This window comes from Pristis pectinata, chromosome 13, assembly GCF_009764475.1.
Source record: "Pristis pectinata isolate sPriPec2 chromosome 13, sPriPec2.1.pri, whole genome shotgun sequence".
NCBI classification, from domain to species: Eukaryota; Metazoa; Chordata; class Chondrichthyes; order Rhinopristiformes; family Pristidae; genus Pristis; species Pristis pectinata.
Genome location: NC_067417.1, coordinates 41,104,445 through 41,176,533, shown reverse-complemented (window position 1 = coordinate 41,176,533; position 72,089 = coordinate 41,104,445). Strand labels below are relative to the sequence as shown.

General features: G+C 44.3%; 1 protein-coding gene across 1 annotated transcript; it reads right to left on the bottom strand.

Moving 5' to 3' along the window:
• Positions 1-14,366: 14,366 nt before the first annotated feature.
• On the bottom strand, positions 14,367-54,290 carry ldhd (lactate dehydrogenase D). The gene is given in 14 exon segments (XM_052028188.1): positions 14,367-15,974; positions 18,549-18,619; positions 18,621-18,661; positions 22,469-22,493; positions 22,495-22,533; positions 22,535-22,561; positions 22,655-22,782; positions 26,648-26,776; positions 30,620-30,819; positions 32,412-32,571; positions 34,277-34,418; positions 44,918-45,059; positions 47,157-47,269; positions 54,169-54,290. Coding segments are annotated over 14 exon segments (1,476 nt in total). The 5' UTR covers positions 54,262-54,290; the 3' UTR covers positions 14,367-15,808.
• Between the last annotated feature and the right edge of the window lie 17,799 nt (positions 54,291-72,089).

Below are 72,089 nucleotides of genomic sequence, written 5' to 3'. Positions count from 1 at the left end.
AAAGATACCTTCGAACAGCTCACCTCCAGCTCCAACCCCACGGTTGTTTGTCACTCTCCACGTACAATGCATACTCCAAATCCGATAGCTACCACTGTCTACAGCCCACACCCTCATCACTACCTCCAGTAATCTTACACACACCATCACCACCCTAGCCTCCAGTCTCCCTTTGACACCGGTCTCATTCCTCGCTCCTACACATTCTGAATCTCTTCCGTTCTCTTCTGTCCTCCTCCCCTCTCCCTAGCTGCTGCAGCCTTGGGCAGGTAATCTATCCGGCCATCTCTCAACCCGGCTGGAAACAAGTATGTTAATTAGTTCTGATGATGGTCATTGACCTGAAACATTAACTCTGTTTGTCTCTCCACAGATGCTGCCTGACCTGCTAAGTATTTCCAGCACATTTGGTTTGAATTGCGTTTGATTAGGTCTGCCATAAATTTGGCAAGACTTGAGGGAAATCCAGTCTTCCAGGTTTTCCTAACCACAAGGCTTATGGAGCAGCAGAGCTATTCCCAAGAAACAAGTGGATCTGCAGGACAGGCTATCAGCTTGAATTCCGTAAAGTAAGTAAGACCAAGATCTGTTTCTGTTTGGGGTGGAGGTTTACTCATACAGGTGGATCAGACTTTATAGCACTTGTAAGGGTCAGCGTGGTCTCCTGGAATCCATCACAATGATTGAAGGGAGTTGGCATGAACACTTCCAGATTTTACTTCCTTTATTAGGTCAACGTTTTTAATCGAGATTTCCAGCTCTGAATGAGATACAGGGCCGTGGATGGAATGAGGGATGTCTGTAAAGCAGAAGGCTTCATGAACAACACACACAACATGCTGGAGGAACTCAGCAGGTCAGGCAGCATCTATGGAGGGAAATAAACAGTCGACGTTTCGGGTCGAGACCCTTCATCAGGACTGGAAAGGAAGAGGGCAGAAGCCAGAATAGGAAGGTAAGGGGAGGGGGAGGAGCACAGGCTGGCAGGTGATAAATTAAGGTGAGAGCGGGAAGGTAGGAGTTAAGGTGAGAGGGGGAAGGTAGGAGGGTGGAGTGGGGGAGAGGGGGAAAAGTACGAAACTGAGAGGTGATGGGTAGAAGAGGCAAAGGGCTGAAGAAGAAGCATTCTGGTAGGAGAGGGCAGTGGACCATGGAATAAAGGGAAGGAGGTGGGGAATAGATGAGCAGGTCATAAGGGTGGGGTAAGGGATGGGCAGGTTATGAGGATTGCATGGAATCTGGAATATAAACCAGCCTTGTGACTTTTTTCTTCATATGTCTCATTTCACCCTGTTCATCAGAGTGGTGATGAGGGGTGAACTGTGGTGGCGCAGACTGGACCCATAATTTAGAAGAATGAGAGGTGATCTCACTGAAGCACTCTAAATTTTGATGAAGCTTGACAGGGTAGATGCAGGATGATAGTTCTCCTGGCTGAGGTGTCGAGCACTGGGGATCACAGTCTTGTGAGGGGTCAGCCGTTCAAGATGAAGATGAGAAGAAATTTCTTCAACCAGTAAATGGTGAGTCTTTGGAATTTGTCTACCCAACAGGGTTGTGAAGGCTGAGTTGCTGAGTATATTCAAGATGGGAATCAGTAGATTTCTGGATATTAAGGCAATCAAGAGATGTGGGGTTAGTTCAGGAAAACGATGCTTAAGTAAAAGATCAGCCATCAAGGAAGGTATAAAGGGCGGAATGTCCTCCTCCTGCTTCAACGTTGATATGGGACCATGTGAGGATTCCCTGGTTTATTTGCAGGAGAATGCTCTTTGATAGATGAATGTCAGCTTTTGTTGTTTAAATTTTGGAGTAACTGAGGTTGCTTTGTGTATCAATAACAATCACTTCCGGGACTTAGATACTAAAAATTCTATGACGTCTTTTAAAGGACTGCAGGCTTCTTAGTGCAGTGTTAAGTTTTTGTGCATAATGAATCCCAAATGCATGAGAACAAAATCTTAATGAAAGCTGGAGGACAGTGTGAGTGGCAGGATTCTGCAGTTGTTTGCCCGGGTCCTGGGTGATTCAGGTTCTGTTTCCCAATGCCAGGCATGTGCAGTGGTGTCCAGCAACACCCTGTGTGCATCAGGATGCCATTACCATTGTCAAACCCACACCTGTGGTACGTGCTGTGCGTGGTCGGTCAGAGCTCTCGCAGCACGGCTTGCTCCAAGGGGTCCAACTTCGTCAGGTTCTGGCCCAAGGCTGGGAACCCCATTTCTGTGGGTTCCCTTCAGTGTCAGTGTTGATCCTGCTCCCCTCCAGTACACCTGCACTGCCTACCCACCCACCCCTGCCCAGATCCATCACTGCCACTCACAACCATCCCCCACCCACTGAGCAGTCACCCTGATTTATCCCCAGCTCCACAACCACTGGTGCCTGCTGACACCCACACCACCCGTTCACTGGATCCACACCCAACTACCACCCCTTCCCTTCTCACTACCACTAGTACCCTCCGCCACCTCCCCCCCATCCCCCAGAGCTAATTACAAAGCCCACTCCCCGTTGCACCTGGTTGTCATCCTGACTCCTCTATCTGCACCCATCCCCTCCTGACTGCGGACCCTTCCTCTCCCACACTTGGGTCTCTCCCATTCCTTCCCACACCCGAGCTGATTTCTGCCGCAAGCTCCATTGTTGGAGCAGCCTCATGGGCTGCAGACTTTGAGTGACAGTCCAGGAACAGGCATTCATTGGCACTCTGCAAAGAGTTTGACCTTTTTCTAGGTAAGATCACAAGACAAAGGAGCAGAAGTAGGCCATTCGGCCCATCGAGTCTGCTCCATGAGCTAAATTAAAACTATTCCTATCTAGCCCCAAATTCTGGCCTTATTCCCATATCCCCTTGATACCCTTGACTAATTAGATACCTATCAATCTCCTCCTTAAATGCCCCCAATGATTGGGCCTCCACTGCTGTATGTGGCAAAGAATTCCATAATTTCACTACCTTCTGGCTAAAGAAATTTCTCCTCATTTCTGTTTTAAACCAGTACCCTCTAATTCTAAGATTGTGCCCTCTAGTCCTAGACTCACCGACCAAGAGAAACAGCTTAACCACATCTACTCTGTCCATTGGTGTCATTTCGAACACTCCTCCCTTATACACTAGTGAGATTAACTCCCGACTGTCATGTTTGCTTACAGAGAGGTCACTCTTCTTTCAAAGCTAACGAACAATGCAGTGCACCATAAGACAGTTTAATGAGAAGGTGAGTATGCAAGAACCCAGCAGTTAATTAGAAGGCAGAGAAGCACGTGTATTACAGCCTGACTGTGTTTTAAGCAAAAAATGATAAGTGAATCTGTCATTCTTTTTTCTGGCTTGTGATATGAGGAAAAGGGATAATTGCTCAGCTATAAATTATCTAACCTTTTTTTTTAAAACTGATACCTTCACCCAGTGCACAGAACGCATTGCCAGGATTAAGAATGTTAAGGGAATCGGTGCTAAAGGGGTTACACACAGAGAGGTGTGTTACTGGCAGATCTGCCATGCCAGGAACCAGGTACAACCTCCCTCCCCTCCGCCCGTGGTTTTGTTGGGACTCAAGGTGCCACGAAGCTGGTGCAAATCCAGCAAAGAGTCACCCCACGGCGGGCTCAGTGGAGAGGCTGGGGGAGGCAACCAGAGAGTAAGCTCGGGCTGGGGGGAAGCTGTGCAGCCAGACCGGGAGATGGGGAGACATCAACTTCCATCTCAGCGGTGAGCGACTGCAGCCCTCGCCCCGACCAACACAAGCCCTCACGGGCACCCTCTCCACACTGAGCCACGGGGCAATTCATTGCTGGGGGAAGATACAGCAGATGGCAGGGGTTGGTGCCAGACTCCTAGCACAGCAGTGCGCAGGCTCATTAGAGGACTTTATTATAGTACGGGGTACTGTTGGATCCAAATACAAACCCGTGATCAGCAGGGCAGTGTTAAGTGCGGTACCAGGCTAGTTATTAGTTTCTCAGGGTTGGGATGCTGCTGACAAGTCCAGCATTTATTGCCCATCCCTAATGGCTTTGAGAAGGGGGTGGTCTTGAATGGCCCACCTCCAATTGTCCTGCCACCTTGCGCTTCAGCGGTCCTTCTGGTGAACGCTCACCATGATGCTGCTGGGTGGTGAACTTACAGGATTTGGGACCCAGTGATGATGAAGAACCAGTTGAAAGATTTCTAAGTCAGGGTAGTATGTGACTTGGAGACGAATCTTCAGATGGTGTTCCTGTGCACTTGCTACCCTTTGCCATCTTAGTGGTAGGGGGTCAGGACCTTGGAAGATCCATTCCACAATCAGAATGCTAAAATAGTCCGATTTTTAATGAGAATGATTCTGCCTTTTATTGCTACAACCCTTGTCTACCAGCCAGCAGGGAATAATAATGCCGAGGGCAGATCATTCAGTACAAGTAGTACAGATTTACTGCCCAATTTAAACTTTTATGATTTTGTTGAATCTTAAAATAGGACACTCGTTGCAGAATAATTCAAGCACTGAACTATTTATGCTGTCACGTAACTGCCTCGATGTATAAATGGATTTAAAAACCCAAGTGAATTAGCTGTTGAGAATTAGCAAAGAATAAATGCATGAATTTGATGAGCTCAAGGAGCCAGATGGGAGGTTTGTGAAAACTCCATCGTGTACTACACTGCAGCAATTCTTAACTGGAAGTTGCAAACTGAGCACCAGTGGGATAAAACCAGATACTGAGGGCTAATCCCCAGGATGGTTCCGAGCTAAGGAAGAATATCTTGGGGATGCTGGGAGAAAGTCTGTTGGAAAGAGAAAAAGTAACAATATGATCAGAAATCTTACCAAATATATGGAAGGCACTACAGACCTATCAAGAACAGCTACTTCCCTTCAACCATTTGGTTCTTGAACCAACTGACAAAACCCTGATCACTGCAGTTTAGCAACACTATACCCACTTTGCACTAAAATGGAGGGTTTTTTTTGTTCTAATTGTGTACTTTTCTTGTAATAATTGGGTATAATTTATGTTTTTCTTGTGAATGCTGTTTGTATGATGCTCTGTGCCTGTGATGCTGCTGCAAGAAAATTTTTCATTGCACCTGTGCATACGTGTACTTGTGCACGTGACAATAAACTCGACTTCAGACATTTGCAGAGACTGCTTTGCAGAAGGTTTACTCCATGATCCGACATTCGGTATTCCTGGAAACTACACACCACGTCTTTTACCCAATGACCCGCTGAGATCCTGCAGCATTTTTTTTGCTCTTAGTTGGGTTATCATATTATTCCAGTTATTCCACACGATGCCTGATTTTAGACTTCAATTACTGAATGTTAGAGAGGGTAACCACATTCCTACATTACTTAACTTCTTCAATTAGTGGATGTCCCACAGGATCCCCATACCCCTGGCTGCCCCGCAATCTAGAACATGGGACTATGGCTTATTTACCCAACAGTTAGAACCTTTTATTATCATTGTTAGTGTTTACTCTGTTGAATATCTACACCTTTGCCAACTCCCCAAATTCCCCAAAAGAAGATTCTTTTGGGACATGCCTCCGTGTGCAACTTTGGATTCCAGTTTCCCGGCGTCCACAGATCTGGATCTGACCTGGTTCCCAGCAATCCGCAGATGCTAAAACTAGTCATTGCTTTCAATGGCACAAAACCAAAAGAGATTGGAGATGCTCATCAGGTTTAGTAACAGCAGTAGAAAGAGGGCGAGCATTCCATGTTTCCAATCTGGCAGTTGTTGGTGGTCAACGGCTATTGGGTAAATGAAAATCCAAAAAAAAAATGCAGATGCTGAAAACCCAAAACAATAAAAACAGAAATTCCTAGAAATATTCAGCAGGTCGACCTGAACTGTTGAGTTTTTCCAGCATTTTCTGTTTTATTATTGCCGTTAAGTAAGAAATGGTCAGGGTAAAGAGGGGATTAGGAAAGAAAACATGAACTCCTGTGATGGGGTGGAGAACGAGTGTGGTTTCAGTAATATCACTCTCAACAACCTCATTAAAAAGACCCAGCCATTAAAATTATTCATTCTAGGGAGAGCAAGAAAATAAAATCACGTTATTGGATAAATCTTGGCCCAACTGATGGATGATGAAGAGTAAAGCAACAAATGATAGTCCACAGTACAATTATACCATGTACCACAGAAACAAGAAAAGTCAAGGAAATAACACTGAATGCAAGGGAAAGTGACTGTGAATACATTGAACTGAATTGCAAAGATGTGTTTTTGATTAAAATAGGAGCCTGGGTGTGAAGGAACTGACAGCAAGGTTACAAAAAGCCCAAAGTCTTTCATCGCCAGAGGCAAGAATGAGAATTGCTGTTGGCAGTACTCGGGGAAGAGTAATTATACAGGACTACAACAGGCTTCCTGCTGATACAAGAAGAACAGAAAAGTATGCCACCATGGAGAATACAGGACAACGATGTGTCTGCCCTGTGGAATCCAAATAGTCACAGTGAGTCACTGCATGACATCAAACTTCTAAGATTTTCTAAATTTGTGTGCTTGTCAGGTGACTTTTGCAATATCAGACCCTGGAGGATTGGATCAGTGCACTCTTTGAGAAGGAGCGCAGAATAACGTGAGAATTTTCTATCAGTTTTTTTAAAGTGGACAAATTAGTTTAACAAAGAACAAAAGTGCAATTTTCATTGATTTCTAGAAAGCTGCTGATGGAATCCGGCAGCAAGGTCTGGTGTGTAAACATGCCTGCCACAGTAGTTTGAGATCAAGATCTATTCCAGTGAGCAGAGGGTGTTGGTAAAGCTGAACAGATTGGTTCTGAGGCAATGGCATGAATATTGAATATATAGTGGTTAATATATATAGGAGAGAAAATAGGAATATTTTGCTTATTTCAGATTAGCAGGTTGGATGCCAAGGGAGTTAGCTAATCACAACTTTCTATCAATGACTTTCATGAAAAGGCCATGTTTGACGTATCTGGATTTGTGTTCAATACAAGCCCCGTGGAAAAGTGTGGTGAGGAGGAAGCAAGGGGAGTTGGGTGAGCGGGCAAGAAGGTTATTTTTATGCAGTAGTTAAATAAAAAGACACCAATTTACAACTAACTAAATAAAGTAGGGATGCAGGGTCAGGTGATGCACTGTAGCTGCATGATCTGGGAGCTGGTGCGCCCCACTGTGGTTCCTGGTGACCACATCTGCTCGAGGAACTCAGGCTCAAAGTTGATGACCTGGAACCTAAGCTTTAAACACTTGTGACGCTTCAGGGAGGGGGAGAGTTACCAGGGCGCTGTGCTAACCATAGAACCATACAGCACAAAACAGGCCCTTCGGCCCACCATGTTGTGCCGTCCATCAAACCACCCTCACGCTATCTAACCCTTTCCTCCCGCGTATCCCTCTATCTCACATTCCTCCATGTGCCTATCCAACAAACTCTTGAACCTGTCCAATGTATCTGCCTCCACCACCACCCCAGGCAGTGCATTCCATGCACCAACCACTCTCTGGGTGAAAAACCTCCCCCTGAACCTCCCACTTCAAATTCGGTCTGTGGTCAGGGACAAGAGGGTGTGACTGTGAGTGAGGCAGGTAGGGGGAATCCAAGAGGTAGTACTGAAGAGCCTCAGCCCTTGAGCTTGTCCAACAGGTCTGAGATGCTTGCTCCCTGTGTGGGTGAGAAGAAAGGATAGCGACAGAACTGTGGTTTTGCAGTATACGAAATAAGGGTATATGAGCTCGTAGCACAGTTAGAAATTGGCAGGTGTGACGTTGTGGGCATCACAGAGTCGTAGTTGAAGAATTTCACAGCCGGGAGCTAAACATCCAAGGATACATATCCTATCGAAAAGGACAGGCAGTGGGCCAGAGGGGGGTGGGATGGCTCTGTTGGTAAAAAAAATGACATCGAATCCTCAGATGTGACATAGGATCAGAAGATGTAGAATCCTTGTAGGTAGAGTTAAGAAACTGCAAGGGTAAAAAGACCCTGTTGGGAGTTGTACACAGGCCTCTGAATAGTAGCCTGCATGTGGGGTACAAATTACAACAGGAGATAGAAGAGGCATGAAAAAAGGGCAATGTTACGGTGGTCCTGGGGAATTTCAATATGAAGGCAGATTGGGAAATATCAGGTTGGTACTGGAATCCAAGAGAAGGAATTTGTAGAATGCCTATGAGTTGGCTTTTTGTGGTTGAGCCCACTTGGGAAAAGGCAGTTCTGGATTTGGTGTTGTGCAATGAACCAGATTTGATTAGGGAGCTTAAGATAAAGGAACGCTTAGGAGGCAGTGATCATAACATGATTGAATTCACCCTGCAGTTTGAGGGGGAGAAGCTAAAATCAGATGTATCGTATTACAGTTGAGTAAAGGTAGCTACAGAGGCATGAGATAGGAGCTGGCCAGAGTTGATTGGAAGGGGACCCCAGCAGGGATGACGATAGAGCAGCAATGGCAGGAGTTTCTGGGAATAATTGGAAGACGCAGGATCATTTCATCCCAAAGAAGAAGAAGCATTCTAAAGGGAGGATGAGGCAACTGTGGCTGACAAGGAAAGTCAAAGACAGCATGAAAGCAAAAGAGAGGGTGCACAACACTGCAAAACTTAGCGGAAGCTAAAGGATTGGGAAGCTTTTAAAAACTAATAGAAAGCAACCAAAAAAGCAATAGGGGAGAAAAGATGAAATATGAAGATAAGCTAGTAATAATATAAAAGAGGATACCAGAAGTTTTTTCTGATATATAAAGAGTAAAAGAGAAGCAAGAGTGGACCTCGGACCGCTGGAAATGACACTGGAGAGGTAGTATTGGGGAACAAAGAAATGGCGGACAAACTGAATAAGTATTTTGCGTCAGTCTTCACTATGGATGACACCAGCAACATGCCAGAAATTCGAGAGAGTCAGGGGGCAGAAGTGAGTGTAGTCGCTATTACTAAGGAGAAGGTGCTTGGGAAGCTGAAAGGTCTGAAGATGGATACATTACCTGGACCAGATGGACTACACCCCAGGGTTCTGAAAGAGGTAGCTGAAGAGATTGTGGAGGCATTAGTACTGATCTTTCAAGAATCACCAGATTCAGGTATGGTTCCAGAGGACTGGGAAATCGCAAATGTCACTCCACTCTTTAAGAAGGGAGGGAGGCAAAAGACAGGAAATTATAGGCCAGTTAGCCTGACTTCAGTGGTCGGTAAGGTGTTAGAGTCCATTATTGAGGATGAGGTTTCGGGGTACTTGGAAACGTATAACAAAATAGGCCGAAGTCAGTATGGTTTCCTTCAGGGGCAATCTCGCCTGACAAATCTTGTTGGAATTCTTTGAGGAAGTAACAGGCAAGGTAGACAAATGAGAGTCAGTGGATGTTGTTTACTTGGATTTTCGGAAGGCCTTTGACAAGGTGTCGCACATGAGGCTGCTAAACAAGATAGGGGCCCATGGTATTACAGGAAAGGTACCAGCATGGATGAAAGATTGGCTGACTGGCAGAAGGCAAAGAGTGGGAATAAAGGGGGCCTTTTCTGGTTAGTTGCCGGTGACTAGCGGTGTTCCGCAGGGGTCAGTGTTGGGTCTGCTACTTTTCACATCATATGTTAATGATCTGAATGACAGAATTGATGACATTGTGGCCAAGTTTGTGGATGATACAAAGATAGGTGGAGGGGCAGGTAATGTTGAGGAAGCAGGGAGTCTGCAGAAGGACTTGGACAGGTTGGAGAATGGGCAAAGAAGTGCAGATGGAGTACAATGCAGGGAAGTGTGTGGTGATGCACTTTGTAGAAGGAATAAAGGCATAGACTATTTTCTAAACAGGGAGCAAATTCAGAAATCAGAGGTGCAAGGGGACTTGGAGTCCTAGTGCAGGATTCCCTAAAGGTTAACTCACAGATTGAGTTGGTAGTAAGGAAGGCAAATGCAATGTTAGCATTCGTTTCGATGAGACTAGAATATAAAAGCAAGGATGTAATGCTGAGGCTTTAAGTCATTGATTAGACCACATTTGGAGTATTGTGAGCTGTTTTGGCCCCATATGTAAGGAAGAATGTGCTGGCAATGGAGAGGGTCAAGAGGAGGTTTACAAGAATGATCCCGGGAAATGGAAGGGTTAATGTATGAGGAGCATTTGATGGCTCTGGGCCTGGGATGAAGGGGGGGGGATCTCATTGAAACCTACTGAATATTGAAAGGACCTGGATAGAGTGGACATGGAGAGGATGTTTCCATAGAACCAAAGAACCATAGAACACAAAACAGGCCCTTCGGCCACCATGTTGTGCCGTCCATCAAACCCCCCTCACACTACCTAACCCTTTCCTCCCGCATATCCCTCTATCTCACATTCCTCCATGTGCCTATCCAACAAACTCTTGAACCTGTCCAATGTATCTGCCTCCACCACCCCCCAGGCAGTGCATTCCATGCACCAACCACTCTCTGGGTGAAAAATCTCCCCCTGAACCTCCCACCCATAACCTTAAAGCCATGCCCTCTCGTCTTGAGCATTGGTGCCCTGGGAAGGAGGCGCTGACTGTCTACTCTATCTATTCCTCTCAATATTTTATATACCTCTATCATGTCTCCTCTCATCCTCCTCCTTTCCAGTGAATAAAGCCCTAGCACCTTAAGCCTCTCCTCATATTCAATACCCTCTAATCCAGGCAGCATCCTGGTAAATCTCCTCTGCACCCTCTACAACGCCTCCACGTCCTTCCTATAATGAGGCGACCAGATCTGAACACAGTACCCCAAGTGTGGCCTAACTAGAGTTTTGTAAGCTACATCATCACTTCGCAGCTCTTAAACTCAATCCCGCGATTTATGAAAGCCAACATCCCATTGGCCTTCTTAACTGCTCTTTCCTCGAAGGCAGCAAAGATTCCTTAAGTGATTTCTGAAGAGTATGGAACAAGAGTGACCTGCACTAACTGGAGTTTACAAGAATGAGTGATGATCTCATTAAAACAGATAAGATTCTGCTGTAATGTCAGATAATACTGAGCGATTATTTCCTCGGGTTAGATAGTTTATAACTGATGGGAGACACAAGAAATTCTGCAGATGCTGGGATCTGAAGCAATACACAGAAAGTGCTGGAGGAACTCAGCAGGTCAGGCAGCATCCATGGAAGGAAATAAACAGTCGGCATTTCGAGGCCTGAAATATTGACTGTTTATCTCTCTCCATGGATGCTGCCTGACCTGCTGAGTTCCTCCAGCACTTTTTGTGTATTATAATTAATGGGTATGTCTTGGGCAGGAGGGTCAACACTTAAGGAAGATGAGCAAGTAGTTTACTCAGGGATATGCAAAGTTTTGGGTTTCTCTGTCCTGAAGGCCATGGATGCCAGGTCATTGACTTTATTCAGGACTGATCTTCAGAGATCTTAGGACCTGAACGAATGGAGCAATCTAGAGATTGGGATGAGGTACAGGATCTGCTAGTGAACGGCAGAACAAGCCCAAGGAGTTGGGTGCCTACTCCTGTGCTATTTCCCAGACCCTTAGAACATGTTTTCAAGGTAGATGCTGGAGAAATGGAAATTGCAGGTGACTATCAATGAAGAGTCACAGCTTGAGGTTCACCAGTGATATTAACAGAGAAGGAACACTAGTTATCAGAAGGGATAAGAAAGGTACCAGATCTGTAAAATTATCTTAAAACTGATTTAAAAGGACCTGCGTTAGCTTATGTGAATATTTAACAAAGGTTAAAAAAAAATCAACTATCCTGTAAGGAAAAAAAATCTGGTTCACTAATATCCTTTGAGGAAAGAAATCTGCTGGGCTGATCTGATGAAGTCTAGGCCCAACACCAATGCTGGTTGACTCTTAACTGCCCTCTGAAGTGATCTAGCAAGCAAATCAGTTGCATTAAATTCCGATGGAGAACAAAAATCCAAATCAAACTGAAAGACCACCTGGCATCTACAAAGAATTTGACGGCAACGACACTTATGTCTTGCACAGTACTGCTGCCGCAAAACAGGAAATTTCTCAACATAAGTCAGTGATAATAAACCTGATTCTGACGTCTGATTTAGATGCTACAAAAGAAGCACAGTGGTAATGTGATGCCCTGGTTCCAGAGACCTAGGTTCAGTCTTGACCTCCGGTGCTGTCTGTGTGGAGTTGCACGTTCTCCCTATGACTTCATGGATTTCCTCCGGGTGCTCTGGTTTCCTCCCACATTTTACGGACATGCTGGTTGGTAATTTAATTGACGTATAAGTTGCCCCTACAGTCGGAGAATCAGGGGGAGTTGACCTGTCATTGCAAGATTTTGTGAGATTGCAAGTTGATTTTTCATTGTGAGACAAAGGTGTGGCATTTTCCATTGCATATTACTGAAAAATAAATCATGCAATTAAATTTCCAGTCAATAGTTCCTATATAAGGCGCAAACTGCATTCAAGGACCTTGTATCTTGCACGTGCTAAACTGGTTAAGGAAGGGTGGTGGGGTGTGTAGCTGCAGAGAAGTTAGTTCCAAGAACCACTTTGCTATCCTTGAGAGCACAATGTAAATACAAACCCTTTTCTCCAGGTGAAACAAAGTTGCATGTTTCTATACGTTAAGACGCTGTTATATTGTCCTGCAACAGATGATTTCTTTTTCTGCTTTGATTCACTTGATGTCTGCGCCCATACCTATTGTTGTGTTAAGAAGGATCAGTGGCTGTGTTACCTGTCGCCTGCAGAGTTGTCCACTTTGCACATGGGCTTGGACCATCTCATTAGCCGTCATTCAGTGGTAGTACTGTTGTTAGTTTGAATCCCATTCTGAGCTTCCAATGCATAATCCGGGCTTGATGTACTGGTCCAACAGTAAGGGAGCGCTGCACTGTGGGAGTTGGCATTATTCAGACAAAATGTTAAAGCTAAGCAAATTTGCTTCCTGCAGGAATTGTGAAATTATATTATACTGAAGAAGAGCAAGAGAGTTTTCCTTTGTGCCCTGGGCAACATTCACCCCTCAAACACTCAGCACTGACACTATTATCTGCCACCCTCTCTCTGTTGTGGAACCTCAGTGTAGATCGGCTGCTGCGTTTCCTGTATTACACTAGTGAATGTACTTCAAAAAGTCTTAATGGCTGCACAGCACTTTTGGAATGTTGTGAGGTTATGAGAGTTGCTATGTAAATGCACGCTGAAATGCTCAAAAAGCTAAGCAGATGCAGCAGAGACTGTGAAAAAGAGAAAAAAAGTTAATACGTTTCAGGGTTGGGACCTTTCATCGGAAGTGAGAAACAAGTTAGTCAAGGTGGGAGAGGGTGGTGCGTGGAACAAAGGGGATTTTTCTGACAGAGTGAAATGATAGGGAAGATGAGATTAAGTTTCTTTGCCTGAGTAATGTATTGCTGATGTTGTATAGTCTGTGTAATTTGTATAGTCTAACTATACAAAAAAAAAGGAAAGGTGATGGTGGGGGGGGGGGGGGGGGGAGGCTAGCAAGCAAAAATGGCCAGTTTGCATTCAAACAGAAAGTAAAAAGTTATCTAAAATGAGAGGGTTTGGTATCAAGCCTGGAAGGCTGCATGTGCCCAGGCGGGATGATGAGGTGGTATCTCTCGAGCTTGTGTTGGACCTTGTGTAAGGCATAGACAGAGCGGGGTGGTGAACTTAAAGTGGCAGCAACCACAAGATCAGTCTCACTCCTGCAGACTGAGCACAGGTGCTCCATAAAGCAATCACTCAATCCATGCTTACTTAATCAATCACAGAGGTGGCCACATTGTGAATAATGAATGCAGTGCACCAGATTGCAAGAAGTGCAAGTGAGTCATTGCTTCACCTGTAAAAACTGTTTAGGTCCCCGGATAGTGGGAAAGGCCAAGTGTTTCTGTGGTTGCAGGAAAGTGCAGTAAGACAGGGCATGGTAGGCAAGGATGGAAATCTGATCTGACCAGGGAGTTACGAAGGGAGCAACCCATCTGAAATGCTGACGGGGGAGAGGAATGTGTGTCTGGTGGTGGAATCTTGTTAGAGTTGCCAGAAATTGTGAAGGACAATCAAATGAATGCAGAGGATGGTGGAGTGGAGGGTGAGGACCAGAGGAATTCTGTTTCTTGCTCTGCCCAGGAGGAGAAGGGGGTAAGAGCAGAGGTGTGGGAACTAGATGGGATGCAGTTGAGGACCCTTCTACTATGGAACTCCATTCTCTCAGTTCCTCTGTCTCTGTTGTATTTGCTCCAACGATGAGACATTCCATACAAATACCTCTGGAATGTCTTCCTTCTTTCTGAACTGTGACTTCTCCTCTACCACAGTGGGCCAGCTGATTTCACATAAGATATTACCTACCTGCAAAAAATAAAACTACAGTAAACTTTGATTAGGAAAGGTCAGTTTATTGTGCAAAGATTGCGCAATTTTAACTGTCTTGGATTTAGAACAATTATTCAAAACAGAACCTGGGACAAACAGGAGCCCCCAGCTCATCAGGCTTAACATTGGCTATTGTAATGTGTGACACTATGTACGTAAGGTAGCCATATATCGGATGTTCCAGTTTACTAAGTTGTGCAAGTACAACAGGAGCATATCAGATCTTCTAGATGACTATTAAAGCTACCTAATTTCAGGGCTCTGATTTATTTTACTCATTGCTAACTAATTCTCATCCTATTGGGAAGTTGCTCCTCTGGAGACTGCTCTTTAGGATTTTGCATAGCCATATTCTTCAGCCCAATTCCAAATTTGCCAACTGCAAGAACTGAGTCTGAAAGACATTATAAGTTTGTATTGCTCCATTTCCAACTGGTCTTAAGTTCACAAACACAATGTAAAGTTATTTGTTTCCTATATTTTTGTTTCTCTATTTCAAATTAGTGAACGGTTGCACAAGGCACCGGTGTTTGGTTTCTGCAGATCTAGAGACACCTCAGATTGTGAGTTTAGTGAACACCACTTTAGCTGTGCCTTGGAGAATTTGAGAAACTGTGTGGCACAATGCCTCCAGTGGTTCTCTAGGCAGGAGCAAACCTCTCGAGCATCTGAGCCAGAGACCAACATTCCAATCCACTTGAGGAAGAACCAAACTCAAACTCCACATAACACAGCCCATTTCTGACATTTTAGTGCTGTGACTTGCTTTTGTGTGTGTTCTACCGATGCTTAAAATATCATGGTTGCCTTTTAGAACAAGACTTTAAATATGACAGTAGAAGAGAGATTAGGCTGGAAGTCACGAGAAAATGGAGGAGAAATGGCAAGAAGGGTGGATGTCCATTCAGCCATGAAGTCACCATGTCCCTCAGTAAGGTTTACATCATGATGGGAAATGCCATTTCCTATTTAGCGGCTGAATTTTCTCCAAAGAAACAGGGAATGTAATCCAACATTTTGTGTTATTTTCTCAGATGCAGTAAAATAATCAGTGGATGGCATGTATCAGACATCTTCCAAATAGTAGGAAATTATAAACTAAAAAGGAAAATGGCATTTGAGGATTAAAACGTGCCTATTATCTCTCCTGGAACCGGAATCTTTTTTAGAATGTCTAGTAGAGTCTGAGAGTGCATCCTTTATGCTTCAGCTGTACTTCTAAACTCATGTTCATGTCTTGTATCCATCAAGCTAACAATTCGAAAGCAATGTTTCATTTCTCATCAAATCAACTGATATATTATTCAAGCGAGAACTAGAGTGATCTTTATCTGTCAGACAATGTCTGCTACTCGTTCTTGATGTGCAACGTGCCCTGTAAAAAAAAAATTACCCATGCATTCCCTTTATAAGGAAGTTCTAAATGTCCACTTATCAATCCCAATGACATTCTGACTTAGGCTGTTGGCAAGTGGAATCTTCGAGGTGAGAAGGCATTTCCTCTCAAATGCTCTACAGCACTTTGCCAGGATTCATAATGTGTTTTGGATCCAATGCTGCCTTAATTTCTCTCATCACCTGCATACCGACAGCACCAATTTCTTCGGTAAGGAGTTCCCGTTTACCCAAGCCAATGCCATGTTCCCCGGTACATGTGCCGTGCATGGCCAGAGCTCTTCTGTGAAAGAAGGAAACAGAAGACCAAATACAGCCTGCTAATCTTCAACAATGAAATATCTTTCAGTACAGTGCGGGTCAGCCCCAAAGTGGATGAGGTACCTTATTCTCACTCATTGTCTGGACGTAGTGACATTAGGTGGTGCAGTTGATAAAGCTGCTGCCTCACAGTGACCTTGGTTCGATCCTGACCTCAGCAGCTGTCTGTGTGGAGCTTGCATGTTCTCCCTGTGACCGTGTGGGTTTCCTCCAGGTGCTCTAGTTTCCTCCCACATCAAAGACATACAGGTTGGTAGGTTAATTACCCACTGTAAAATTGCTCCCATTATGTAATGAGTGGTAGAATCAGGGGAGAGTTGATGGGAATGTTGGATTAATGTAAATGGGCATCTGACTGTCAGCATGCACTTGTTGGGCCAAGGGTCTGTTTCCTGCTATATGACTCTGTAAGTAAATAGTCAGAAGGTTGTGTTTGATGCTGCACACTGGAGGACAAACAGACACCAAAGAACAGCAGGGCTATGATCAGAAACACTGGCTTCAGCATCAGTCTCAGTCTGAAGGCTGCAGGTTGCTGAGCGTGAGCTAACGCAGCTGGAAGTACTTGAGCCGTTGTTTCTACAGTCCATCTCCAAGGGAGTCTTCTCCAGTGCTCTGGGTGAGTCCTCCTGCTTTCTCTGGGGCAAATCAGCCTAGCTGCTCTGATATTTACAACAATCTTTGGGGAATGACCGATCCTATTTCTAGATCTGCCCTCTCACTCCCAATGCCAGATCAACCGATTCAACCCCACCTATTGAAGCAAGCGTTTCTTGTTTTGTGAAATTGCTGCCATGGTGCAGGATTGTTCAGTTACAACAGTCATAGGCAATCATGTTCCCCTTGGGTATTGTGTACACTCTCAAAACACCCCCCCTGAAGGAACTGGCATCATTCCAGCCCGTTTCTATGGACTCTCAAACTTCTAGTCCCAGGTGTCTTATTGTATACATAATCAACAATTACTGTCTCAATATATTGCACCAGAGAACCTAATTGGATCTTCCTCCCTTATCACGAGGACCTGTTGCCATGGTGATGGGCTCTACATTAACAAAGCTAATCCAAGTAGATTTACTAATTATGGCATCAATAGAGATTTCAAGGAAGGCTTAAAGTGGTGAAAACAAAAAATTCATAAGTATTAATCACAGGATTAGAGTAAAAACATAAGGTCAATAAAGTGGTCGATAGACTGAGAAAGAGCTGGATAAAATCTGTAAATGGACCAACAGTTTGGGCAGATGAAACTTGGTAGTTAAAATGCAAAGTTGAAACCACAACGAGCAACGTGTAATCTCAATGAATGTTAACTAACCAGTAAAGGGGAAAGTTAAATGTGATCTGGGAATGTTAGAGTCACTGCTTAATGAGAAATCTCTGAACCATCAATCAAAGTGAAGTGTGTGCCAGCTTTTCTGACTAAATGAATAGAATATAAACAGTGCCACAAGTATTCTAATCATTCTTTGAGCATGATGTACCTTTTTGTACAAAACAGAAAAGAAATATGACACTGATCCATACTCATGACTTAGAAGGACCAGTCAGCCCAACAAGTCAATGCTGACTGCCAGAGTAATCCCATTTCCTCATCCATTTCCCTGCAACCTATTCTCTTACATGCCCACCAACTCCCTATGACACCCACACTAAGTGGAGTTTACAGTGGCAAATCAACTGATCAACTGGCACATCTTTGGGCTGTGGGAGGAAACTGAAACGCATGGAGCAAACCCACACCGTAACACGGTGAACATGAAAACTCCACACCTGCAGCCCCAGAGGTCAGGATGAACCTGGATCTGCGAGAACAGAGTTTCATTAACCTCCAAAGTCTTGCTGTCCCTCCAGCTCTGACCACTTTTCCACTGTCCACCACCTGTGGCTGTGCCTCCAGCTGCTAGCCCTTGAACTTCTCTGCTTCTCCCTCCTTTCATTAAAGCCATGTCTCTGACCGAGCTTCCTGTCACCTATGTAATGTTTTTTGGTGGAACACCTGGGATGTTTAACTGAATTATACAAAGGCATTGTCAGAGAATTGTGTTAACTAGAGGCTGAATTATTTCAAACAGGTGTGAGTTTATAAGATAAGATCTCTATTAGTCACATGTACATCGAAACACACAGTGAAATACATATTGTTCATAGTGTTCTGGGGCAGCCCGTAAGTGTCGCCACGCTTCTGGCGCCAACATAGCATGCCCACAACTTCCTAACCCTGTACGTCTTTGGAACGTGGGAGGAAACCGGAGCGCCGGGAGGAAACCCACGCAGACACGGAGAGAACATACAAAGCCCTTACAGACAGCGGCTGGATTTGAACTCTGATCGCTGGCACTGTAAAGCGTTACGCTCACCATTACACTACTGTGCCTGCCCTGCCTAAAATTAGGGAAAGGGAGGCAACAAGATTAATTCTCAGGCCAGTTGCACACGTTTTCTTTATCGCCAGACAATCAGGTTAAAGTGAACTTGGGGCAAATGTCTCCTGTCCTCTGATGCATATGTTCTAAGATAAACATTGTTACTGTACCTGGCCAATCTGTCAGTAAGCTCTTTCATCCTTCTCTTCTCATCCTTGTCTTCTGGGTCCACCACCATCAAAACAGTGGAAGTTGCCATCTCCCACGTGGCCAACAATAGTTCCTTGAGTTGGAACCAGATGGTTGATTAGTTGTTTCACGTAAAGTGCAATGAAAAGATGTAGAGAAAAATAAAGAACACATTTAAAACTGGTACACATTAAAGCCTTATTGACGTTTAATCTGGTTCAACAAGATTCCAATAAAGGTCATTGACCATTGTTTTCAGGAGACAATGTTTCATCTTTGCCTTTGTCTTAAGACAGTAGAGGAAACAACATTCCCTCCCTCAAGCCTGCTCCAATGTTGACTGAGGTCTTGGCCATTCTGCACCTCAAATCATTACCTTACCATTTCTCCACACCTCTTGACACTGTAGTGTAGCGGTTAGCATAATGCTATTATAGCGCCAGCAACCCAGGTTCAGTTCTGCCACTGTCTGTAAGGAGTTTGTACGTTCTCCCACGTGTCTGTGTGGGTTTCCTCCGGGTGCTCCAGTTTCCTCCCACATTCCAAAGACGTACAGGTTAGGAGCTGTGGGCGTGCTACGTTGGTGCCGGAAAGAGTGGCGACACTTGCGGGCTGCCCCCAGCACAGTAACACAAAAAGACTCACTTCACTGTGTTCAATGTACATGTGACTAATAAATAAATATCTTAAAAATCTTAATCATAACGAACACAACTCTTTATTTCAGCCTTGGAAGTTTCAATAGTTTTTCAGAGAGAACGAGTTCCAGGTTTCATCTCCCACTTCCTTGGTACATCTCTCTCTCACAATTTCCTCCTCTTCTCCTGCCTTCATTCCCTCCCTCTATCTCTCCTCTACCCCTCACCCAACAACCATCCCTTCCACCCACTATGTTCTCACCTCTCATTGCATACCCTTCCTCTATTCCACAGTCCTGCTCTGCAACACCCTTCGCTCTTTCCCAATAATTCCTGACCCCCCTTCCTCCCTTCCCTCTCTCCCACCCGCTCCTGTTGTCAGCAGCCAGATCTGTGGCCAAGGACTGCCCTCTGCTGGTTTGGATGTTGGTCAGTGGATTGGGCTCAGCTGGACTGGGTCTTTGGCTAGGAGTAGGTGCAATGTGAAGGAGCTAATGTCTTGACGTGGATGGAAGATTGGCTTGCGAACAGGGATGAAGAGCAGGCATGGATGGGTCCTTGCACTGGTTGGCAAGATGTAATGAGTGGTGTGCCCCAGGATTAGGGCCGGGGTTTTAACTTTTTACAACTTGTATAAATGACTTGGAATGAAAGCAGCAGATGTGTGGTTGCTACATTTGCCGATGAAACAAAGATAGGTAAGAAAGTGAGCTGTGAATAGAACATAAGGAGGCTACAAGGGAACCTAAATAGGTTAAGAGAGTGAGCACAGATCTGGCAAAAGAATATTACTGCAGAAAATAGTTCATTTTGGCAGGAAAATTAAAGCAGAACATTGTCTAAATCGTGAGAGATTGCAGAACTCCCAAGTGACTTGCAAAAGGCCAGCAAATAACAAAGAAATCTAACAAAATATTACCATTTAATGTTGGGGGAACCGAATACCCAGGTAGGGAGGTTGTGTCAGTTGTATAGGGCACCTGAATCTGGAGTACAGCACTGGGACTGGTCTCCTGCTTAATGTGCTGGATGCAGTTCAGAGAATGTTTACTGGTCAAGTACCTAGAATTGGGTGGGTTGTCCAAGGAGGGAAGGTCGGGCAGGCTGGGCTTCTATCTGTGGGCATTTCAGAAGGGGGGGGGGCTAAATTTGATTGAAACACCAAAGATCCTGGGTTTCAAGGTGGATGTGGAGATTCTTGTGGGATAATCTAGAACTAAAGGTTAGAGTTTAAAAATAAGGGACCACCCATTTAAGACACAGAGGCATTTTAGTTTTCCTCTTTCAGAGGGTCACGAGTCTTAGGAACTCTTCTTTAAAGGCAGTGGAAGCAGACTCAATGTTAAAATATTCCCTCCTCTTGCTCTCCAGGATTTAAACCCAGTGATACATTTCCAAATCAGGACGTTGTGCAGTTTGGAGGGGAGAGTGCTTGTGGTGATTGAGCCATGTCCTTGCTGTTCTTGTTCTTTGGAGGTACTGATGGAGTAGCCTGGGTGAGTAATTGGTAGTCACTGAACACTGGTGATGGAGTGAATGAATGTTTAGGTTGATTGATGGGTGCCAATCAAGTAGGCTACTGCTTCTGGTAAATGGTAACTGGACCATATTCTATTCACATTCCTGACTTTTGCCTTGTAGATGGCGAAGAGATTTTGGTACATCTGAGGTGAGTCACTCATCACAGGATACCCAGCCACAAACTTACTCTTTTATCTGCAGCATTTCTGTGGCTGATACAACTGAGTTTCAGGACAATGGTGACCCCCCCTGGATTGTTAATGGTGAGAGCTTTGAATTGAATGTCAAGGGTTAGTGGGTCAGGACTCTCTCTTGTGGGTGATGGCCATCGCCTGGCACTTTTCTGGCACAATTGTTGCTTGCCATTTATCAGCCCATGTCTGATTGTTGTCTTGGCCCTGCTGCATGCAGGCATGGAGTGCTTCACTTGTTGAGGAGTTGGGAATGAAACTGAACATAGAACAGTACAGCACAACACAGGAACAGTACCTTCGGCCCATGGTGTCTGTGGTGACCATGATGCCCAATTAAACTAATCCCATCTGCCTGCACATGATGCATATCCCTCCATTCCCTGTCTACATGCCTCTTAAAAGTTGCTATCGTATTTGCTTCCTCCCCCCTCCGTGTGTTCCAGGCACCTACCGCGCTCTGGGTTAAAACTCGTCTCGCACACCTCTTTTTAAATTTTCCTCTCTCACCCTAAAGCTTATGCCCTCTAGTATTTGACATTTCCACCCTGGGAAAAAAATTCTGACTATCTACCCAAGCTATGCCTCTCATTATATTCTAAACTTTATCAGATCTCCCCTCAGCCCCTGATGCTCCAGAGAAAACAATCCATTTATCCAACCTCTCCTTATAGCTGATGCTCTCTAATCCAGGAAACATCCAGGTGAACCTCTTCTGCACCCTCTCCAAAGCCTCCACATCCCTCCTGTAATACAGTGACCAGAACTGCACACAGTACTCCAAATGTGGCCGAACCAAAGTTGTCCCACTAAGATCACTGTGCAATCGTCAGCAAGCATCCCCACTTCTGACCTTATGGTGGAAGAAAGTAATCGATGTAGATGATTGAACCTGAGGAACTCCTGCAGTCCTTGAGCTGGGATGATTGACCTTCAACAACTATAACTACCTTCCCTTTTCTAAGGCATGACTCCACCCATTGGAGTGTTTTCTCTTTGATGTCCATTGGCTTCAGATTTACCAGGGCTCCTTGATGTCCCAATCAGGTTAAAATGCCTCAGCTGAGTTATTTTTAATCAGCTACATATTTTTGTTTATTTCTTCAAATCAAATATTACACTTTTCACATATGACGTACATATGTACCTGAATAACAATTTCACCTTGGATTGTTTTATACCTCCCCTACTACATTGTCTCCCTGTTAAACTCTACCTGGTACCCGAGCCAGTAGGCTAGACTGTACTGGCTATTCCAGCACCCTCGTCATTACAGTAAGACTGTGCAATATTTGAAGAAACTTCTCCTTCATCTGCACAGCCATGGGCAATCAACAAAAGCAGGCCAGTCCATTCTTTCACAGGCCAACTAGCTGGAAGCAAGACATTGAATTACATGGTAGACAGGAGTTGATGAACATGATGCAGTGTAATACTAAACACCACTGACGGCAGCCGGGACCCACATCATTCCCAGGTTGAGGAAACAAGATTTGGCAGAGGACCCTTGGCTATGCCAGCACTGTAAGTCATACTCTGGCAACCACTAACCTGTAAGCTTTGACTTTATCAGGTCCTTCTTTAGTTGCCACGATGATCTCTGGCAGTTTCGAGAGGTGGAACACACACGTCTGTGGAATAAGCCTTCAAAATGAGGGAGATTTGTCGGGTCAGTTTTAACCTGTTTGTAAAAGCTTGTTTGAAGTGGGGGGAAACAAAGGCCAAAAGCCGGCTCACCTGACAGCCTGGGTGCAGGGCCCGAGTAGCGTACAAGGCATCGTGCCGTGCTTGCCATAACTTATCCCGGGGTTCTTGATCTTTGGCCCAAGTGTAATCAGAGCCCTTGTTCGCTTTCACTATTTCAGCTGAGAAGCAATCAAAGACAAATGTGAAATGGTGGGCATCCTACTGAGAAATACAGGCCAGAGGGATTTGTGTGGAGAGGTAAAGTCTGTTGTTTTGGTCCTTTGACTGGTGTTTAATTACCAGAAAGAAAAGCAAATCATCAGCTGAGATGTACCCATCATCAGCTGGTGGTTCTGGAGGGAACTCCTCCACAAACCTCTAACCTCGGAGCCTGTGGGTTGCAACACAGGAGTCTGAGACGAACTGGAGGTTGGGCCTGTCTGCTCTGAACAAGCACTGATGGTTGGGACTGTGGTAACGTCCCAGGGGTGGCTGCAGTGAGAGGCACCAAAGGATCACCAACCCTGATTAATGAGGTGGATGCAGGCAAACTGTTTTGTTTATCTTCCTTTAATTTTCTTTTTTTTTGTTTTTCTCAACGCTTAAGCAATTTTAAGGTAAATTTATAACTTTTCAATTTTTATGGAGTATTCTTAGAAAATCTATTTGAACTGCTTTAAAATATCAGAGACAATTAAGAACTGTCAAAGACCATCCAAGTGTTCTGCGACGTGCCCAAGAATCCACTGCCATCTCACTGCTTTGCAGGAGCATCTCAGAATCCAGGCCTCAAGCTTTACTGGAACCACAGAACAGCAGCTGGTAGGTGAAGTGACAAGAAGAGGCCGGGGGTGGGGGGGGGGGGGGGGGGGGGGGGGGGGGAAGCTGGCGGTGAGTGTCCCAGGGGGGTTGAACCATATAAAAACATTGCAGATGTGTATTCTCAGCTTCAGATGAATTCCAAACACTGAAGCTTGGGACTTAGGACTTGAAACTCACTGCCCCACTCTCCCTCTTTCCCTCATCCCTCCCTCCCCACACTGACCAAGTTGTCTACTTTAGCCAGTCACAGCTGCCTGCATTTGGCCCATATCCCTTAGCCATTTCTAGCCACGTACCTGTTCAAATGTCTTTTCAATGTTTTAATTGTATCTATCTCTACCACTTTCTCTGGCAGCTCATTCTGTATACCCACTGCCTTCTGTGTTTAAAAAAAAACTTGCCCCTCAGGCCCCCTTTAAATCCTTCCCTCTCACCTTAAATCTATGTCCTCTAGTTTTAGACTCCGCTCCCCTGGGAAAAGGACTGTGACCCTCTACCTTATCTACACCGCTCATGATTTTATATACACTGTACCTCTAAGGTCACCCCTTGGCCTCCTAAGCTCAAGGAAAAAAAGCCCCAGCCTATCCAGTCTCTACATATTAATCTACATAACCTTGGGAGCCAATTGCTTAGCACTATTATTTTATCCTTTTCCCAGAGCACTACAAGTTTCTCCCTTCAGGTCTTTTCTCATTAAAATCATTACTAAACCATTTCCATCAGTCTCTCGAGCTTGGGTTCCAGATTGTAACACTGATTGAACAATGATAGCTTGGCAAATTGCTAGAATATTTAATTTGAAAAATGGAGGGGATTCATGTTGACCTACCCCTGTTATCAGTCAGGGAACAGAAGTGTGGTTCAGGCTGGCTTCTGTCTTGGCTGGAAGATTAGAAGACAGGTCCCTTACAGTCAGAAACAGGAGAATTTATAATAGGGAACAAAGGAACGATAGAGCAAGGTTTTTCTTCACTGAAGAGCTCACAAATAACATTCCAGTAAATGCCAGGGAGCTAACTGTCTAATGAAAGGAGGAATAAGAGGAAATTAGCTTAAGCACATATTCAGTGCTGGAGAAAATAAATCCCCAGGTTCTGAAAATCTGCACTCCAGTCTACCTAAAGGAGGTAGCCATGGAAATAATGGATGCACTGGTTCATACCTTCCAAAATTCTGTAGATTACAGAAGAGTTTGTGCACTGTAACCCCATTATCGAAAAATGGAACAGATCGGTTGGTCTGACATCAGTAACAGGGGAAATCTGGAGTCTATTTCATGGAATGCAAGAAGAGGACATTTAGAAAATATCAATGGGATTCAATAAAGTCAACATGGATTTATGCAAGGGAAATTGTGTTTGACAAACCTACAAGAGTTTTTTTTGACTGTGGAATGTGGTCTATTTGGACTTGCAGAAAATCTTTGATAAAGTCTCACACAAGAGGTTAGTGTACAAAATTAAAACACATGGGACGGAGGCTAAAGCACTTGCATGGATTGAAAACTGGTTGACAGACAGGAAACAGAGGAGCAATAAATGGGACTTTGCAATGATTAGAGGAGAACTGCAGGGATCAGTGCTTGGGCCCTGGCTGTTCACAACATACTGCAATAATTCAGACCATAAGATATAGGAGCAGAATGAGGCCATTCAGCCCATCGAGTCTTCTCCACTATTCAATCATTGGCTGATTATTTTTTGCTCAGCCCCATTCTCCCTTTTCTCTGTAACCCTTAACCAATCAAGCTCTATCTTAAATACACCCAATGACATGGCCTCCACAGATTCACCACCCGTTGGCTGAAAAAAAATTCCTCCTCGTCTCAGTTTTAAAGGGTGTCGCTTTATTCTGAAGCTGTGTCCTCGGGTCCTAGGCTCTTACTAATAGAAACATTCTATGTCCCCCCTATCATGGCCTTTCAGTATTTGGTAGGTTTCAACAACATCCCTCTTCATTCTTCTGAACTCCATCGAGTACAGGCCCAGAGCCATCAAACTCCCCTCATATGTTAAGCCTTTTATTCCCAGGATCATTCTTATGAACCTCCTCTGGACCCTCTCCAGGACCAGCACATCTTTCCTTAGATACGGGGCCCAATTGCTCACTATTCCAAATGCGGTCTGACCAATGCCTTATAAAGCCTCAGTAGTACATCCTTACGTTTATGTTTTAGTCCTCTTGAAATGAATGCTAACATTGCACTTTCCTTCCTTACTACCAACTCAACCTGCAAGTTAACCTTTAGGGAATCCTGTACGAGGACTCCCAAGTCCATTTGCACCTCTGATTTCTGAATTCTCTCTCCATTTAGAAAATGGGCTACATCTTTATTCTTCCTACTGAAGTGCATAACCCTACAAGTCCCTGCACTGTATTCTATCTACCCCTTCATCCAATTATTAATGTACAATGTGAAAAGTTACGGTCCCAACACTGACCCCTATGGAACTCCACTAGTCGCTGGCAGCCATCCTGAAAAGGACCCCCTTTATCCGCAATCTCTGCCTCCTGCCAGTCAGACAACGTTCTATCCATGCTAGTACCTTGCCTCTAACACCAAATGAGGGAACGAAACGTAATATTTCAATGTCTGCTAGCAACGCAGAATTGGGTGGGGTTGCGATGATGATGCAAAGAGGCTCCAAAACTATTTTGACGAGTTGAGTGAGTGGACAAATACATAGAAGGCACAGTATGCTGCGGGCATATGAGAAGTAACCCATTTTGGGACAAAAAGCAGAAAGTCACTATTATTTAAGTGGTGAGTAGACTGGAAAATGTTTGTGTACAAAGGGATTTGGGTTGTTCTCCAGTCACCAAAAGCAAACAGACAGGTACAGCAAGCAATTAAAGGCAGCGAATGGTATGCCTGCTTTCATTACAGGAAGTTTTGAGCACAGGAGCAAAGACATCCGGATTTCCAGATTTAGATTTGCATTTTAACATTAGCAACAAGTGCACATCACTTCACATCGAAGCCAAGATTGCTTTGGAAAGGCATTATGGTTGTGACAAGGTATTCTGTAGAAGACCGAGGTTTTTCAGATACCATAACCAGCCCCTTCTGTTGAGCAGAAATAACTTCTTGATCCCTCCTGATTTGTGCATGGGACAAATAGAGCTGAGCTTTGAGGGCCAGCCTCCAGACTCCCAACCACATACAAACATGTGGATGGAGCGCGGACAGGAAGGGATAGAGAGACACACTGAGCCCACCTGTCACTTCAATCTGCTCCGCCAGGCTTTTCTCTGTGCCATGGAACTCCAGGAATAACGTTGATGACACTGCATAATTCAGGTTGCTGTACTTGTTACAAGCATCCATCATCACATCGTCCAGGAACTCTACAGGACAAGGAAAGGTATGTTGCAAGTACAGTAGGGGTTTAAATAAGTAATATTTCACTTAAAAAGAAAACTGATATTGAAACCACTGAGTAAAGCAGCTGGTACAGAAATGGTTCCAATCTACATTTTAAAAAAGTCAAAGGCCCATAACGTCATACAAATGTCAGAACAACGTCAGGGTGGATTATGGAGTTTTACCATACTTCTTGTAACATGAATTGTTCTGGAAGTGCACTTGATGCTAAGATTAGATTTTACAAACACTACAACAGAGGTCAAGTTCAAAGGAGATGTGCGGAGCAAATTTTTGTTTACACCGAGAGTGGTGGGTGCCTGGAATGCGCTGCCAGGGGTGCTGGTGGAGGCAAATACGATAGAGGTGTTCAAGAGGATCTTAGATAGGCATGTGAATGTGCAGAGAATGGAGGGATACGGACATTGTGCAGGCAGAAGGGATTAGTTTAGTTGGGCATTTGATTACTAATTTAATTACTTCCTGTGCTGTACTGTTCTATTATTCTATTTAGAACCTTTACATAGTTGCAGTGGTAATGTAGCTCACAACCCAATGTCCTCAATAACTTTGCACCAAACTAAATATCCCTTGGCAATCTTCACCCTCCACACACATGCACCCCTCCTACAACTGTCCAACCAACACCACCACTGCCCTCGCACTGCGGGGGGGGGGGGTCCACAATGACCCTCCCCCCACTTGTCCAAGCCCCTCCCCCCCACCAAATGGTCATCTGCCCACCCTGCATGTGTCCACACCCCACAGCACTCATCAACAACACCCCCGCCTGCACCACGAACCTCACCCACACTCACCCTCACCCTTCCCAGATCCACAGCGTCTTGTCGGGTAAAACAACTTTTGGAAGGAAACATGAAAGACTAAATTTAAAGTGGGCGGAAGGGAACAATAGGTTCTGCACAGAGACCCCACACCTCACACACCTGTCCTGTTATAGAACCATAGAACACTACAGCACAGAAAACAGGCCATTCAGCCCTTCTAGTCTGTGCCAAAATGGTATTCCTCTAGTTCCATTTACCCAGTCCATAACCCTCCAGACCTCTCCCGTCCATGTATCTATCCAATTTATCCTTAAAACTCAAGAGTGAGCCCGCATTTACTACATCAGACGGCAGCCCGTTCCATACTCCCACCACTCCTTGAGTGAAGAAGATCCCCCTAATGTTCCCCCTAAACTTTTCCCCTTTCACCCTAAAGCCATGTCCCCTCGTACTTATTTCTCCTAATCTAGGTGGAAAGAGCCTACTCACATTAACTCTGTCTATACCCCTCATAATTTTGTAAACCTCTATCAAATCTCCCCTCATTCTTCTGCGCTCCAAGGAATAAAGTCCTAACCTGTTCAGTCTTTCCCTGTAACTCAACTCCTGAAGACCTGGCAACATTCTAGTAAATCTCCTCTGCACTCTTTCAATCTTACAAATATCCTTCCTATAGTTAGGTGACCAGAACTGCACGCAATACTCCAAATTTGGCCTCACCAATGTCTTATACAACCTCACTATAACATCCCAACTCCTGTACTCAATACTATGATCTAAGAATGCCAGGATGCCAAAAGCCTTTTTTACAACCCTGTCTACCTGCGACACCACTTTCAGGGAATTATGTATCTGAACTCCCAGATCCCTTTGTTCCTCTGCACTCCGCAGTGCCCTACCATTTACTGTGTATGTCCTACCTTGATTTGTCCTTCCAAGATGCAACACCTCACACTTGTCTGCATTAAATTCCATCTGCCATTTCCTGGCCCATTCTTCCAGTTGGTTCAGATCCCTCTGCAAGCTTTGAAAGCCTTCCTCGCTATCCACAACACCTCCAATCTTAGTATCATCAGCAAACTTGCTGATCCAATTTACCACATTATCATCTAGATCATTGATATAGACAACAAACAACAATGGCCCCAGCACAGATCCCTGAGGCACACCACTAGTCACAGGCCTCCAGTCTGAGAAACAATCATCCACAACAACTCTGTCTTCTCCCACACAGCCAATTTCGAATCCAGTTTACAACCTTTCCATGGATACCTAGTGTCTGAACCTTCTGAACTAACCTCCCATGTGGGACCTTGTCAAAGGCCTTACTGAAGTCCATGTAGACAACATCCACAGCCTTTCCTGCATCTACTTTCTTGGTAACCTCCTCGAAAAACTCTACAAGATTCGTTAAACACAATCTACCACGCACAAAGCCATGCTGACTATCCCTAATCTGTAAGCCATGCTGTATATCCGATCTCTCAGAACACCTTCCAATAATTTACCCACTAGTGATGTCAGGCTCACTGGCCTGTAATTACCTGGTTTACTTTTAGATCATTTTTTAAACAACGGAACTACATGAGCTACCCTCCAGTCCTCCAGCACCGCACCCGTAGCTAAGGACATTTTAAATATATCTGCCAGGGCCCCTGCAATTTCTACACTAGTCTCTCTCAATGTCCAAGGAAATATCTTATCAGGCCTGGGAGATTTATCTACCTTTATTCTCTGTAAAGCAGCAAGCACCTCCTCCTCTTCAATGTCTATATGTTCCATGACACTATTGCCTGTTTTCCTTCCATATCCACTATGCCAGTTTTGAGTAAATACTGATGCAAAAAAACTGTTTAAGATCTCCCCCATCTCCTGAGGCTCCACACAGATTATCTTCTTCACACTTGGCTGGTAGCCAGGCCCCCAGAATGAGCAGCTAACCCCCACCTTTTCCCATCTTTTTCAGCAAACCCACCGTTTGGTGACGGCAGCTCAGTCAAAGGCCCCATCCACAGATGGATCCGATTACAACGGAGGGAGAAGGGAACGGCAGCAGCAGCATTTTGTACATTACGTCAGCCATTACTGGGACACAAAGCAGCAGGCCTGACCCTCAGACCCGAATTCAACTTAGAAGCAGCATGTTGCCGCACTGCTTTACTATTGCTTTTAAAGAATAAAATCAGTGCATTTTATCAAATGTCCTTTGTAAAAATATAAACCATTCAATAAACAAAATTTAAATTATTTTTTCTTTAAGATATGCATTCTCCCCCAACTGGATTGTGTCAGAGCAGGTTTCAAGGTGAGGCAACCAACAACTGTTATTTGTATATTCCATTGTAAATGGACAATTAACTGTTTCATTGCAACAACTAAAGACCTACAGTCACACTCAACTCAATATCCAATACACGGATTACGTGAAACATTAAAAACAACACTTTGAGTTGCTACAGGTTGTATCGTGCAGTACCAATAAACATGTACAGGGTATGTTCAGTCAGAGAGCACGGAAACAGGCGCTTCGCCCCATTAAGTCCGCACTGACCATCAAGCACCTGTTTACACTAATCCCATTTTATTTTCCCCACCCACTTCTACAACTCACCTACATCCTTGGGGTAATGAACCCACAAACCCGCAAATCTTTGGGGGGTGTGGGAGGAAACCAGAGCACTTGGAAGAAACCCACACAGTCACAGGAGGGATGTGCAAACTCCACACAGACAGCAACGGAGGTCAGGATTGAACCCAGGTCACTGGAGCTGTGAGGCAGCGACTCTATTAGCTGTACCACTGTGCCACCCTGTGTTGACTGCATCATACTGCAGCAGTCTATGGCTCATGGGCTATGTGTCGAGATAGTACTAGATCAATCTGCAGGCCACGCAATACGTGGATTGAGATCCTGAACTTTATGTACACAGCAATATTTGTTCTTTCATAAGTGTGATATTTTATCAGTTTCCACCCCCCCACTCGTAGCATGTTTATTAGTACCCAAGTATAACACTGTATATCAAAGGATTGCCATACCTATCCTTGCTAAGGGGATGCCATACTGCAGTACTTGCACCGTGCATTCCACAGCTGCTTGCACTGTTGGAAACGTGCAGACTGCAGACACCATGGCTTCCGGCATTCCATAGAGACGCAATGTTGTCTTGGTGATTATTCCCAGAGTTCCTTCTGAGCCAATGAAGAGATTTGTCAGATTGTAACCGGCGGATGTCTTCCTACAGCAGAAAGTGTTTTATCACAGTGTTCACTCAACACGTTTCTCCCAGGCAGCTCAATGCATCAACAGGCTGAGCACTTCTCTCCTACTGGGACAGGTTAAAGTGCTGATGGAGTCATTCAAATTTGAGTTAAAACAGATGACTCAGTGGGGAGCACTTTGCCTCCGACTCAGAAAGTGAGTTGAGAGACAAGATTGAGACACTGACACAATGCTGAAGGAGTGCCACCCTGTCAGAGGTGCTGTTCCTCAGCAAAGGCACCAGAACAACGCCCCAAGTACTCTTTCAATGGACAAAAAGACCCCATGATGCTAGCTTGAACAAGAGAAGAATGTGCTGGTTGATATTTATCCCACACGTGGTGTCACGGAAACAGGTTACCCGGTCGGCACGTCACCGCTATCTGTGGGACTGTCTGCTGTCCTTCCACATGACGTCACCAACTTCACGTTGTTGTCTGAAAGCACAGTGGGATCATGCACATCAGGCCATTAATGCAAGCCCTTCTTTCTCATCAGTAATGCACACTTGCCTCGGCTCTGTGCATTTGACCAGTCATTGACTGAACCAAAGGAAAGCAAGGTGTCCATAGTACCAGTGGGAAGTCCCAAAGTGTGTTGCAGTCACTGTTTTAATACAGGAACCACGGCAGGCAATTTAATGAAAAAAGGTACAAATTGTCTGCTGTAACTCATCAGGTGTTCCATATTTTAGATGTTGCTTGATTGATAAATAGCTGCAGAGATCCCCACTGCTTTTCTTTGAGTAGCAACAGGTGATCTTTTAAACTCCAAAGCTTAACTGTAGAAGTACACATTTGTACGTTAAATGCAAAGTTACGCTGCATTTTATTACATTTTCCTAGAGGGCTGATGAACCTGCAACAAGCATTTCTCCATTGCTGCACTGGGATCTCGGCCTAGAATACCTGGGAGTGGGGCTTGAGCCTACAACCATCTGACTGGGAGCCTGGGTGGACACCTCAACATTAATTAGCAGCACCACATTCTGCCTGATGAGAGTGTGACGGGGAGGCATCGGAGAAACTGAGCCTCTGATGTAACCCATTTGTTTTCACTCACTGATAAATTCCAAAGCTCCACAAGGATAACTGCAGATCATCCATTCCTAATACATTAGGAATGTAAGAAATAGAAGCAGTAGGCCATTCAATCCTCACTGCTGCTCTGTCATTCAACATGAGCATAGCTGATATTTTATACCAGCTCCATTTTCCTGCACTAGCCCCACATCCCTTGATTCCCTAATTATCCAGAAACCCATCAATGTCTTGAAAATACTCAGCGACCAAACCTCCACAACCCTCCTAGATGGAGAATCCAAAGATTCATTGCCCTCTGGGTGAAGAAATTTCTTCTCATCTCTGTCCTGAATGGCCCATCCCCTATTTTGAGGCTGTGACTCCTGGTTCTAGATACCTCAGCCGGATGAGACATCATCTACCCTCATCTACATAAGAATTTAGTTTGTTTCAATGAGATCACCCCTCCAGGGAGCAAAGAATGCTATGTTAGATACCATACTATCTAACAAGAGGTAGTATTTAACGCTTTAATTGCTTTCAGTACCTGAACCTCCTTTGCGCTCCTGCTGTGTACATAATCCTCCCATCCGCTAGCACTACTTCTAGGTTTATCACGTTCTCCCTCATCGTGCCGTATCTCACCGCATTTGTACCTGAGGCACTAGTGGCAGCCATTCCGCACAGGGAGGCATCTGCCCCGGGATCTGTGGAACAAAAGAGAATCACTAAGGAGTCACCAGAAGGCACCTCATCTCCAGTTCACTTTGCTACGTCCCTCCTCGTGAATGGGTTCCCATTTTCACAGCAAAGTCCCAACAGGAGTTTCCCTTAACCCCATTCACCCACCAATGGCTCCCAGTCTAGCAAACCTTCATTTTTAACAAACATCAGTGTAATATAGATTTATAAATTCATAGGTCATACAACACAGAAAAAGGCCCTTCAGCCCACTGAGTCCATGTTGACCATCAAATACCCATTTAGACTCATCCCATTTTATTCTCCCCACATTCCATTATACACTTACTCACCAGGGGAAATTTACAGTGGCCAATTTACCTACCAATACGCACATCTTTGAGATTTGGGAGAAAACTGGATCTCCCAGAGGAAGTCCACATGGTCACAGGGAGAACATGCAAACTCCACACAGAAGGCACCAGAGGCCTGAATTGAACACTGGTCGCTGGACCTGTGAGGCAGCAGCTCCACTGGCTGCACCCCTCTGCAGCTGACAACTTGAATAAACTGCTACCAATAAATGTAGTCTGTGACATCTAAACCACTGCAGACCTCTCGATTATTAAATCAACCCACATAAAGGTGGTCTGATTCACATTTTCACTAACGCAACATATTATACAAGAATGCCTTGTTAACCGGGGCAGTGATCCAAATTATTGTCTCTACTAACTGATTTCTTAAACAATTTGTAAATTATAATGTATTTGTGCCTTTAAGAATCAAAGCACGGCACAATGTAGCAGCTAGTTTCCTGCTTCCAACGACGAGAATTCAAGCTGTTCCCTATTTCCCTGGCTGATGCCCTTCCTGAGCAAGGGTAGACATTCCAATACCAGACACGTTCAGAGATAATTTACCTACCTCAGACCACACAATTGATGGAGTAACAGAACCTTGGGATTCTTTTTATTCTCACAGAGTTTCAAGTTTGAAAATAATTTAATGCAATTTGGGATCAAGCTGTGTAGAAAGCAGAAACTGTGAAGGAAGATATGCTATTTTGTTTTCATTTATAAAATCAAGGTCATTAATCTCAGTCTCTGCAGGTACTATAATGACAACAGAAATCTTGTCTGAATCTTCGGATACTAAGTAGACCCCCAGTATTTATTCTCATTGGCAAGGACTTCAGTTCACCTAATCAATGCTCAGAAATGCCTCTCACTGCCTAGTTGATATGATAACTTATTCGAGTACTGATAGGATGGCTACTTTTGTAAAGAAGATGTTGATGTCTATCATTAAATTGGGCTTTGTAATCTGACCTCAGTGACCTAACAGGACTGCACAGTAAGTGGGGAGATGATATCTTTACTGGAGAAAGGCTTCACCTGTGAAATTCCTTTCATAACCACGTGACAGACATTGAAGCCACATTAATTTTTCACACAGCAAGATCCCATAATTAATTTTCCACTCAGCAGAATAACAAATGCCTGATAAGGGCTGCAGCCACAAATGCTGCTGGCCTTGTCTGGCTGGCAAATCGATGTGGGAATTTCTGAAGGGGTCAATCTGATAATCAGTCTACTAATATAACGTGTGAAATTCCAACCTGTTACTCGGTTCTGTGGACGTGGATGGTTATCGGTCCCATGTGTGGGGAGGTCAGGTGTCCCAAGGTGCTAAGGGTCAGTTTCATTGGCACAATTAAGCCAAACTTACCAATCGGAAACCAGAGACCACTGCCTCGAAGGTAATTATTCAGGCCTTTTCTGGTGACTCCAGGCTCCACTGTCACATCAAAGTCAACTGTATTTAGCTCCAAGATTTTATCCATCTTTGTGAGGTCAAAGCACACTCCTCCCTGATGAGAAAAGCAGCAACACAGAAGTCAGACTCCATTGGGAGGCCAGAACGTCAGGAGAGGCAAAGTAGGTAGTGGGAGGAAACTTTAAGAAAGCACCTACAGGACAGAAGACTAAAACCAGTCTGGTCTGTGTGTGACACAGGACCAGAAGCAACATGGATGACTCTTAACTGTCCTCTGAAAAGACCCAGAAGTCCTTGGTTTAAGGGCAATTAGGGATGAGTAATACATGCTGGCTATGCCAATGACACTCACGTCCTCATGAATTAATTATAAAATATAGTGATAAAGACCCAACTTGTTAAAAAAAGATTTTAACCACACATTACATTCTGCTACTGCTTGCAAAATGTTCTGTTTGTCACATGTTTACAGTTCATTTTGGTTTCCCATAAATTAAAAAAAAAGGCTTATTTTGGAATGAGTTTTGTGCTATTAGTGGGGATGGGCTGGTTGTTCTTCCTGTCTAAAATGGTGCTCTACAAGTGAGAAGCAGACAGAGGGATTGGTGGAAGGTGTCATTACAAAGTGCATGATTCAGCAGCAGTTCTGGAAGTTCTGAGGATGGGGAGTGGGACTTCCTGTAGAGAAACCCAGCTGAATAGCTGGATATATTTTGCTGAATAATTTATAGAAATGCATCGGGGAAAACAAGGGAATTATTTGCCTTGGATACAATTCAGTTTGTGTGACAGCATCCGTTCTGATTGTAAATAGAGGGAGACCATTGAAGTGAAGCAGGATCTATCTGACAGAGCAGCACAGTGGCACACCTAATACTGCTGCTGCCTCATAGCTCCAGAGACCTGGGTTTGATCCTGACCCCTGCATGGAGTTTGTGCATTCTCCCTGTGACCACGTGAGTTTCCTCTGGGTGCTCTGGGTTCCTTCCACATCCTAAAGATGCGCAGTTTGCTAGGATAATTGACCCCTGTAAATTGCCCCTAATGTGTAGGTGAGTGGCAGAATCTGCGGGGAACTGACGAGCATGTGGGGAGAATAAAACAGGATTAACATAGGATTAGTGTAAACGGGTGGTTGATAGTCAGCAGAGACTTGCTGAGCCGAAAGGCCTGTTTCTGCGCTGTGTCTCCCTCAGACTGCACGACTCAAGAAGGTGCTTGCATTTCTTAAAGCAGGTAAAGGCTGGTCCCCTTTAATGAAGGCAGTGGGTTACCAAACCGAGGGCACTACGCGGTTTTCCACTCCTAGTTCCTCTTGGGAAAGAAGTTGTTGATTTGATCAGAAGGAGGCAAAGTGGCTTTGTTTATGCAAGGACATAAGCCACTCAAAGTAGTGCGTGGGGTTAGAAAGGTTGATGGAATCCCGGCCTTCATCTCCGAGTGTAGGAATACAAAAGTGAGGCAGTGATGCTTTCAGAGGACGGTCAGACTCCATCAGTAGCATGGTGTTCGGTAAGCATACAGACAAGCTTCACCACACAGATCCCAGCTCTGGGAGAGTTAAATTATGAGGGCATGCTCCATAAACCTGGCTGTTTTCACTTTCTGTTTTGGAGGCTGTTGGGGCTGCGATCAGATCAAAGTGTGACAGGCGACTGTGGAGTAAGGAGGGGGCTGTCTTAAAATTCAGGAGTGAAGTTAGAAGGAGCAAATTCCATGGAAATTTGGACTCCTTTCCCCAAAAGACCATGATTGCTTGGTCAGTTGAAAGCTTTGAGAAGGAGGTAGATTTTTTTTGTTAGGCATGATATCCAGGGAGATGGGGTAAAGGTGGACATAAACAGATATAATTCTGAACTATACCACTAAGCAGGTTTTGTGAAATATTTTATCAGGCAGACTTAAACGGGCAATAACCATTCCTGGGCCTAAATCTCCAATTCAGATTGTAAAGAAAGAAAGAAAAAGGTAAGAATACGGACAGAATGAAAAACAAAACGGCCAACTATAAGAAAGCAATGGGAATGGGGGAAAATTAGAAAGGATTTTAAATTCCGCCCACCCCCACCAACCCCCAAGGTGTAAACTGTTCCTGACATCTGAATAACTGTGTTACTGAAATGGCATTTTTTTTTGTGTTAGGGACTCAGTTCATTTTCTTTAAAGACAAAAAATGTCCAGCAGGATGAGAACAGAGACACAAGAGACTGCAGATGCTGGAACCTGGAGCAACACACAAGATGCTGGAGGAACTCAGTGGGTCAGGCAGCATCTGTGGAGAGAAATGGACAGTCGACATTTGGGTTGAGGCCCTTCTTCGGGTCTGAAAGAAAGAAGGGACGTAGCCAGTATAACAAGGTGAGGGGAAGGGGTGGAGCAACAGCTGGCAAGCGATAGGTGGATCCAGGTGAGGAGGGGTGATAGGCAGATGGAGGAGGCTGGGAGGTGATGGGTGGAGGTGCCAAAGGGCTGCAGAAGATAGAATCTGATAGGACAGGAAGGTGGAGCATGGAACCAAATAAGGGGAGGTGGGGAGAGCAGATGGGAACAGTAGAGGAGGGGACCCAGTGGGAGGAGTGTGTGGGTGATGGGCAGACGGGAGTGAATGGAGGACGGGAAAGAAACATGGTGACGGGGGGCTGGCGGTGGGGTTGGGTGTGCGCAGGAGAAATTGGGTAGATCAGGAGGAGAGACAAAAGGGACAGAGGGGGAGCAGTTACCTGAGACTGGAGAATTCAGTGTTCGTGCCGTTGGGCTGTAGACTACCCAGGTGGAATATGAGAGGCTATTCCTCTAGTTTGCGTTTAGCCTCACCCTGGCAGTGGAAGACGCTGAGGACAGACATATCGGTGTGGAATGGGGACGAGAACAGAACTGCCTTGAGCTGTTCAACAGTTAAACCTCCATCGCCAATCAGGGATGTGGCTCAGGACCAAGGACTGCTCATTTCTGAGAGGCAGACTGAGAGAGTGCCAACTCAAACCCCCGCACTCAAGATCTGAATCAAACAAGTCGGTTTAATTCCACCACTGAGTGTTGTAGATCTGATTTCTGATGCTAAGGCAAGGTTGGAAGCTCATCTTCTGCCAGCAACCAAGATTCAGAGGACCATTTGATGTGAAATATTTGGCCTGTTCAATCCACATCAGAAAGCCTCCTCATCTGTACATTAATAACATGGCACAAAGTAATACTTTTCTCATTGTTTTGGCTTTACATTGGGGTACATTGTAATTACGACTGTGGGAATAACTATATTTACATCCTTGAGGAGCCCCACCTATAGAAGCTCAGGGCTCCACCCAGTCTGTAAACATGCAATTAATTCAATGGGAGCTGGAAACAACCAGATACTTGTGATTGAGAACCAAAAACCTGCAGATGCTGGAAATCTGAAATTTAAAAAAAAACAGAAAATTGATGGAAACACTCAGCAGGTGAGGCAGCACCTGCAGAAACAGAATTAGAGTTAACATTTCAGATACACATAATGACATACACAATAGCTAGCAAGAATAGATTTAATTTCTTTTAGGAGTTATTGTTACAATCCCTAGAAGGAATGCCGTCACAACCTGGTAGGGCCGATATGTCACAGCTGGAGTTTCCTGATGGGTCTTCCTCCCCCAAAACAACTTGTCAACCCACCGTGCCAAGTAGAATCCAGCTAGAAGACAGCATGCAGACATCCAGTTTAACCACCAGTATATCTGGGTGCACAAATAAGCTCTGATCTATTTTCCTCACTTTTCATCCCTGAGAACAGTCTGTAGTCTCCACCATCAATGTCTTGGTATGGATTCAAACAACTGAATGATACCTAAGCTTTGTGAGAGGGAGCACCATCTCACCTACCACAGTTCTCCACATAATGGGTACCTAAAAACACAGACACAACGTACTGCATTGACCCTTCCTAACTCTCTTGCATTTGGTAAAATAAATACCATAATGTATTCAACCTGTGCAAATGCTGACAACACCTTGACCCTGGAAGTTATTTTCCTTCAGGCTGTGTTCAGGGCCGTCTCAAGTCTGAAGCACACAGACCACAGAATCAACACCACTGGACCATGGCGCCTTCTGCACTGTACAGCAGTGGTGTTTGCCTTGATGATTGACTCCATGTTGAACACCAAAATGGACTTATCACCCTGTACCTGCTGCCTCCCATGTTGTGTTAATGCTGTAATGTGAGACTGGAGTGTCCTGTCCAGGTTCCTTCTATAAACAGTATTTATAGATTTATCCAAATGTCAAGATGCCTCTAACTCCTTCCGCTAACCTCCCTGGCTGGGATCAAAGGAATGCAGAGCGTTCCATTTGGAACCAGCTTGGTCGCAGGAGATGCTGGAATTTGACCTAGTCCATCTGCCTTTGGGCTCCACTCCAGTTTTTTTCTGTCAGTTTGCTCTTTCTCTCTCCCGAGAGGCCCACAAAGCAATTTTCCCTCGGTTGGGGAGTTGGTTCACGAGCTCCAGGAAGTGCTCACTTACCAGTGACCCTGTGCACTGAATGTCTGGGGAGCCACACCTCCTTTGAGTTCCAGCAAAGCTTTAGCCTGAGGCTGCAAGGATCTCAGTTTGTGAGGGTGTACCACAGAGGATTATCCACTGGTCAGATAGACAATGTACTGAGAGAGAGAATCACTCACTCAGCTATAGCTAGCAGTGCAGGTAGAAAGCAATTAATGCACCAACGCATTGACACAAGAAGCTAGCAGCTTCACCTACATACTAGATGCATAATTTCAGCCTGTGGTATGCAGAGACATTACTTGGATACCAGTGAACAGCTGCCCAGTAAATGTCCGTCAGGAAGTTGGTGTTAAATTATCACCTTGAAGTGTCAAAGTATTGTTCTGGTTACTTTGAACAGAATAATAAGCGAGTGCTTTGAAACTGTGATTGGCATTTCTTCTTGGAAAATTTAGTAAATATAGTATTAAAAGCAATTATACATATTTACGAAGAACAGGAGTTCTTTAGAGGGAATAGGCTGTTAAGCATGTAATATCAAGTGTCTTACAGCACTAGATACAGCACAGGCTATTGGTCCAGACAACATCCAGCTACAGTGGTAAATAAAGACCCACCCTCCAGATCCAGCTGTGTTGATAGCCAGGCTGTGCCTGTACAGATGTAACACTGGCATCCATCCAACAATGTGGAAATTTGCCCAGGTATGGCCTGCTCTCACAAAAAAAACAGGAAAAATCCAATCTAGCTAACTACTGCTCCATCAGTCTACTCTTAACTGTTGGCAACAGTGCCATCAAGCAGCACGCACTCACCAATAACCGATCAATCCCCAGTTCGGGTTTCACCAGAACCATGTGAATGATTTCTGCACAGCCTTGGTACAAACACTGACCAAAGAGGTGAATTCCAGGTGCGGTACAAGAGTCTGCCTTTGTCATCAAGGCACTTTTTGACTGACTGAGGCATCAAGAAGCCCTGGTAAAACTGAAGTCAATGGGCACAGAGGGAAAAGCTCCGATGGCTAGAAACATACCTCACAGAAAGGACAGTAGCTGTGGTTGTTGGAGGGTTAACCATCCAATCCCCAGGTCATCTCTGCAGGAGATCCTTAGGGCAGTGTTTAAGCAGCTGTTTCAGCAATGTCATTCCTTCCACAAGGTCAGAAGCAAGAATGTTCACTGGGCAGTCTATGCCCACAAGCAGCAGCCCTGGACAACATTTAGACAGGGGCTGATAAGTGACAAGTTACATTTGTACCACAAAAGGGCCTGGCAAAGTCCAACTCCAACAAGAGAGAATCTAATCACCTCCCCTTGACATTCAATAACACTATCACTATCAACATTGTTGGGGGGGCGGGGGGGGTCACCATTGGCCAGAAACTCAATTGGGCCCACCACATAAATAGGTAAGAGGCTGAATATTCTATAGTGAGTGACTCACCTCCTGACACCCAAAGTCCATTTTGGGCATCATTGGAACATTTTAAAGAGGCCAAGAAAAGAGAGGTCAGAGCTGGATGAAGTAGTAGTGACATTAAAACACTCAGCTGTTCAGGAAGCATCTATGGACAGCTAGCCAGTGGAAACATCAGCTCTGCATGTACCCTGTCAAAGGCAACATCCTGGGTCAATAATCCTTCATCCTTCTGATCTGCTGAGCATTTCCAGCAACTGCACTGTTCCATCTCTCAAAGTTCCAGTGCTCACTTTTATTCTTCCTCCTCTGCTCTCATTTATTTCCTTCCATTTACATCTCCCTCAGACAGATCACGAGAAGGCAAGAGGAGCAGAGGAAGGTGTTCCACCCTCTCCCACCTGCTGCACCATTCATTATGATCACAGCTGATCTTTTACCCCAGTGCCCTTTTCCTCTACTAAACCTGTATCCCTTCATTCCCTCATATACTCAAACTATGATCAATCACTGTTGCACAGACACAGTTCCTGAACCTCAACAACCTTCTTGAGTAAAGAACTCCAAAAACTCACCACTCACTGAGTGAAGGTGTTTCTTCTCATCCTGGTCTTGAATCAACAACTCATTTTGAGACTGTGACCCTTGGTTCCGGACGCCCAGCACATTACGGACACCAGCCTCCCCTCCTTGGACAATCTCTCATTGTCTTGGTGAAATAGCCAGCATAATCAAAGACCCCACCCACCCGGGACATTCTCTCTTCTCCCCTCTTCCATCGGGTAGAAGGCACGTACCGCCAGACTTAAGGACAGCTTCTACCCCACTGTGATAAGACTATTGAACAGTTCCCTTATACAATGAGATGGACAATGACCTCACGATCTACCTTGCTGTGACCTTGCACTTTATTGCACTGCACTTTCTCTGTAGCTGTCACACTTTGTACTGTTATTGTTTTTACCTGTACTACATCAATGCACTCTGTACTGACTCAATGTAACTGCACTGTGTAATGAATTGAGCTGTACAATCGGTTTGTAAGACAAGCTTTTCACTGCACCTCGGTACAAGTGACGATAATAAACCGATACCAATACATCTAGCCAGTGGAAACATCAGCCCTGCACGTACCGTGTCATGGTTCAATGAGACTAGCTCTGTTCATTCAGCTCAAGAGAGTATAGGCCCAGTATGCCCAATCTCTCCTCAGAGGACCAACCCAGAAACCCATCAGATGAACTTTTGCTCCACTCTGTCTGTAGCAATCAATCCATTGGTTAGATAGGGAGGCCAGACCTGTACATAATATTCCATTTGCAGCCTCACCAGGGCCAGATCTAATTGCAATAAGGCGTATTTTCCTATTGTAATAAACATGCCATTTGCCTTCGAAATCGTTTGCCGTATCTGCAGGTTAACTTTCAGTGATTCATGTACAAGGACATCCAAGTCCTCCTGAACACCAACACCTTCCAATCTCTCATCATTTTACAAACCCTCCACCTTTCTATTAGTGCTGCCAAAGTAGACGACCTCAATTTTTTCTACATGGTATTCCATCTGCATTTCTCATCCATTTGCTTATCCTGTGTATTTACATTGAAGCCTCTCTACATCCACCTCAGTCCATGATACTGCCAGCTTAGTATCATCGGCAAATTTGGATACAGGACAGCACAGGAACAATATTGTGCTGAACTAATTGAACTAGTAATTAAACATCTAACTAAACCAATCCCTTTTACCTACACAATACAAGATACAAGATATCTTTATTAGTCACATATACATCGAAACACACAGTGAAACGCATCTTTTGCGTACAGTGTTCTGGGGGCAGCCCGCAAGTGTCACCACGCTTCCAGCACCAACGTAGCATGCCCACAGCTTCCTAACCAGTTGTTCATACCCCTCCATTCTCTGCACATTCACGTGCCTATCTAAGAGCCTCTTAAACACCTCTATCATATTTGCCTCCACCACCACCCCTGGCAGCGCATTCCAGGCACCCGCCTTGCTCTATGTAAAAAAGCTTGCCCCGCACATCTCCTTCGAACTTACCTTTTCTAACCTTAAATGCATGTCCTTTAGTATTAGACATTCCAACTCTGGGAAGAAGACACTGCTGGCTACTCCCTCTATTCTCATAATCTTATAAACTTCTATCAGGTCTCCCCTCAGCCTCCGCTGCTCCAGAGAAAACAACCATAGTTTGTCCATCCTCTCCTTATAGCACCTGCCCTCTAATCCAGGCAGCATTCTGGTAAACCTCTTCTGCATCCTCTCCAAAGCCTCCACATCCTAACTTCCAGTAAGCCCGCTCCTTCTTTTTCTTCCACCACCCCCCCCCCCCAACTCCTTGGTCTTCCCTTATTCCTGTGGTTCCCTTCCCTGCCTTGATGACCTGCCCATCTCCTCTCCTCCCCTCCCCTCCCCCATCCTTTATTCCATGGTCCACTGGCCTCTCCTACCAGATTCCTCCTTCTTCAGCCCTTTGCCTCTTCTACCTACCGCCTCTCAGCTTATTAAATCTTCTGCCCCCCTCCCCCACCCACCAACCATCTCCCTCTCACCTGAACTCACCTATCACCTGAACTCACCTATCCCTTGCCTGCGTGCGCTCCTCCCCCTCCCCCCCCCCCCCCACCCCACCTTCTTATTCTGGCTTCTGCCCTCTTCCTTTCCAGTCCTGATGAAGGGTCTCAGCCTGAAACGTCGACTGTTTATTTCCCTCCATGGATGCTGCTTGACCTGCTGAGTTCCTCCAGCACTTTTTGTGGATTGCTTCAGATTCCAGCATCTGCAGAACTTTTTTGTGACATCCTTCCTATAATGGGGGGACCAGAACTGAAAGCAATACTCCAGATGCGGCCTAACTAGAATTTTATAAAGCTGCAACACAGCTTCCTGACTCTTGAACTCAGTGTCTCAGCTAATAAAGGCAAGCATGCCATACGCCTTCTTTACCACCCTATCCACCTGTGCAGCCACTTTCAGGGAGCTATGGACTTGGACCTCAAGATCCCTCTGTATATCAATGGTGTTAAGGGTCTTGCCATTAACAGTGTACTATTTCTTTACATTTGATCTCCTACAGTGCAAACCTCATACTTGGCCGGATTAAACTCCATCTGCCATTTCTCCACCCATATCTGCAACAGATCTATATCCTGCTGTATCCTTTGGCAATCTTGTACACTATCCACAACACCACCAATCCTTGTATCATCTGTGAACCTACTAACCCACCCATCCATCTTTTCATCCAAGTTCTTTCTATATCTCACAAACAGCAGAGGTCCCAGTACAGATTCCTGTGGAACAGCACGAGTCACGGACCTCCAACCAGAATAAGTCCCCTTGACCGCTACCCTGTGTTCTATGGGCAAGCCAATTCTGAATCCAAACAGCCAAGTCACTGTGGATCCCATGCAACTTAATCTCCTGGCTGAGCCTACCATCAGTGGTCTTGTCAAATGCCTTAATAAGATCCATGTAGACAACATCCACAGCTCTACCATCAATCACTTTCATCACCTCCTTGGAAAAACTCAATCAAATTAGTAAAGACATGACTTGCCCTGCACAAAGCCATGCTGACTGTCCGGAGGATTAGATCCTTAAGCTTGAACTGTTCATCCAAATCATTGATATAGATCCTGAACAGCATCGGCCCCAGCACTGAGCCCAAAAAACGACCCAGTTGTTTGTTTTCCTTGTATTCCATCTATCAACCCATTCTCAGTATATTACCCCCAATCCCATGTACTCTGTTTAATAATCTCGTGTGGCACCTCAAAGGTCTTCTGAAAGTTCAAATCACCACATTCAGTGGTACCCTTTTTTCTGTTCTATTGGTTATACCTCCAAACATTGGCAGAACTTGTCAAACACTATTTCCTTTTCATAACTCCATGCTGATGCAGCTTAATCCTATCATTAATGTCCAAGTGCTCTGCTATTATTTCCTTCTTAACACATGCTAGGATTTTCCCTCCTACAGATGACAGGCTGTGTGATTCCCACCTTTTCTTTCCCCTTCCTTTCATAAATAATGGGATTACATTCACTACCATCTAATCTGTGGGAATGTTCTCAAATGTATGGAACTTTGGAAAATGACATCCAGCGTATCCACAAAACGTTTAATTTCCTTGCAATTTCCTTATTCCTCAATATAATTTCTCCTTTCTCAGTCTGTAAGGGATCCACATTACCTTTTGCTAATCTCTTTTACTTTTTACAAAACAGAAGGATATTTTAGTCTTTTTTTTCTTTCATCTTGTATTCTACATTCCCCTCCTTTAACAATTTGTTGATCTTCCTTTAATAAAATTTGAAATGTTCCCAATCCTCAGGCTTGCTGTTCTTTTTGACAACATTACAAGCCTTTTCCATTAATCTAAGGTTATCTTTAACTTCCTTTGTTTGTTACTGGACTTTTTACCTGTGGGAGTTTTGTGCCTTAAAGAGATATATATTTGCAGTAAACTACATGTTCAATTCTTAAGCGTTAGCTATTGCTGGTTTACTATCATATCTTTTAAGGTGATTTCCCAACCTACTACAGCCAGTATGTGCCTCATGCCTTTGTAGTTTGCTGTGTTTAGATTTAAGACACTAGTTTCAGATTGGACTAAATAACTTTTAGTCTCCATATAAAGTTCTATCACGTTAATGTAACTGTACCTACCCTCACGGCAACGACGCCTCCTTCCAGCCCTGTGCTTGTACCAAAAGGGATGATGGGAAGATCGTTCGCCCAACAGATTGCAGCCAGTCTGCTGACCTGCTCCACGTTCTGTGGCCACACCACGACATCTGGAGGTTTGCACCTTCACATGCAAAGAGACATTGTAGATAACACATGGGTTCATCAGATCAATATTCCAAATACTAGTCACATTAATCAAAAGCTTCATTTACACAGAGAAATACATTGATAACCATTCAATTTAAAGGGGGCAACATTTAAATATTGCTTTCTGAAGTACAAGTAGCAACCCATTATTCTTCACGTAGACTCAGTACTAATTATCATGGAACACAATCAGTCATCCAGGGCTTAACCTCCTCCCTCCTCCTGAATTATTCTGATAATTCCTGTCTTTCGCTCTGCTTCTGTTTTTGTGTGGCTTCACCTCTGGGATATATCATTATTTTGTTATTTTATAAGTGCTATACAAATAGAAGTGGTTGTTACAATGACACTTTAGTCCACAAGAAGGGCATCTTGAAGATCTAGACCTAGCAATGGGCCATGCTGTGCTCATTTGGCAGACATAAAATAAATGCAGCGTAGCCCAACATCCTACTTCCCAGGCCCACCTGAGAAACAGTTGGATCTGGCCACCTTTCGGGCTTCTGGAGCTTTGGGAGAAGTGAGAGGAAGGGAGGGAGGACTTGAAATTATCCATTGCCTTCCATGATCTTGGGTCACACAAACCATCTGAACCTCTGAATTGTAGGCACTGTTGTAATTTTGGAAATGAAGCAACCTCTTTTTGCATTGCAGGGTCCCACAAAGAGAATTGAGTAATTCACTAGCGCATCTGTTTCAGTCCCTTTGGTTGTGTGACAAGTATGGCCAAGTGAATCCAATTTTATTGGGTCTGTCTGGTCACCTGGCTGAATGAATTCCACCAGGTTTAATTTTAGATTGTTACGAAGTTTTCATTTGGTCAGAGTGAACAGGATTTGAATAGACAAAAGGCTACCTGGCTTCCCTGATACTTCTGAAGTAAATGGCTTACATGAATGGCACCTCAAATCGGGTTTCACTAGGTTCACTTAGTGACCAATGAAAGACTGCACACCAATGGTATATGTTCAAGGAAAACACACTCCTTATGTCACACTTTCTGGCAGAACCTTAATACTGTCAAAGACACACTCCTAACATATATGCAATCATGAACAAAGGCAAGGATGATCCAGCACAGTCAGGACTCATTCAGCCAATTGTGCCCTAGTCAGTTCTTTGGTGGAGTGGTTCGATCACAACCACTTTCTGCTTTTTACCCAGTCAAGCATTTGCCCAATTCCCTTTGGGACTTATTATTTAATCTGCTCTTACTGTCCTTTCTGGATCACAACAATTTGTTAAGTGGAAGAAAAAGTACTCTCTGGACTCAAAACGTCATTGGAAAAAAAGCTCTCACTGACATGGAATCACGTAAACAAACTGCTCAAACATGGTGCAGTTTGGAACAATTTGTTTTGTTGCAGTCTAGTTCAGGATATATTTTAAATATTAATTTATTGCATTATTTTAAAATTCCCTATTGCCCACCTTGGGGAGCAAAGATGGTTAATCTCTCTGGAATGTAGAGTGTTACTCTGGGTCTGCCCTTCCTCTCTCTCTCCCCCCCCCCCGAGAACTTACTGACTATGGGTGTGGTCATCTGTCCTTAATACCTCCATCAGTGCCTGTATAGAGGTCTACTCCACAGCAATATTAAACCATGACCTGAACCCAAGTGCTTTCAACTTTGTCTGTGCCCAACCCAACACTGAGACATTTGCAGAAAAGTGGGAAGAAAAAGAGCAGCTGTGCTGCACATTGACAGAACAGAGGACACGGGTGGTAATACTGAACACCTACCACATCTGGACCTAGATAAAGTATTGAACCAACCCAACGCAAGTGTTCTATCAGGGTATGGACCCCAAGTGGACCTGAAACTGATACATACTGTATGGTGAACTCAGGTAGCCAGATTCTGGGACAATTGTTGTTTGATAACTCTCCTATGAGGTGACTTGGGGCATTTTCAATGCCAAAGGAGTTGTATCCACACAAGCTAAAAATTGCACACAGCATCTGACTTCCCAGTAACCATAAATCTTCCAATTTCCAAATTCCAGTGAATTGATTTAAGAGGAGCTCTAAAACCACAATATTTTTCCAATACGAAGGCTCAAACTCCTACCCATGGTATGATTCATCTTTTCCATGCTGCTCCCGCACTGCAGTTGATGTGGAAACGTTGTCAGCTCCCGCTACTGCTTGCAGGGCATCTGTAACATTCTTATTCAAACATCTCTGAGGAGAGAGAGAAAAAAAAAGCATTTAGACAAACCTCTCAAAATTCATTGGCCCTTATGATTGCTTTTCCTTTTAAAGAAAAGTTTTTTCTCCCCTCACTTTACCCTTTCATCAGGTTGGCAACATGAGGAGAAAATCCTATCCACATCTGCAGGAATTAAATTGCCCAGTGTGGAACTAATTAGACCTACAATCCATGTTCAGTTTGTTGATGCCAGCTGGGGGAAGGGGGAAGTCCAGCGTACAGTCATTTCCACTCCTGATTCCAAACTACAGCTTGTGAAGTCTGCATCACTGATGCTCTCCATGTCGATCTGCCCACTGGGACTCGTGTCTGGACTCGCATGACAAATGGCACATCAGATTCCTGCATCCCTATCTCCACAAGAAATCGCTGGAAACACTCAGCAGTCCAGGCAGCGCTTGTGGGGTGAGAAATAGAGTGGAAGAGTTTTCAAACCAGGACTTAACTTTCTCCTCTCTCCACAGACACTGCCTGAGCCACTGAGTGTTTCCAGCATTTTCTATTTGTACTTCAGATTTCCAGCAACTGCATTTTGTTTTTAAATTTTCATCCTTATCTCCATAGGCCAGATCACCACCTTCAGGAACACAAATGAACAAAACTGCAGAAGAAATAAAAAACATTAAAATTAACAGTTCCAATTTCAGCCCTTTCATATTCCCTGTCGATGCAACCTGCTGCAGAAGAATAGGTTCCGGTTATGTCCCTAAAATATTAAAACCTGGATTTGCAAAATGGATGCGATCACTTGAGGTTGCATGGTACTAATTTCCTTCTCCATTAATGTTGGCACTTCATTACAAAGTGCCAATTATTAATAAATTCCGAGATGTTACCCTGAATCCAAATTTCTGAAGGGAAGAGCAAAGGCTCTCTCCTGTCTCGGGTATAGACTGGGTCAAGGCAAGCTGATGAGGCATTCATTCATTGATGGGAATGTGACACTATCACCTAAAGGAACTAAAATTAATCTGGATCCAGGAACAAAATTTTTGACAGGCTGGTCCCACCTAATAAGCCATACAGATTATCTGAAACCACCTGTTTTACTTTGGTTTTCAAAAGGCCGTTGCTAAGATGCCATATGGTGGATATGTGAGGTATATGGTGGATATATTAGCAAATGGAAAGATATGGAACATTGCCTTCTGGATGGGGAGCTATTCTGAGGGATTGAAATTAAAGAGAAGAGAGTTTGCACTCCTTAACAGAAAAATTGCGACATACTAAGTTTCCCAGAGTGTGTTAAGATACAGAAAATAATCCAAAAGGCTAATGGAAAGATGGTCAGCATGAACCAGAGAGCCTGTTTCTGTGCTTTATGTCTCTATGATGTAGCTTGGATTTTGTAAATGAGGGAACAGCATTGAATTTTCTGAAATGACACCTCATTAGGAAGTAAAGCAAATCATGTACCTGGCTGCAGGAGAGGCTAGAAGGATGGTTGTGTTATGTGACAGAATGGTACAATTTCAACTGAAAGGTAAGACCATCAAATGGAAAAATGGAATCCATGGTTTATGTATTGACAATATAACAGCCATAAGCAGGAAGGAAATATTAAACTTGTACAAGGTCTTCATTAGGCTGGGTATTAAGTACAAGTTGGTGAGTCCTGGAAAAGGATGGAAAATATAGATTCACCAGGCAGCTCCCAGGGAAGAGAGAGTTACATTTATGTAAAAGGATTAGTTTCGTTCATTGTAGCTGATAGAATTAACAGGTACATGCCTTTAAAACAACAATGGGGCTGAAGCCCAATGGTTACACTGGTCAGTACAGGGAGCCTGATCCATATTATATACAGGTACGTGGGGAAGGTGGTTTAGTAGTTAAATCAAACCAATGAGCATTAGGACCATTGGGAGGTCTTCTGTTGAGGAGGCCCTGATTCAAGCTCAGCATTTTCCTTCTATCACTTGTTTGAGGGTACTGCTGAGAGGTAACAATAAATGTACACAGACACAGATGCGGTAGGAATAGAATATATTAAGGGTCAAAATAATAACATAGGAAGAAAATAAGAAAGTGGCAGAAACTAAATCAATAAGAGGTTGGAATTCAAGAAGTTTAAGTAAAGACTGAACAGTGACAAATATATTTGAAAGCAGTAGTAAATTTAGAGTGATAAATGCAAAGAAGATGAAGGTGAATAGAAATTATAGCAATTGTGATATATTAAACTTCTGAAATATTTAATAATAGACAGTAAAGGAATGTTAAAACAGCCAACCATTAAAATTCAATGTCCGTGTCCTATATTGGTATTAGAAATATTAGACACAATTCCTGTTGCATTATACAGCTGGTTTTACTTGCATGTAAAAATCATGACGAATTACATGAAAACTGATTAATAGAAATCAAGTATACAAGACACTTTATTCCAAGCCACTAGAAAAAAATGTGGTAGAGAGAATGAGAGAGTAGCTTACAAGTTAAATTTAGCAAGGACACACAACTAAAATTAAATTATGTACATGCTGTCATGTGTCACATTTCTCCTCTCCCCTGCCCTCCTCTCCTCACCAGAGAGTGTCGACTCCCAACTGAGGTACAGATTCACAGGTCCCTCAACCAGACAACCACTTCTTACGTTCAAATTCTGAAGATTGCTGTGGGCTGTCTGCATGTTCAGAGAATGCATCACAAGAAAGATAAGATTGCATGCTCCCCATCCATGTAAAATAAGGTCCCTCTCCTCACGGTGGGGAGCACAAACCAGTAATCACCCCAGCTGAGGTCAGAAACACAATGGTGACTAGGCATCCGGATTCCCACTAATCACTGGATCCTTTTTGTTTGCAAAGCTTGGCACAATGTTGCTTATAAATAAAATCCATGAAGAACAATCTGAAGTACAATAATTAACTAAATATAAACACTGTCAGAGTAATTTAGCCATTCAGTATACTGGTTTCAGCTGAATCCTTTTCAATCTTTAGAAGCTCTTTACTGTATTAAAGAGCAACAGCTAGGTTACCTTAATCACTTACAGGTTAATTTAAGAAAATACTTATTAATGTAAATTTCTTCAGGTTTATTTTTTTAATGAAACAATTATTTTGTTGGATAGTCTTAGACGTAAAACATTTTCCAGATTAATTATTTTTAAATGATTTCTGTTGTGAGTAGCTTGTTTGCATTAGATAATGGGAAGATGAACTACCCAGGAGGTTCCAACAGCCACAAACTCTTAATCTTACTGATGAGCAACTTGACACATTGAAGAACTTAACAATAGTGGTTCAGTGAACAAACTTCTGCAGATATACTATTGAAAGTATCCTGACTGGTGGCATCACAGTCTGCAGCGGCCATTTGAATGCACAGGAACACAAGAAGCTGCAGAAAGTACTGGACTCAGTCCAATACATCACAGGCACATCCCTCCCCACCATCGGTAGTATCTAATATGAGGCACTGCCATAAGGCGGCAACATCTGCCTTAAGGCAGGCACAGTAGTGTAGCAGTTAGCATAACACTATTACAGCGCCAGCGACCTGGGTTCAATTCTGCAGCTGTCTGTAAGGAGTTTGTACGTTCTCCCCGTGTCTGCGTGGGTTTCCTCTGGGTGCTCTGGTTTCCTCCCACATTCCAAAGACATTCAGGTTAGGAAGTTGTGGGCATGCTACGTTGGTGCCGGAAGCGTAGTGACACTTGCAGGCTGCCCCCAGAACACTCTATGCAAAAGATGCATTTCACTGTATGTTTCGATATACATGTGACTAATATAGATATCTTATCTATCATCAAAAGGTCCCCACCATCTAGGCCATGCCCTCTTCACGCAGCTGCCACTGGGCAGGAGGTACATAAGCCTGAAGTCCCACACCACCAGGTTCAAGATCAGCTACTTCCCTTCAACGATTTGGTTCTTGAACCAACCAGCAAAACCCTAATCACTACCTCAGTATAGCAACACCATGACCACTTAGCACTCCAATGGACTTTTTTTTGGTCTAATTGTATTCTTTCTTGTATAACTTATGTTTTTCTTGTGAATGTTGTGTACCTGACTATGTGCCTGTAATGCTGCTTCAAGTAAGTTTTTCATTACACCTGTGTATACACATACTTGTGCATATGACAACAAACTCCACTTGACTTTCAGTTGCTGTAGATGTGTCAATGGGTATTCAACAACTGGCTATAATGTGACCACCACAGAGAGCTGTTAGAGGGAGGGATGAAATTTGAGAGTTGCAGTAAAGGCCAAATTGCGATCCCTTTGAAATGTAGTGAACCGTGTTTATTTTTGAGCATAACTCAAAATAACTGACACCCAAGCTGAGATTTGATGCAGAATGGTTTCAATTTCATGGGAACAGGAGCAGGCCATATGGTTCTTCTCCACACCATCCCCCATTTGGTAAGGTCTAGCACAATCCCATCTACCAGCAAAACCTTCACAACCCTTGAATCACCGAGTATCTAGAAATCTACTGCTATCTTGAGTGTACTCAGAAGTTGACAATTCTCATCCCTCAGAGGTTGATTCATAAAGCTTTAACTCAAGAAGTTGATCACCTCAGGTCTTAGTGACCAGACAAACAAAACGTCCTCCCAGTCCAACTGGTCAATCACCTTACGTTTTTTTTTTAAGATCACATCTCATTCTTACATTATATTTACAGGAGTCCATTCAACCCATCAGATCCATGCCTGCACCCAGAAGAGCAATCCTATCAGTCCCATGGCCCCTCCATAATTCCACGTAGCCTAATCTCTCTCACATCAACTCCCCTTTGAATCTTTTGCCACTTACCTACACTCGAGGGCAATTGACAGCGGCCAGTTAACCTACCAGCACATCTATGGCAAGCTGGAGGTAACTGAAGCATGCAGGGGAAAACGCACACAATCTCTGGGAGAATGTTGTAAACTTCAAACACAGCCCGAGGTTAGGATCCAGCCAATCTTCCCAACTCCTAGGAATACAGGCCTAAACCGCTCAACCTTTCCTTGTACGACAATTTGCTCATCCCAGAAATTAATCCACTTGATTATTCAAGGCAAATATATCCTTCCTTAGATACAGCGACCAGAACAGTGCTATTGGTGTAGCATCACCAAGGTCTTCGACAAATATACTAACACTTAATTAGTCTCATTTTCCAATCCCTTTTACTAAAGGCTCTAATACGATTTGCTTTCCTACTTGCTTATCTAAATGTGCCAGATAGTGGAGTGGGCACGAGGGTCTGTGTGGCCTAATTCTGCTCCGATTTCCTCGATTTTTACGATACCTGCATGTTAACTTCCTGTGACGTGCACAGGTCTAACTGAATGCCAACTTTTTCAAGCCTCCAATGACTTGCATATCAATCTGACTTTATATTTTTCCCACATTTGGACAACTTCACTTCCATTTTCCCACCTGCTTCCTCTGTTCACTTTCCCATCCAGGTTTGCATTGCACTCAGCCCCCTCACGGAGCTTCTCCGAGTACTCCACTGGTTACAGTCCGCCAACTCAAAAACAATCTGCTGGAAGAAGTATGTGCGCATGTGTAAGAATTGTCGACGTTCCAACATCTACAGTCACTTTTGTCTCCCACTCAAAAAAATAATCAGCTGTTTACGGATTTCTCTCCATTAACCACTAACATTTTACCTCATTTTATCCCAAACCCTCAAATTATTCCATTTTCTCTGCAGTGATTTACCAAATGTTTTTTTTCATACTGCATTTTCCTCATCCATTCTTCTGGCTTCTGCATCAAAAATTTCCATTGCATTCGTTAAAAATAATTTTCCTTTCATTAATCTATGTTGATTCTGTCCAATCAGACTGATTTATTTTCAAAAAGGGTCTTCTGAACATACCCTGAATAACAACTTCCAGCATTTCCCCTCTGTCCCACACCTCTTGAATAATGGTGGGCAATATCTGCTACCTTCTAATTCACAGATGTAACACTTAAAGGGCGCACAGCAGTCAATAATGTTGTTTCACATGATCAATTCTGACCTCAGGTACTGTCTGCACATTCTCCCGCTGACCACATGCATTTCCATCAACTGCTCTGGTTTCTTCCCACATCCCAAAGATGTGCTGGCCATCATATATTGCCCCCTTGGGTAGATAAGTGGTAAGTGAATTAAAGGGGAGCTGATAAATATGGGAGAGAGAGAGAGAGAGACAAGGAAATATTGAGGGAAATGGCATTAATCTCCTGGGATCCAGTGTACACTAGATGGGCTGAATGGCCCGTGTTGTAATAAAAAAGAAACTTAGGCCAGTGTTATCTTCACAGCCAGAAGATGCAGGATATTTGTCCAATTCTTGTCCCATTAATTTTAAACCAACACAGTTTAACTTGGGAGTTTGTGCCTTAACTCACCTTATTGGCTCTACAGTTACAAATCGGCGTAATGCTGTAAACTATGCTATAACTACTCTGCAGCATCAGTGGAAGTTAAAGCACTCTTCCCCACATACCTCATCAGATTTTTCTTTTTACTTACAAAGTCGGTGCTTGTAGTTTGACGCGTGTCAGATAGTTAATACGACAGCACTGAACTTCAACCTTTACCCAACAAGTGGTAACAGAAAAACAACTATGATTTTAATTACAAATGCTCGATTGGATTTTAGAAAGTCAAGTGAAATGACTGAATTTGCATTAACCTTAGAGACGTAGTTTCAGCATTTACATCATTTAAGCGGGTTAGAAATCTGCGAGCCCGGCTGGTGGCTGCGCTTCCACTTTTGGACGCGGAGTAATTTGGTTACTTCACCCACTCGCGGTGATCACCTTTAAAGGCAGCCGGGGGGAGGGAGAGGGCGCGTCAACTCGGGGAACACTGCAGCCGATCGGAGTGCTGCGGTTTAGCGGCCCGCCCTGCACACCTCCTCCGTCTGTACCTTGAGCTGAAGCCGGTGGTTCCTCCAACCTGCGACACACTTAAGTGCCGAGAAGATGCGGAGCCGCGGGTACCGAGCGCCACAGAGAGCCATGGAGCGGATGCCGCTGCCACTGGATACAATGTCACGAGGTACACTGCCTCTGGATACTATATCACGAGGTACACTGTCACTGGATACAATGTCACGAGGTACACTGTCACTGGATACACTGCCACTGGATACAATGTAATGAGGTACACTGTCAATGGATACAATGTCACAAGATACACTGCCACTGGATACTATATCATGAGGTACACTGCCACTGGATACACTTCCACTGGATACTATATCATGAGGTACACTGCCACTGGATACTATATCATGAGGTACACTGCCACTGGATACACTGCCACTGGATACTATATCACGAGGTACACTTCCACTGGATACACTGCCACTGGATACAATGTCCCGAGATACACTGTCACTGGATAGAACGCACAGGTTGCGCTCTCACTCCCCTGCTGCCTTCCACCCGCACGGCAGCCTCGCCCACTTTACAGCCTCCGTTCCAGCAAACATAATACACAGCACAGCCAAGTGAGGATGTGGTGTGTCTGGCAGGCGCTGAAAATAGTCCAAATCTTCCACATTGATTGCACGAGTTCTGTACAATTAATCTGTGGCTCAAAATTGATCGCAAAACCCCACTGCAACTTTGCACATGGTGCAACGTTGGATCGCACGCTTTCGTGGCATCACATGGACATGCCGGAAGTACATAGAATGGTCTAGTCCAAGACCCAGATTTACACCTTTTCTGCAAAATTGATTCACTTAAATGTATTTAACACCCAGAATGCACCAACCACAGGGAGCCAGGGGTCTCAGCAGTAGGGGCAAGTCGTCTAAAATTGCGAGGGTTTTGTTGGAACTTGTTGATGTTGAGCTGAAGACTGCTCCTGGAAGTTTTGAATTGACTTGTGCTGCACCCTGAGGTGAAGATTGCCTTAGGTTGGTTCACTAACTTCCTTCAGGGGAGGACATTATCCATTCTTACCCTGTTTGGCCTGTATGTTACTTCTCACTCACCCAATGTGGTTGACTCTTAAATGCCTTCTGAAGAGACCCAGCTACTGGGTTTTCCGTTATTGTTACGTTAAGCAGAAAGAAAAAAATGCTTGGAAGCATTTGGTCAGGCATTGTCAGTGGGAAAGGAAACAGTTAACGATTCAGGCTGGAGACCCTGTATTCTGACACTAGTGCTGCCTAACCTGTGGAGTGTTTTCAGCATTGATGGAAAACACTGTAATGCTGGAGGAACTCAGCAGGCCAGGCAGCGTCCGTGGAGAAAAGCAGGCGGTCAACGTTTCGGGTCCGGACCCTTCTTCAGGACTGAAGGTAGGAAAAGGAGAAGCCCAATATATAGGAGGGAAAAGCAGAGCAGTGATAGGTGGGCAACAGAGGGGAGGCGGGGTGGGCACAAGGTGGCGATAGGTAGATGCAGGTAAGAGATAGTGATAGGCAGGTGGGGAGAGCAGGTCCACTGGGGGATGGGTCAAAGGTAAGGAGAGAATAAAAGTGGTAGAAAAAAGAGAGGCTAGGAAAGGGAAGAAAAGAAGCAGCATGGTTGGGGGGTGGTGTGGGGATTACTTAAAGTGGGAGAATTCAGTGTTCATGCCATTAGGCTGCAAGGTTCCAACATAGAAAATGAGGTGTTGTTCCTCCAGTTTGTGCCTGGAGTTCTCCTGGCAGTGGAGGAGGCCGAGGACTGTCATATCAGTGATAGTGTGGGAGGGGGAGTTGAACTGACTGGCAACGGGGAGATGCACATTGCGGTTACAGACGGAGCGCGGGTGTTCTGCGAAATGGTCACCAAGTCTGCGTTTGGTCTCACCAATGCAGAGGAGGCCACACTTGGAGCACCGAATGCAGTGGATGATATTAAGGGAGGTGCGGTTGAATCTCTGTATCACCTTTCAGCATTTGCAGTCCTTTGTTTCATCTTTTGATTTATAGTTCAGGTTTCCAGTATCTGCAGATTTTCGTTTTAAATTTTAATTTATTGAGGTGGAAAACTGCCTTAGATTGCCCACCATTGAAGTAAGAAAAGGCAAAATTTCTCCCAGTTGACACAGTTGTAAAATTGGCCTCAATAACATGGGATGGTGTTTGAATTGAGAGAGTTGTTCCACAGCTGGTCAAGTGATAACCTAACATGGTTAATCTCACAGAATCATACCTTCTAGACAATATGCCAGATTTCTCTATCATGGTCACTGGTGGAAGAGGGTGGACCTTGGAGTCCTTGATATTGATTCCAAACCTGACAAATTGCACTAGGTTAAACACAGGCAAGGAAATCTTCCTGCTGATCACCACTTCCTGACCTTCCTCAGCTGATGATTCAGTGCTCCTCCATGTTTAGCAACACTTGGAAGAAGCACTGAAAGCAAGAGCCCTGGATGTATGTAATTGTCCATCACACCATGGGATGCCATCACAGGAACAGAGCCGCCATACTGGGTTTGCTGCAGTTTGTGAGTGAACCAACACAAGGGGTAAACCTACAGGACCTTGTCCTCACCAGACTACTTCTGACAGGTGAAAGTGTCCACAATAACATTGGTAGAAGTGACCACTGCACAATCCTTATGGAGACAAAATCCCCACATTGACACTGAGGACACCCTGCATTGTGTTGTGTCGCAATACAATAAGTGCTAAATGGGATAGACTCATAACTGATCTGGAAGCTCAAACCTGAACATGCAAGAGGCTCTTAGGAGCAGCAGAAATCATACATCATGATCAGTAACCTCATGGCCTGTTATATATCCTTCACTCAGCCATTACTATCAACCCAGGTAATCAACACAGGAACAGCAGTGGATATACTAAAATGGTGTGGTTCTAGCCTACTGAAGCTGCAACACTGGATCTAAAAACGTGCATACTAAAAGCAAAAACAAAATTGCAATAGGCAGGGCTCAGTGATTTAGCAACCAATGGATTAGATCAAAGCTCTGTAGTCCCAGTTATGCATAGAGAGCACAAGAGAACCATCAAGAGGAGGAAGCTGCAAGAACATCCCCATCCTCAGTACATGAATGCTGAGGACAAAGTTGAAACATTTCCAATCACATTCGGCCAGAAGTGCTGGAGAGACAGTCCATCTCAACTTTCTCCTGAGGTCACCGCCATTGCAGAAACCAGTATTCAGCCTCTTCAATTCACTGCATGGTATTAAGAAGCAGCTGAGGGCACAGGCTGATCGTGATGCTGAATACACCAAAGGCTATGGGACCAACAATATCCTGGCTGTAGTACTGAAGACATGTATTCCAGAACAAGCTGCATCTCCAGCCAAGCTGTTCCAGTACAGTTCCAACACTGGCATATGTCTCATTATTTGTGAAATTGCCCAGGTATGTTCTGTTCTCAAAAAGCAAGACAAATCCAATCTGTCTAGTTACTGCACAATCAGTTTACTCTCAATCATTAGCAATGTGTTGGAAGCCATTTTCAACAGCGTTAACAGTCTTTGTTTTGACAGGACCATGTCACTCCAATCTTCTTCTAACCTTGGCCCGAAGGGTGACCAAAGAGCTGAATTCCAGAAGTGAGATGGGAGTGACTGCCCTAGACATCAAGGCAGAATTTGACCAAGTGTTGCATCAAGGAGTCCTGATAAAACTGAAGTTAGTCAGCATCAAAGGGAAAACACTCCAGTGATTGGAGTGATAACTTGCACTGAGGAAGATGGTTGTGGTTGCTGGAGACCAACCATCTCAGCCCCATGACACCACTGCAGATTTTCAGGGCATTTTCCTAGGCCCAACAATCTTCAACTGCTTCATCTAATGACCTTCCAAACACTGAGGAGATCACAAATAATGTATTCATTGTGAATCTTGTGTACTCATTGGTGCCATTGATGATTATAACTTTTAATATGATATGGATGCACTTCAATTTCCTATTCTGGATCCAGTACTTTTTAAGGTTTTTTCTTCTCTTTGCAAGACTCTGGAGCAAGTTTACAACTGACCAGGTTGCCATGCCACACGGTAGCACTGTCATCTCTGAGTCTTCAGGAGCTGGATTCAGGTCCCACCGCAGAGCCCTTAAGAATATCCTGTGATCAAAAAAGGGACTGCAGTGTACTGGTACTGAAGTAATCTGAAGCTGATTACAGAAGAGTTTTCAAATATTGCTAAGTGAGGTTTGGCTGTTGTTTGGTACAAGGCTTTACAATGCTTCAATGCGAACTGTAGTTTTAACACTTGAAAAATCTTGTTGTCAACGAGTTATCTTGCAAATAAAAATTCAAAAGACTTGTGGAAGCGTTTGAAGTGGAGATGTTATTAGACACAGAAGTAATGGAGCAAAAATTATTTCTGTTTTTACAAATGCCTGAATTTTAATGTTAATTTTATATTTTGGATTTTTCTAGCTATTCATTAACTGGCATTCCAAGTCTCAAGCTGTTGGGTGCCATATGTTTATCCTGGATTAGTATTGTTGAATTGTTTTCCTCTGGCTAGCTTTATAAGCACTATACAATGTTCTTACAGTTCGTACAGTGCTTTTGGGCCCATTTCGATGGATTTCATCTTTTGCCTTCTCTGTGGTTCATCAGATTTTTTGTTTAATGTTAGGGAACCATAGCTTTCAGCTCTGTTGTCATCTGTCATATTATGCTGCTGTCTAGAGTAATGCACTGACCTTTAGTGCACAGTTAAAGGCAGGGTGTCCAGGAAGTGGTCAGGTTGCTTAGTTTGTTGGGAGGTTTCTCAAGGTCCTTCAATCATAAGTTTAGAGATGTTACCCATCAGCCTGTCTTTGTCCAGTGCTTAGTTTGGTGGCTTTTCACCCTGTCTTCTTATTAATACATGTTTCAGGGGTTCCACCGTGTGGTGTGTGAGTAGTCTTGTTGTTTCAGTTCTCCCGTCAAACTTCATTTATATTTATCCACTAAGGAACTAATTACCCTGATAGTTCATTGTGTAAATGCACAATTTAGTAGGGCACTTCCCAGATCTGACCCTAAAGTGTGATGAGATGCCTAATCTAGGAGGTGTTGGCATTAAAAATGATGCTTGGAACTATCCCCTTCCCAATTGGTATAGAGTGACTCCTTCTGGAAGGGACGCATAAATATATCAAAGGAGGACAGACCTACCACGATGTTTGCTTGGACGGTAAGTGTTTATAATGTGATCTGGCGACACTTACACATTTTTTGCAGCACAGTCACTGAGCAACATTGCAGAGACCAAAGAGAGGTCTTCACATCCACTCTCATGGATAAACACTATGCAATAGCATAGGAGGATCAGAGTGTCAGAGAAGGCAAAGGGAAGGCTTAGAATGAATATTAATGTTAGAAAACAGAATATTTTATATAGTCTCAATGCATTAGATCTAAAATTCTTCATTTATTACAATGGCACTTGCCAATGTTGAATGACAGTTAATTAATTTGTATTGGCAATTATTCCCTATAGCAAGTACATGCTTGCAGTCTTTGAGAGTCAATATGCATAACAGTTATAACAACTAGAATTTAAAATGAGATTTTGAGTCATTAATCTGAGTGATAATCATTTTGCTAGTCCCTCGAGACATTGCTGAGCTCATGCTCAATAGCCCTTATACCAGTGTTGTTCACTTCTTCTTTAAAAAGCATCAAAGTGCTGAATCTTAGCTTCAGTTCCTTTTTGGATATCTCTATTTCCTCTTCCATTGTCCTTACTATCCTGCTCATTGGTTTGGTTTGCAGCTTGGGGAAGATGTGGTAGACTACACTTAAGGAATAAAAGAAAAATCTGTTGAAAAAAAAGGGAAAAGCAACAAAGGGGAACTAAAAATAGAAAAATTCTTGGCTCAGAGGAGTTTATCCCAGAATATATTCAGAGGCTGAAGAGGAGATACTTCAAGGAATAGCACAACAGAAGGAGGTAAAAGAGAATAAGGATCTAAGAATAAACCAGGAAATTATAGGCTGGTGAGCCTGATGTCAGTCATGGGTAAATTATTGGAAGGTATTCTAAGGGACCGGATATATAAGTATTTGGATAGACAGGGCCAGATTAGGGATAGTCAACATGGCTTTGTGCATGGTAGGTCATGTCTAACCAATCTTATAGAGTTTATCGAGGAGGTTACCAAGAAGGTCAATGAGGGAAAGGCGGTGGACATTATCTACATGGGCTTTAGCAAGGCCTTTGACTAAGTCCCGCATGGGAGGCTGGTCCAGAAGTTTAAGCCGCTTGGCATTCAGAATGAGGTAGCCAATTGGATTCCACTTTGGCTTAGCAGGAGAAGCGAGAGAGTGGTAGTAGATGGTTGTCTCTCTGACTAGAGGCCTGTGACTAGTGGTGTGCCAGGGGGATCAGTGCTGGGTCCGTTGTTATTTATCATCTATATTAAAGGTTTAGATGATAATAAGGTAAACTGGATCAGCAAATTTGTGGATGACACCAAGATTGGAGGCGTAGTGGACAGTGAGGAAAGCTATCAAAGCTTGCAGTGTGATCTTGACCAGCTTGCAGTGTGATCTTGACACAGTGCCCCAGTTGACAGTTATTGGGGAATGAGGGCTATAACTTCCTGATTCAGCTTCTGTGATCTCCGGCCACTGCAGCTGAGAATTGTTGGAACAAAAGTCACGGCAGCATGGAGACCTTAATGGAGTACATACTGGCCTTCTCAAAATGAAACACTGCTGCTGGACTATTCTAGGAACTGCTTCTTACTGGGCAAGATCTACTGCTTCACCATAGTCTACTCCTTACTGCACAACTTTGCAAACAGACAAACAGATCCTATGCCCAAGGGCCTTCAGTGAAAGACAGGAGGAGAAAGCCAAGGATGTAAAGCAGCAGGAAGGAGGGGAATAAGAAAGAAAAAACACTGGAAATTCTGAGCAGGTCAACGAGCATCTGTGGAAAGGAAAAGAATGTTTGCATTTCAGGTCAAAGAACTGGGAAAGTGAGAAAAGTTGAGTTTTAAGTTGCCCAAGAGGGTGCGAAAGGGATGGATAGGACAAATGAAATATCTCTGATAGGGAGAGGCCAGGGTTGACCAGGAAATCCCAAAGTTTATGGAGCCGTCTAATTAACAAATTAGTGAGGGTGGTTACAGAGAAAGAAAATAAAAAAAGGAATACATGTAAAAGCTGTGAAATACAGGTCAGAAATGTTACTGAAACCCAAAACCAAAAGTGTTTTGGAAATGCACAGCACATCAGGCAGTGCCTATGTAGTGAGAAAAACTGAGTTGATATTACAGATGGACAACCTTGCAGCAGAACTGGACAGTTCTGAAACAAAAAGAAGAAGTTACCTGCAGTTGTTGAATTAGCATTGATTCCTGAAGGCTGCAATGGGCCCAGGAAGATGAGATGCTGTTCTTCAAGATGACATTGGACTTTGCTGAAACCAGATGATCAGGTCAGAGTGTGAGTGACTTGGAGAACAGAGAATGAAAGTGACAGGTAACTGTCAATAGGTACTTGATGGTTGGCCCAGACATGATGGGCCAAAGGGTTGTTCCTGTGACTTCATGGAAACTCAGGGTCACCCATGCGGACTGAAAAGTGGTGTTCTGCAAAGCATTCACATAATCTGCATTTGAGTTCTCCGTTGTGGAAGAGACCACATCCTGGGGACCAAACACAATACATTGGTTTGGAAGAAGTGCAGGTGAATCACTGTTTCACTTGGAAGGACTGTTTGGGTCCCTGGATGGTGGGTAGATACAAGACCAGAATCAGAATCAGCTTTATTATCACTGAGTTACATAGCGTGAAATTTGTTGTTTTGTGGCAGCAGTACAGTGCAAGACATAAAATTACTATAAATTACAGAATAAATAAATAGTGCAAAAAAAAAGGAATAACAAAGTAGTGTTCATGGATTCATGGACTGTTCATAAATCTGATGGTGGAGGGGAAGAAGATGTTCCTAAATCACTGTGTGTGGGTCTTCAGGCTCCTGTAACTTCTCCCTGATGGTAGTAAGATGAAGAGAGTATGTCCCAGATGGTGAGGGTCCTTAATGATGGATGCCATCTCTTGAAGATGTCCTCAATGGTGGGGAGGGTTGTGCCCATGATGGAGTTGGCTGAGTCTGCAGCCTCTTGGATCCTGTGCATTGGAGGCTCCATACCAGGTGGTGATGCAACCAGTCAGAATGCTCTCCATCATACATCTATAGAAATTTGCAAGCGTCTTTGATGACATACCAAATCTCCTCAAACTCCTAACAAAGTAGAGCCACTGGTGTGCCTTCTTCATGATTGCATCAATGTGTTGGCCCCGGGATATATCCTCTGAGATTTTGACGCCCAGGAACTTGAAGCTGCTCACCCTTTTCACCGCTGACCCCTCAATGAGGACTGGTGTGTGTTCTCCTGACTTCTCCTTCCTGAAGTCCACAGTCAATTCCTTGGTTTTGCTGATGTTGAGTGCAAGGTTGCAGTTTCAGGAGGAAAAAAAAAGAGAAACAAAGGACTGCAGATGCTGGAATCTAGATGAAAAACATGATGATGCTGGAGGAACTCAGCAGGCCAGGCAGTATCCGTGGAGAAAAGCATCATCGTGTTTTTCATCAGGAAAAAAAAAGAGGATCTGCTGTAAAACCAGGAGCATGCACATTTGATGCAAGTGAACAATCATGATGGCAGATCACACAGGAGAGAGGTCCTATAAAGATGTGACATCAGGGATCATCTAATGCACTTAACAAGCAAACTACAATCATCTGCACCCCAACAGCAACAATTGGCCTTATGGTGTTGGTAAGAAGTTTGGGATATGTATCAATGATTGTACTAAGTCTTTTCATTCTCCACAGTGGACCATTCCAGCTTAAGCTTTAAGAAGCTGCCCATGATTTCACTGAGATGCTCTTCATCTGACTGCAGGGTTTATTCTTCCAAGTGTGTAACCTCTGTCAGTGGAATGAAATTTTGGTGTTATGCACTGAGAGACAACCTGCACATCAAAGAATATACAGAACCTATTATTTGCCTCTCAATTCACTCTGGCTTCCTCTGTGATGTTTACCTGAAGCGTGACCACATTCACATCTGCTTCACTGCATCACACCTGCTGAATATATAAATACACTCACTATCCACCATTACCCTCCTGGGAAGCAGATCCTTTTATCAGTTTTTTTAGGCATCAGTCAAATGGAATAATTAAAGAGCAATGATGTAAACTGGATCAACAGGTATTCCCCAGGTAAAGTGGCAGCCAACAAGCTTTGATGTTTTGGCACTCTCAAATCCCAACTGGATTAAACACCAGCCTGAAGAAAATAGAAAAATATAGACCTCTTATATTAGAAAATAATTGATGTTAATTTGACACTTTCTGGTTCTTCTTTGTAATCCTCCCTTTCCTCTTGTTCTTCATGGACCTCAAAATCTAGTGGTATGTCTTTCTAATGAACCTATGGTGATAAGTGTGGACACAAGAGCATGCCAACACCTCATGCATGATCCCAGCACACATTACACACATAAAGGTCTTTTCAATCAGGGACAATGTTAAATAATGGTGAATTGAAGACACAACAGGCAGATTTCTAACTCTGAAGTATGGGGCTCAGGTGGTCTAGTGGCCAAGAGGAAGAAAAGGGCCTTCTCCTCCTCATTGGTCAGATTCTTACCCCGATAGGCCCTCTCCTGCCCAGCGTGGAAGGTAATAGTTGTGTGCTACCTTTACCTGCCAGACAGTGGCAGATTAGTGATATGGACCTCTGAAATGTTTGCCTTGATGATGAATGGTGTGCCAATGCATCATTGAGTGTGGAGATGGGCTGGAGAAAGGGAAGTAATGTTAGTGCCTGCTTGTCAATGAGTGTGGGGGATGGAGAATTGTTACCTGAGTGACTGTGGTGTTAGAGCTAGAGGAAGATAACATTTGAGTAGTAAGTGTGAGCTGTAGAGTTCTCACCTGTACATACCCACTCAGGTCTTGGTACCCTTTCTTGAACTGTGTCCATCACCTTGTGCCATTGGTCCTTGAGGTGAGCTCCTGCCCACTTCCTGCCAGCCACACATGGCTGTCACCATAGACCATCTCTGGGCCCTCTGCCACTGCTTCCCCCCTCTCCTGTTGTGGATCTTCTCTACTGGTTTTGCAAGGTCCCTTCAGAACCTGGGAACAAGCTCCGTGCCTGCCCTTTCCACATCACAAAATGGTTTACAAGTTGCAATAATATTATGTGTGCAAACTCGTTTTAAAGGGCTGGAGTCCCAAGTTTGCAGCTGTGTGACTAAGTACAAGCAGCTGCACAACATTATTTATGTGGACAGATTTAATAGAACATGTTAGTTGTCATAAAAGGCAGCAATGAAAAATCATGGCCCTTTTACAACTTCCGAAAACAGTGCTGGCAAGTTTCACAGTGCTGTGTTACCACTGCAATTTTGGAGCAGATGAACATCCAGTCCCATATGTACAATATCCATCATGTTCCCTGTATCTTTCCAACTTGATTTTCTCAAAATATTCAGCTAAATTAGTCCAACAGAATCTACCTACCACAATACTGCCAAGATTGTCCTTGATCTTCTGTTCCAAGTTTCACTAATTTCATCCTATGTCTTGGATTTTGGAAGTTCAGTCATGACTGAGATAAGATTAACTGCTCTGTGCTTTCTTAAATGATCCATTTCCTCTTCTGGAACCGTTTGCTATTCTCCTGACATTTGGTGCATTCCAATTATTTGTTATAGTCATTACCTTGCTTATTTTTCTCTGCTGTCTTCTCATAGAGTCATAGAATACCACAGCACAGAAACAGGCCCTTTGGCCCATCCAGAGTTGCTGACCTGGTCTTCTGCCTAGTCCCATCTACCTGCACCTGGACCATATCCCTCCAAACCGCTCCCATCCATGTACCTATCCAAACTTCTCTTAAATGTTACACTTGAATCCGCATCTACCACTTCTGCTGGCAGCTTGTTCCACACTCGCATCACCCTCTGAGTGAAGACTTTCCCCTTCCAATTCCCCTTAAGTATTTCACCCTTTACCCTAAACCTATGTCCTCTAGTTCTAGTCTCACCCAGCCTGAGGGGAAAAAGCCTGCATGCATTCACCCTATCTATACCCCTCATAATTTTGTATACCTCAATAAGAACTCCCCTCATTCTCCTGCACTCCAGGGAATAAAGTCCTAATCTATTCAACCTTTCCCTATAACTCAGGTCCTCAAGTCCTGGCAACACCTTGTAAATTTTCTCTGCACACTTTCAAGCTTGTTGATACCTTCCTGTAGGTAAGTGACTAGAACTGCACACAATACTCTAAATTCAGCCTCACCAATGCCTTGTACAACTTCATCATAACATCCCAACTCCTGTACTCAATGCCTTGAGTTATGGCCAAAGTACCAAATGCTCTCCTTATAACCCTATCTGCCCATGATGCCACTTTCAAGGAACTATAGATCTGTATTCCCAGGTCCCTTTATTCTACTGCACACCTCAGAGCCCTTAACATTCAGTGTGCAAGTCTTACCCTGGTTTGTCTACCCAAAGTGCATCACCTCACACTTGTCTGCATTAAACTCCATCAGCCATTTTGGTTCCAGATAATGCGTGTGTGCAAAGGTTATAGATCTAGTTATGGCTGTATTGAGGAACTGGAGACTCCAGTAGATACTGTTTCTAGGAGAGGTTTAGATAGGAGAGTCAGTCCCTGTAAACCTTATGCGGATAAAATCTTCATTGATGAGTCTTCCTAAGCGGTCCCCACCCATACCTGCAGACCCTTCGATTAATTTGCCGTCAGACCTATCCTTACAGCAACACCAGCAATAACACAATGCAGGCACCTATTGCAATTAATTATCCAGTGTTAACATGACAGGGAAGTTCTGTGGGAGCTTCAGGGGTGAATAGGAACAGGTAATGTAATGAGCTGCCAACCTCCAGAGCAATGTAGAGCAGTGGCTGTGAGTGTGAGTGTCCTTGTAGATTGTGGAACTGCAGAACGAACACTACAAAAGCCGGCTCATCTCTGCCCAATGACTGGCATTTTTTTGAATAATGAAGCAGGTCTTCTGATGCTCTAAACTCACTGGCTACCTGTCCCTGTCCCACACTGTTCGCTCCAGCATGGCATCCAGGGTTATGTGCCGCTGGGAGTCCAGTTCCCTCTACTTCAATGGTTGGGGCTGTCTCAGCACAGGCAGGTAGCCACACTCACAGAATGGCTCTGTCAGCCAGTGAGGTCCCATTAGATCGATAACACCTACCCCCCAGACTCACTGGCCGTCAAAGCCTTCATTGTGACAGACCCTTGACTGTGCTCACTTTCCATACTCTCTGTACACATGCCTGCCTGATACAAGGGTATGTGGGCAGAAAGTTGGCTCATGCACAGAAAGTAGAATGAAGTCAAATGGAAGTTTTACATTGACATGGTGGAGCCCAGGAAGCTGTGGTCTCCAATGTTCCCTTTGTATAAATACCTTGGATTTAGTCATTGCACCTCAATATTAATGCTTGCTAATGCTAATATCAAACCAGGAGGAAAATGTCAGGGGTTTGCTGCTGAACTCAGAGAGTTTGTGGAACAGACAGAAAGATGGTAGCTGCAGAGAAAAGTGGGGCAACATATCTTCTTGCAAAGTCAAGGTAGCAAAAGAACAGAATCTGCATGCAAGTCTACTGATCATTAAAGAGAGGAATCCAGTGCAAAAGCCCTTAAAAAGACCAATGATTTTCTGGATTTTACATAAAGGAGGAGTGAATGTAAAGGAGGTGGAGTTATGCAAGTTATTCATTAGGCTGGATTGGAAGAGTTGCTGAGAAACCTTTGGCACTGGGCTGAAAGCAGGCATCACTGAGTCCCCTCCCTCTGACTTTTATTGAAAGGGAGCTCTGGTGCAGTGTGTAAACGGTGGATGAATGTTCAAACCTTCTCCATTATGTGCAGCCCAGCTGGCCAGATATTGGAAGGATATTCATGCTATGGACATTGAATAAAATCCTAGGATTGGGAGGTTATAGTTAAAAATCAAAGTTTCAAAAAAAACCTTTTCAAAGCATTTAAAAGGGATCCAACAGAGACTTTGAGAGAATAATGAATGAATATAGAGTAAGGCATGACATGACCAACTCTCTATTTTCTATTGCCTTTGCCTTTAACTGCTATAGCAGTCAGGCCAATGCATCTGTGACATCAGCAAATTGAGCAGCATTCAATGCTGTTCAAAATAAATAGCAACCCCACAGTTGTATGATGTAGGATTGGCAATCTGAGTTATGGAATTGAATTATAGTTCTATTTCAGTCACGGAGTGAGGTGGGTGGGTTTGAATGTTTCAGGGTTTTATTCTGGGATATCAAAGGACTGATACCAAAGTACCATAGAACAATACAGGCCTTTCGGCCCACCATGTTGTGCCACCCTTCAAACCACACCTAAGACTATCTAACCCCTTCCTCCCACATATCCCTCTATCTTAAATTCCTCCATATGCTTATCTAACAATCTCTTGAACTTGTCCAATGTATCAGCCTTCACCACCACCCCAGGCAGTGCATTCCATGCACCAACTACTCTCTGGGTGAAAAACCTCGCTCTGACATCTCCCTTGAACTTCCCACCCATTACCTTAAAGCCATGTACTCTTGTTTTGAGTATTGGTGCCCTAGGAAAAAGGTGCTGGCTGTTCACTCTATCTATTCCTCTCAATATCTTGTATACCTCTATCATGTCTCCCCTCATCCTCCTTCTCTCCAATGAGAACAGCCCTAGCTCCTTTAGTCTCTCCTCATAATCCATACTCTCTAATCCAGGCAGCATCCTGGTAAATCTCCTCTGCACCCTCTCCAATGCCTCCACATCCTTCCTATAATGAGGTGACCAGAACTGGACACAGTACTCTTAAGTGTGGTCTAACCAGAGTTTTGTAAAGCTGCATCATCACTTTGCGGCTCTTAAACTCGATTCCCCCGACTTTTGAAAGCTAACATCCCATAAGCTTTCTTAACTACCCTATCTACCTGTGAGGCGACTTTCAGTGATCTGTGGATATGAACCCCCAGATCCCTCTGCTCCTCCACACTGCCCAAAATCCTGCCATTTACTTTGTACTCCGCCTTGGAGTTTGTCCTTCCAAAGTGTACCACCTCACACTTATCTAGATTGAACTCCATCTGCCACTTGTCAGCCCAACTCTGCATCATATCAATATCCCTCTGCAAGCTTCAACAACCCTCCGCACTATCCACAACACCACCAATCTTTGTGTCATCTGCAAACTTGCTAACCCAGCCTTCCACCCCCTCATCTAAGTTGTTAATAAATATCAGAAAAAGTAGAGGTCCCAGAACTGATCCCTGTGGGACACCACTAGTCACAGCCCTCCAATCCAAATGCATTCCCTCCACCACAACCCTCTGCTTTCTACAGGCAATCCACATGGCCAAGCCTCCCTGGATCCCTTGACCTCTGACCTTCTGAAGAAGCCTACCATGCGGAACCTTGTCAAACGCCTTACTAAAATCCATGTAGACCACATCCACTGCACTACCCTCATCAATCTTTCTGGTCACCTCCTCAAAGAACCCTATCAGGCTTGTGAGGCAAGATCTTCCCTTCACAAAGCCATGCTGGCTGTCCCTAATCAGTCCATGATTCTCTAAATGCTCATAGATCCTATCTCTTAGAATCCTTTCTAACAGTTTACCCACCACAGACGTAAGGCTCACTGGCCTGTAATTCCCTGGACTATCCCTACTATCTTTCTTGAATAAGGGGACAACATTCGCTACCCTCCAATCCTCCGGTACCATCCCCGTGGACAACGAGGACTCAAAGATCCTAACCAACAGTTCAGCAATCTCCTCCCTCACTTCACGAAGCAGCCTGGGGAATATTCCATCAGGCCCTGGGGACTTATCTGTCCTAATATTTTCTAACAACCCTCTGCACTATCCACATCCAACACATCCTCTCTCTTAATATCCACATACTCTAGAACATTACCCTCACCAACACTGTCCTCAGCATCATCAAGACCCCTCTCCTTGGTGAATGCTGAAGAGAAGTATTCATTGGGAACCTCACCCACGTCCACAGCTTCCAGGCACATCCTCCCACCTTTGTCTTTAATCGGACCTACCTTTACCCTAGCCATCCTTCTGCTCTTCACGTACGAGAAAAAAGCCTTGGGATTCTCCTTAACCCTACTTGCCAAAGCCTTTTCATGTCCGCTTCTCGCTTTCCTCAGCCCTTTAAGTTCCTTCCTTGCTACTCTATATTCCTCAAGAGCCCTGTCCGATCCTTGCTGCTTACACCTTATGTATGCTGCCTTCTTCTTCCTAACTAGTTGTTCCACCTCTCTCGTCACTCACGGTTCCTTCACCCTGCCATTCCTTCTCTGCCTCACCGGGACAAATTTATCCCTAACATCCTGCAAAAGATCCCTGAACATCGACCACATCTCCATAGTACATTTCCCTTCAAAAATGTCGCCCCAATTTACACTCCCAAGTTCTCGCCTTATTGCCTCATAATTCACCTTTGCCCAATTAAATATCTTCCCGTCCTCTTTGCTCCTATCCCTGTCCATGACAATTCTAAAGGTTATGGAGCAATGGTCACTGTCCCCCAAATGCTCACCCACCGATAGATCTGTCACCTCTCCCGGTTCATTACCTAAAACTAGATCTAATATGGCATTCCCTCTAGTCGGCCTGTCAACGTACTGTGCTAGGAATCCGTCCTGGACACACCTAACAAACTGAGCCCCGTCTAAACCCTTGGCACTAAGTAGGTGCCAGTCAGTATTTGCGAAGTTGAAGTCTCCCATTATAATAACCCTGTTGTTTTCGCATCTTTCCAAAATCTGCCTCCCAATCTGCTCCTCAGTATCCCTACTGCTACCAGGGGGCCTATAGAATACTCCCAGTAGAGTAACTGCCCCTTTCTTGTTCCTAACTTCCACCCATATTGACTCTAGAGAGGATCCTTCTACATTATCCACCCTTTCTGCAGCTGTAATAGTATCCCTGACCAGTATCGCCACCCCTCCTCCTCTTCTCCCCCCTCCTTATCCCTCTTAAAACACTGAAATCCGGGAATATTCAGTATCCATTCCTGCCCTGATGTCAGCCATGTCTCTGTAATAGCCACAATATCATAGTCCCATGTACTAATCCAAGCTCTCAGTTCATCACCCTTATTCCTGATGCTTCTTGCATTTAAGTAAGTGCACTTTAGCCCATCCACCTTACTACTTTTATAGCCTGTACACTGCTTCTCCTTCCTCAAAGCCTCTCTACCTGTCAGATCTGACTTTACCCCATCCCCTTCTTCCTCTGACCTACTCCTCCGGTTCCCTTCCCCCTCGCAATCTAGTTTAAACCCTCCTGAACGACCCTAGCAAACCTGGCCAAAAGGATATTGGCCCCCCTCAGGTTTGGGTGTAATCCCTCCTCTCTGTACAGGTCCCACTTTCCCCAGAAGAGATCCCAATGATCCAAAAATCTAAAACCCTCCCTCCTGCACCAACTTCTCAGCCACGCATTTATTTGCCATCTCCTCCTATTCCTCCCTTCACTATCGCGTGGCACTGGCAGCAATCCTGAGGTCGCTACCCTCGAGGTCTTGTTCTTCAGCCTTCTGCCTAGCTTGCTAAACTCACTTTTCAGGACCTCATCCCTCTTCCCACCTATGTCGTTGGTCCCAACATGAACCACGACTTCTGGCTGTTCTCCCTCCCGCTCTAGAATCCTGTGGACCCGATCAGTGACATCCTGGACCCTGGCACCTGGGAGGCAACATACCATCTGGGATTCATGCTCACTGCCATAGAACCTCCTATCTGTTTCCCTGACTATCGAGTCCCCTATCACTACTGCCTTCCTCTTCTCCTCCCTTCCCTTCTGAGCAGCAGGACCAGTCCCAGTGCCATAAACCTGGCTACTGCTGCTAGGCCCCGGCAGGTCATCTCCCTCAACAGTCTCCAAAGTGGAAAACCTGTTACTGAGGGGAACAGCCTCCGGGGTCCTCTGCTCTATCTGCCTGTTCGTTTTCTTTTCCCTTTTCCCTCCCCTGACAGTCACCATTCTATCTACTTCCTGGACTCCAGTAGTACCTGCTGTAAGGGGGGTGAGCGACTCCTTATGAACAGTATCTACAAAACTCTCCCCCTCCCTGATGCTGCTCAGTGTTTGAAGCTGCAACTCCAGCTCATCGATTGTGAGCCGAAGTTCCTCCAGCCTGAAGCACTTACTTGCAGATGTGGCCATCATGGACCACAGCAAGGTCCACGAGCTCCCACATCAAGCAGCTGCAGCGCACCACCATGTCCTCCATCTGAACTAATTCTTTTTTCCCCCTAGTTTTTCTCTTAAAAATTTATAACAGGTAACAGGTAAACCTAACCTTCACCAACTTACCAGCTACTCACCTGCCTTGCCCCTTTACGCTGAAGCCCCTTTAGCCAAAGCCCGACCACTCTGCTCCCACTCACTCAGCTGCCCGCTCCGACGCTGCCCGCTGGATATGGCGGTTTGCTTTACCTGCCAACGTCACACACCTGTGCAGTCCAGCCCTCACTATTCCCGATTAAAAACTTATAAAACAACTTAAAAAAGAACTTTATAAAATCTAACCCTTATAATAAAAACCCTATTAAAAATAAAAGAAAAAACTTATCTGCTCCAAAGTCCCGATGTCTTCCGAAGTGAAACCCACGAAGCCTCCGAAGTTTTTTTTTCTACCCGCTTTTTAAACTAATGTATGTAGCTAATAAAACTGCCTGCTCCAGAATCTGAAAGGGAACAATTTTTTACAAGTTTCCTGTACAGTGAGTTATATTTTATTATTTCATGAAGAAGAAAAATAACAATTTTCAGTCTGACTCTGTGCATGCATGCCTATGTATGATATAGGC